Source organism: Anomaloglossus baeobatrachus, chromosome 2 (genome assembly GCF_048569485.1).
Source record: "Anomaloglossus baeobatrachus isolate aAnoBae1 chromosome 2, aAnoBae1.hap1, whole genome shotgun sequence".
Classification (NCBI taxonomy): Eukaryota; Metazoa; Chordata; class Amphibia; order Anura; family Aromobatidae; genus Anomaloglossus; species Anomaloglossus baeobatrachus.
The window spans coordinates 787,860,744-787,932,832 of record NC_134354.1 but is presented as its reverse complement, the minus strand read 5'-3'; the positions used below and the strand labels follow the sequence as shown (position 1 = coordinate 787,932,832).

Sequence of the window (72,089 nt, the reverse complement as noted above, 5' to 3'; positions counted from 1 at the left end):
CTCGGGGAGACCAGCCAGAGAAAAAACTGGCGGCAGCCAGCAAGAGCGCTCAATACAGTGAAATCCTAGGTGCATTGCCCCCTGGGAAATATGCAAATCAAAAAAGTACGTGGAGCCTCTGTTAGGAGTCTCGACACAGAAACCAGCCAGATATCCCTCCGGGAAGGACCTAGTTAAGGAGTGGCTATTTTTAGGAGACCACCATAACCACCACATGAAGTGGCCCTTTTAGTCAATATCCAACTTTTTGACGAGTTTAAAGATATGACAAGGGAATTACCAAGGCCAGGTATCAATCCACAGACAGCTGTTTCGGGGTATTGCCCCTCATTAGTGTGGAGTAGGATTCTGGCTGGGTGGGAGCAATGCCTAGTAGACCAACAATACAAAACAATCACTAATCTCGGGGAGACCAGCCAGAGAAAACACTGCCGGCAGCCAGCGAGGGCGCTCAATACAGTGAAATCCTAAGTGCATTGCCCCCTGGGAAATATGCAAATCAAAAAAGTAGATGTAAGGCCGCTTTACACGCAACGCGATGTTGTTGGGGTCACGAAATTCGTGACGCACATCCGACCTCGTTAGCGATTTCATTGCGTGTGACACGTACGAGCGACCACTAAGGATCAAAAATACTCACCTTATCGTTGCTCGTTGACACGCTGTCCAGTTCCCAATTATCGTTGCTGCTACAGGTTTGATGTAGTTCGTCGTTCCTGCAGCAGCACACATCGCTACGTGTGACACCGCAGGAACGAGAAACCTCACCGTACCTGCGGCCGCACGCAATGAGGAAGGAAGAATGTGGGCGGGATATTACGTCCCGCTCATCTCCGCCCCTCTGCTTCTATTGGGCGCCCGCTTAGTGACGTTGATGTGACGCCGAACGAACCGCCCCCTTAAAAAGAAGGCGGTTCGCCGGTCACAGCGACGTCGCTAGGCAGGTAAGTAGTGTGACGGGTACGAGCGATGTTGTGCGGCACGGGCAGCGATTTGCCCATGACGCACAACTGATGGGGGCGGGTACCCACGCTAGCGATATCGCAGCGTGTAAAGCGGCCTTTAGTCCAGGAGAAGCATGACACTAGAATAGGGTGTCATCAATAAAGGTTGATGGGTATACAAGAATTGGCCAATTTTTGAACAAAAACCTTAAGAACCTTAATTTTTCTAAGCATATTCTATATAGCAGGAGTCTCAAACTCAGCTGGGTGCATGGGTCGCATATAGAAAAACAGAATTGAGAGAGGCTGCATTATTTGCAGGACAAAGTGAACATTTTTAGTGATTCCATAGTTTTTTCTATACACCTTTGGATCACTTTTTAAACATTTTTTGCTTGTATATTATAACAAGGGTGCACTTTTTTTAAGTTAATATATAAAAAAGCATTTTGAATAGCAGAAAAAAAATGTCATGCTTCATTATGAATTTTTTTTTACATTTTATCACCTTTTTGTAATATTGTTTTACAACTAGCAGTATCATATAGTAATCTGAACCATCATCTTGTAGTAATGTCCCCATCGGTGTGCCCTTTAGTAAGGTGCTCATCCTTGTGGTATTGTACCCAGTAGTATAGTGCCCTGTAGTATTGTGCCCATCCTTGCTCCCCTGTAGTATTGTGCCCTGTAGTATTGTGCCCATCCTTGCTCCCCTGTAGTATTGTGCCCAGTAATATTGTGCCCATCATTGTGCCTTATAGTATTGTGCCCATCCTTGTAGTATTGTGTTCATACTTGTAGTATTGTGCTCATCCTTGTAGTATTGTGCACATCTTTGTAGTATTGTGTTCATACTTGTAGTATTGTGCCCTGTAGTATTGTGCCCTGTAGTATTGTGCTCATCCTTGTAGTATTGTGCACATCTTTGTAGAATTGTGCCCATCCCTGTAGTATTGTACCCATCCTTGCTCCCCTGTAGATTGTGCCCAGTAATATTGTGCCCATCATTGTGCCTTGTAGTATTGTGCCCATCCTTGTAGTATTGTGCCCATTCTTGTTGTATTGTGTTCATCCTTGTAGTATTGTGCCCATCCTTGTAGTATTGTGCCCATCCTGTAGTATTGTGCCCTGTAGTATTGTGCCCATCCTTGTAGTATTGTGCCCATTCTTGTAGTATTGTGCTCATACTTGTAGTATTGTGCTCATCCTTGTAGTATTGTGCCCATCCCTGTAGTATTGTGCCCATCCTTGTAGTATTGTGCTCTATAGTATTGTGCCCATCCCTGTAGTATTGTGCCCATCCTTGTAGTATTGTGCTCTATAGTATTGTGCCCATCCGTGTAGTATTGTGCCCTGTAGTATTGTGCTCATCCTTTTAGTATTGTGGCCATCCCTGTAGTATTGTGGCCATCCCTGAAGTATTGTGGCCATCCCTGTAGTATTGTGGCCATCCCTGTAGTATTGTGGCCATCCCTGAAGTATTTTGGCCATCCCTGTAGTATTGTGGCCATCCCTGAAGTATTGTGGCCATCCCTGAAGTATTGTGGCCATCCCTGTAGTATTGTGGCCATCCCTGTAGTATTGTGCCCTTTAATATTCTGCCTACCCTTGTAGTATTGTGCTCTGTAGTATTGTGGCCATCCCTATAGTATTCTGCCCATCCCTGTAGTATTGTGGCCATCCCTGTAGTTTTGTGGCCATTCCTGTAGTATTGTGGCCATCCCTGTAGTATTGTGCCCTGTAATATTCTGCCTACCCTTGTAGTATTATGCCCTGTAGTATTGTGCTCTGTAGTATTGTGGCCAACCTTTAGTAATACGCAAAAAAAAAAATTCTCCTCACCTTTCCTCCGTTCCCTGTGTGCCCACGATCAGTTTTTGCAGAGTTTTGGATGCAGCATTCTTCAGCTGCGTCCAAAACCCTGCTATGTACAGTACAAGCAGAGTGGATAGGATTTCTAAAAATCCCATGTACTGCCCACAGTGAAAACGGACCTGCGGTGCGGCTTGCAGAGGCCGCAGCATGTAAATTTATGCTGCGGGGTCAAAAGCGTCCTTCCTAGGCAGAACACAGCAAGGAGACCGCGCGGCCGGAACCCTGATCACGGGCATGGGCAGCTGCGGTCTCCTAAGGAGAAGACTTGCGGCCCCACAGATCAGGACCCGCTTCGTCCAGGACGCTGCGGGTCCTGATCTTGAGCACGTACCTTACCTGCTTGTTGCGGCCTGTGACGATCGTGGCTCTGTGCTGAGGGTCAGCGCCGGCAGGAACTTTACTGCATGGGAATTTATTTGCTGTGCCGCGCAGATGAGCTGTGTCTGGACCAATGGCTGCTGCTGTCTGCCAATCAGATGCAAGGAAGTGATGTCGCTGTATGACGTCACCTCCTTGCATTTGATTGGCAGACAGCAGCAGCAACTGGGATAGAGCTGACAGCTCCTCTGCGCAGCACCGCAAATGGATTCAAATGCAGTAAAGTCCTGCTGGCGCCGACCCTCAGCATAGAGCCGCAAATGTCACGGGGTCTGCGGGTTGCGATCGTCACGGGATCTGCGGGCCGCAACAAGCAGCCTCAGGAGCCGCATTTGGCTCGCAAGCCACGTGTTTGAGACCTCTGCTATATAGCATTAGTGCAGTTTACACCTCAGCTGCTACAGAACCAATACACCTCAGCTGCTACAGAACCAATACACCTTAGCTGCTACAGAACCAATACACCTCAGCTGCTACAGAACCCCATTCTATACACCTCAGCTGCTGCACTGTCTTATAATTGGCACCTTAGCTGCTGCAGAACCTCATTCTACACACCTCAGCTGCTACAGAACCAATACACCTCAGCTGCTACAGAACCTTATAATAATGCACCTCAGCTGCTACAGAACCTTATAATAATGCACCTCAGCTGCTGCAGAACCTCATTCTACACACCTCAGCTTCTACAGAACCTCATAATACACCTCAGTTGCTACTAAGCTCACATTATGTCCACATCAAACGTTTACATGGTGATTATATTTGGATATAAAAGTGATGCAAACAATGTAATAGACCGCTCCAGACTTTCCTGCTATTTTTAGTGGACAATTTCCCCAATACAGTCATTAGATTTAGAGATGTATAATCTTAGCCTTTTACACTGTTCCTCATATAATGCTCCTGGTAATATTCCCAAATCCACTGCGCCTCCAGAAGCAATTCTTATGTTACATTTCCACAGCCTAAAATTCGGAGGATTCTCCAACTATGAGATCCTGGGGATTCTCAACACCTAAAACACAAACCGGAGAGTCTGGTATTCATACCTATATATTATCTGCAGGAAAATATACACCTGAGATATCCTCAGTAGTGATGCGTGGACTTGCAGATAACCGGGATCGGGGGGTCCCGGTTATCTGTTTTTTAAAATCTGGTTCCGGCCTGGATGCCAGTCCCCATATAAGTCTATGGGGACCAGAATCTGGAGATTAAAAATGGTGGTAGAAGGGATAGGGGGATAGGAGCAGGTGCGTTTGTGAAGCCCCACAAGTGCAGTGTCGGTGCATTACCTTCAGGGACTCCACTCGGCTGGATCCTGTCACAGGTAGGAGATCTTCTATTTAGGATTGTCGTGACGCCACTCTCAGAATTGCGGTCAGTGGAGACCGCCACTGCAGGTTAAGGGATGCCTGGGGTTGATGGTGGGTGCAGTCAGTTGTAATAGCCTCCTGAGAGTGAGGCAAGCCCCAGGGCCCTGTGTAGGTGTGTAGAACCACAAGGCGCAGAATAACTCCACACAAGCAGAATGTCTTTCAGGGGTTTTACTCACAGAAGGTGGCAGAGTGAGTAACCCGGGCGTAGCTGGGATGAACCAGGCTGGAACCAGGTGTCCTTCGGGCTGACTGATGAGGGTGACTACCGACTCGCCTTCCTTAGCCCTTTGCGTTTTGGGGTAACCCCGACTTTATTCCCTATGGGGGTCACCCAGGGAAGTTGCTGAAGCCTCTCTCCCCTTCGTTTTGTCCGTTTGCTTGTAGCCTGGACCAGGACACTCCGGCTGCTTGCCTCCTGTGAACTATGGGCCCTAACTGTGGCGACGTGGCTGCGGACTTTGTAGTGTGATCTTGGGGGTGTGAAGTGCCCCCTCAAGCAGGTTTGGCAAGGAAAGGTGGATCTATCCCTGCACTGGGACCTACTACCCGTTTGGGCCTGGTACTCCCTAGCAGTCTCCTTACTTCCCACTCCGTTGCTCTCTCTTTAGCTGAAGATGGATTTCGGGTAGCACTCCTAGGTGACCGTTCTCCCCCGTCGGTAGCCACTGCGCGGACGCTGTCAGACTGCAACAGCTCCAGGGTCTGCTCCTGACGTCTGCTCCCCCTGAACTGCACACTGAACCGGCTCACTGCTCCTCCTCTCCTGTTCTTGCCTACGCCACCTAGCAACCAGGCTCTCCACCACACCCCTTGAGTGGAGATGGAGGCTTTTTACCCCCTCCACTATTCCAGTGGAGGTGAAGGCTTTGCCCCCTCCTGGGATCCCCAGGGGTCCTCTCAAAGGTACATGTGTGAGACCTGATCACTATGCGCCTGTGTAGTCACACCTCGGTCAGCCTTCTGGATTACCTGTATTGTACTGTCCCCAGCATGGGTGCAGTACTCAGTGGTGCCTGACCAGGTCAGGGGCGCCACACGTTATACTTAGGTAGGCTCTGGCGCCGCTGTAACTGCTCCCTCAGCCACTCATTCACTTCCAGCGCCACTCATTACCTTCATTGTATATGCACTGCTTTCCCTGCCCACTGGCATCTGTGAATGTTTGCAGTCAGATGCACAACAACCGAGTGTCAGCTGACTGCTGCCAATCACAGACATCCATTGTGGTATAAAAAATTGGCGTAGGGTTCCCCCATATATGCCACTATAAAAGGGCAATCAAGAAGAGCCAGGTAAAGAGCTGTGATTGTCGCATCTAATGGATGTGACAATTCCGGGCAGCTGTAGGCTGCTATTTTTAGGCTGGAGGAACTCAATAAGTTTGGGTTTCCTAGCCTGAGAATACCAGCCCCCAGCTGTCAGGCATTATCATGGCTGTGTATCAAAATTGGGGGGGACCGCACACCGTTTTTTTAAATTAAATATTTTATTTAAAAAGCTGCAGGCGGTTCCTTTTATTTTGATACGCAGCCAAGATAAGCGCACGGCTGGGGGCTGTAGCCATGGGCTTTATCTGTGCTGTTATGATAACATGGGGAGACCCTAAACCAAATATTTATTATCACTGTACGATATAGACCCACAGACAGCGCCTGTGATTGGTTGCAAGCAGACATTATAACACAGGCTGCGGGGCGTGTCTGACTGCAACCAATCACAGACGCCGGTGGGCGGGGAAAGCAGTGCATATGCATGAGCCTAATCAGTGGCCCAGGAAGTGAGGGAGAGGCCATGGGAGCAGTGTATAGCCGTGCTGAAACCTCGGTAAGTATAACGCACTTCCTTGATTTTTATTTTCGTTATTTTTCCATTTCCTGAGTTGCCGGATCCAGATCAACACCCGGGTTCCAGGGTCCGAATCCGGCACTTGAGTAAGTTTGAAGCCGCACGGATCTGGACTTTTACAGTCCAGGTCCGCCCATCGCTAATCCTCACGCTTTCTGGAAACAGGAGTTTTGGAGAAACAAGAACCACACAAAACGTTCTTGCCATTCACCACAAACCCCTGCACATAAGATTTTCTGGTAAAGCAGCCTAATATATAATACAGAGATCTCTCATCTACACGTTGCAGACATTTACTGTGCAGAAGGAGACGAGATGCAGATTTATATATCTGCCTTGTGCCGATGTTGTGGCTTTGTATATACACTCAGCTTTATATATTAGATATATGAAATACATTATTTGCATCTTATTTTATGGCACAGAGACTCCTCATTGACCTCTTGACTTCGGTCACTGAATTATCCTGCAAAGTATCAGATTGTCGGGCGATGTTAAAGTTGGGTGTGTATGTTTATGTGTGTGTGTATGTCCGCTAAAGGAATCCTCACCGTCGGATTTACAATCACGAAATTTTGCACAGACGCCTCATGTGACTCAGGGAACGTCATAGACTATGTTTTGACAGGAAAATTTAACCCTGCGCTTTACAGTTACTCTCCAAAAAACATGCGTCCATTAAAGTAAATGGACCCTAGGAACTACTAGTTTTAATAGTAGCTGTGAGTGGTTGCTATAGGAACAAAATAAATTGTTAGTATAAGAAGCTTATGTGTGAGGTAATATTATGTCGGTGGGGAGACAGAGTTAGACAGACAGAGTAAGAGGCACACAAGGAAAGAAACAGACAGAGACAGCGACAGACAGGGAAAGAGACAGAGAGATAAAGACAGACAGACAGACGGTGAAAGAGACAAACAGAGATAGACGGTGAAAGAGACAAACAGAGATAGACGGGGAAAGAGACAAAGAGATAAAGACAGAGACAGACGGTGAAAGAGACAGATGGTGAAAGAGACAGATAGAGACATAGAGATAGAGACAGATAGACTGATACAAAGGCAGGCAGAGATAGACACACAGAGACATAGACACAGGGAGACAAGGAACGAGACAGACAGACAGCAGAACACAGACAGAGACTGGGAGAGAGACAGAGAGACAGTTACTATCCCAGGCAACGCCGGATACTACAGCTAGTAATAAATATACAGTTAGGTCCAGAAATATTTGGACAGTGACACAAGTTTTGTTATTTTAGCTGTTTACAAAAACATGTTCAGAAATACAATTATATATAATATGGGCTGAAAGTGCACACTCCCAGCTGCAATATGAGAGTTTTCACATCCAAATCGGAGAAAGGGTTTAGGAATCATAGCTCTGTAATGCATAGCCTCCTCTTTTTCAAGGGACCAAAAGTAATTGGACAAGGGACTCTAAGGGCTGCAATTAACTCTGAAGACGTCTCCCTCGTTAACCTGTAATCAATGAAGTAGTTAAAAGGTCTGGGGTTGATTACAGGTGTGTGGTTTTGCATTTGGAAGCTGTTGCTGTGATCAGACAACATGCGGTCTACGGAACTCTCAATTGAGGTGAAGCAGAACATCCTGAGGCTGAAAAAAAAGAAAAAATCCATCAGAGAGATAGCAGACATGCTTGGAGTAGCAAAATCAACAGTCGGGTACATTCTGAGAAAAAAGGAATTGACTGGTGAGCTTGGGAACTCAAAAAGGCCTGGGCGTCCACGGATGACAACAGTGGTGGATGATCGCCGCATACTTTCATTGGTGAAGAAGAACCCGTTCACAACATCAACTGAAGTCCAGAACACTCTCAGTGAAGTAGGTGTATCTGTCTCTAAGTCAACAGTAAAGAGAAGACTCCATGAAAGTAAATACAAAGGGTTCACATCTAGATGCAAACCATTCATCAATTCCAAAAATAGACAGGCCAGAGTTAAATTTGCTGAAAAACACCTCATGAAGCCAGCTCAGTTCTGGAAAAGTATTCTATGGACAGATGAGACAAAGATCAACCTGTACCAGAATGATGGGAAGAAAAAAGTTTGGAGAAGAAAGGGAACGGCACATGATCCAAGGCACACCACACCCTCTGTAAAACATGGTGGAGGCAACGTGATGGCATGGGCATGCATGGCTTTCAATGGCACTGGGTCACTTGTGTTTATTGATGACATAACAGCAGACAAGAGTAGCCGGATGAATTCTGAAGTGTACCGGGATATACCTTCAGCCCAGATTCATCCAAATGCCGCAAAGTTGATCGGACGGCGCTTCATAGTACAGATGGACAATGACCCCAAGCATACAGCCAAAGCTACCCAGGAGTTCATGAGTGCAAAAAAGTGGAACATTCTGCAATGGCCAAGTCAATCACCAGATCTTAACCCAATTGAGCATGCATTTCACTTGCTCAAATCCAGACTTAAGACGGAAAGACCCACAAACAAGCAAGACCTGAAGGCTGCGGCTGTAAAGGCCTGGCAAAGCATTAAGAAGGAGGAAACCCAGCGTTTGGTGATGTCCATGGGTTCCAGACTTAAGGCAGTGATTGCCTCCAAAGGATTCGCAACAAAATATTGAAAATAAAAATATTTTGTTTGGGTTTGGTTTATTTGTCCAATTACTTTTGACCTCCTAAAATGTGGAGTGTTTGTAAAGAAATGTGTACAATTCCTACAATTTCTATCAGATATTTTTGTTCAAACCTTCAAATTAAACGTTACAATCTGCACTTGAATTCTGTTGTAGAGGTTTCATTTCAAATCCAATGTGGTGGCATGCAGAGCCCAACTCGCCAAAATTGTGTCACTGGCCAAAGATTTCTGGACCTAACTGTATATATATAATAAAGAAAAAATCATCATCAGGGCATCTGTTCACAGAAGGGTTAATGAACGCAGAGAGACCTCATCTGTCTCCGATACAAAATGATGAACTTGATCCTTCGGGGGTTTCTGATCCAGGATACTCGAGGGAAACGAGCGGAGATATAAATAAAAGACGCACCATGAAGCTGAAAAAGCAGAAACTTACCCAGGAGGGACGGAAGAGGATGGGATCCCAGATGTGATGCATCTCCCGGCCCGTGCCGGTGCTCCAGAATTGGTGAGGAGGGTCGTCACCGGGACTTGCAATTTTGGCAACTTGTTGAGAATGTGGACATGAGGTTGGGAAGTCACATTGAAGATGATATTGACATTTCCCAATGTGTAACTTTTCCCTTTTCTCTTCCTGAGCCGCTCGCAGTGATCAACTACACAGTGTGCAGAATTATTAGGCAAATCAGTATTATGGTCACATGATGCGTTTTATACATGTCGTCCTACTCCAAGCTGTATAGGCTGAGAGCCAACTACCAATGAAGTAAATCCGGTGATGTGCCTCTCTGTAATGAGGGTGCGGTGTAATGACATCAACACCCTATATAAGGGGTGCTTAATTATTAGGCAACTTCCTTTCCTTTGGCAAAATGGGTCAGAAGAGAGATTTGACGGGCTCTGAAAAGTCCATATTGTGCGATGTCTTGCAGAGGGATGCAGCAGTCTTGAAATTGCCAAACTTTTGAAGCGTGATCACCAAACAATCAAGCATTTCATGGCAAATAGCCAACAGGGTCGCAAGAAGCGTGCGGGGCAAAAAAGGCGCAAAATAACTGCCCATGAATTGAGGAAAATGAAGCGTGAAGCTGCCAAGATGCCATTTGCACCAGTTTGTCCATATTTCAGAGCTGCAACGTTACTGGAGTATGATAAAGTACAAGGTGTGCCATACTCAGGGACAGGCCAAGGTAAGGAAGGCGGAAAACCACCACCTCTGACCAAGAAACATAAGATAAAACCTCAAGACTGGGTCAAGAAATATCTTAAGACTGATTTTTCACAGGTTTTATGGACTGATGAAATGAGTGACGCTTGATGGGCAGATGGATGGGCCAGAGGCTGGATCAGTAATGGACAGAGACCTCCACTCCGACTCAGACCCAGCAAGGTGGAGGTGGGGACTGGTATAGGCTGGGATCATCAAAGATCAACTTGTGGGACCTTTTCGGGTTGAAGATGGAGCGAAGCTCAACTCCCAGACCTACTGCCAGTTTCTGGAAGACAACTTCTTCAAGCAGTGGTACAGGAAGAAGTCGCTATCGTTCAAGAAAACCATGATTTTCATGCAGGACAATGCTCCATCACATGCATCCAACTACTCCACAGCGTGGCTGGCCAGTAAAGGTGTAAAAGATGAAAAATAATGACATGGCCCCCTTGTTCCCCTGATCTGAACCCCATAGAGAACCTGTGGTCCCTCATATAATGTGAGATCTACAGGGAGGGAAAACAATCCACCTCTGGGAGCAGTGTCTCGAGGCTGTGGAGTCTGGAGGCTGTGGTGGCTGGAGGCTGCGGTGTCTGGAGGCTGTGGTGGCTGGAGGCTGTGGTGGCTGGAGGCTGTGGTGTCTGGAGGCTGTGGTGGCTGCAGCCTGCAATGTTGATCATAAACAGATCAAGCAATGACACAATCTATGGATGGAGGCTGCTGAGTGTCATCAGAAAGAAAGGGGGCGATATTGGGCACTCATTTTTGGGGGGTTTGTTTTTGCATGTCAGAAATGTTTATTTCTAAATGTTGTGCATTTATTTCTAAATGTTGGTTTACCTGGTGACAATAAACAAGTGAGATGGGAATAGATTTGGTTGTTATTAAGTTGCCTAATAATTCTGCACAGTAATAGTCACCTGCACAAACAGAATCCTCCTAAGAAGCCAAATCTAAAAACCCCTCCAACTGCCAAAAATATTAAGCTTTGATATTTATCTTTTGGGTTGATTGAGAACATAGTTGCTGATAAATAATAAAAAAAAATCCTCTAAAATACAACTTGCCTAATAATTCTGCACACACTGTATATATATGACATCATATATGACCACATCTGTGAGAGACAAAATGAGAAAATAAATCTAAAAAATCCCCGCGTCTGATTTGGAAGATTTTATTTGCAAATTATGGTGGAAAATAAGTATTTGGTCAATAACAAAAGTTCATCTCAATATTTTGTTCTATATCCTTTGTTGACAATGACAGGAGGTCAGACATTTTCTATAAGTCTTCACAAGGTTGGCACACACTGTTGGCGGTATATTGGCACGCACTGTTGGTGGTATGTTGGCCCATTCCTCCATGCAGATCTCCTCTACAGCAGTGATGTTTTGGGCCTGTCGCTGGACAACACGGACTTTCAACTCCCTCCAAAGGTTTTCTATGGGGTTGAGATCTGGAGACTGGCTAGGCCACTCCAGGACCTTCATATGCTTCTTGTGAAGCCACTCCTTCATTGCCCTGGCGGTGTGCTTGGGATCATTATCATGCTCAAAGACCCAGCCACGTTTCATCTTCAATGCCCTTGTTGATGGAAGGAGGTTTGCACTCAAAATCTCACGATACATGGCCTCATTCATTCTTTCATGTACACAGATCAGTCGTCCTGGTCCCTTTTCAGACAAACAGCCCCAAAGCATGATGTTGCCACCCCCATGCCTCACAGTAGGTATGGTATTCTTTGGATGCAACTCAGCATTCTTTATCCTCCAAACATGACGAGTTGTGTTTCTACCAAACAGTTCTACTTTGGTTTCATCAGACCATATGACCTTCTCCCAATACTCTACTGGATAATTCAAATGCTCTCTAGCAAACTTCAGACAGGCCCGGACATGTACTGGCTTAAGCAGGGGAACACATCTGGCAATACAGGTTCTGAGTCCATAGCAGCATAGTGTGTTACTGATGGTAGCCTTTGTTACGGTGGTCCCAGCTCTATGCAGGTCATGCACTAGGTCCCCCCCTGTGGTTCTGGGATTTTTGCTCACTGTTCTTGTGATCATTTTGACCCCATGGGGTGAGATCTTGCATGGAACCCCAGAGTGAGGGAGATTATCAGTGATCTTGCATGTCTTCCATTTTCTTATTATTGCTCCCACAGTTGATTTCATCACACCAAGCTGCTTGCCTATTGCAGATTCAACCTTCCCAGCCTGGTGCAGGGATGCAATTTTGTTTATGGTGTCCTTTGACAGCTCTTTGGTCTTCACCATAATTGAGTTTGTAGAGTAACTGTTTTAGGTTGTGGACAGGTGTCTTTTATACTGATAAGTTCAAAGAGGAGCCATTGCTACAGGTAATGAGTGGAGGACAGAGGAGGCTTTTAAAGAAGAAGTTACTGGTCTGTGAGAGCCAGAAATCTTGCATGTTTTTAGGTGACTAAATACTTATTTTCCACCATAATTTGCAAACTGAGAAGGTGATTTTCTGGATTTGTTTTCTCATTTTGTCTCTCATAGTTGTGGTCACCAATGATGTCAATTACAGGCAAATCTCATCTTTATAAGTGGGAGAACTTGCACAATTGGGGGCTGACCAAATACTTCTTTCCCCACTGAGTAGATTATATATAATATATATATATATATATATATATATACACACACACACACACACACACACACACACATATATATATAAAAAATATATAGCAGGGAAATTCTGAACATGCCACCTGGACCGGCATTACACATTGCCATCTGTGCAGCAGTTAGGACAGGAGCAAGCAGATAAGCGGCCACGAGCTGGGTCTATCAAAATGGGATAATTTACCAATATTTGAATTCCACAGATACTTGAAATTTGTCAGGAAATTCAATTTGAAGTTATTTCATGGGAATCGAATATTCTTTGAAATACACCAGGGTCTCTCCAGATTCCAGGGAATATTGATTATAGGGGGAAAAAAGTAGTCCCTTTAAGAACTGATTTCTAGTTTCAGTTCCTTCTCCCCTCTCTCAGCATGCACTGAGATACTTCAGCTGCATCTCCCTCCTCTCCCTCCTATTCTATTACTGGAGATTTCTGAACATTTACAGAGATCCTGATGGCGGGGAAGGAGGAACTAGTCTGCAGGAAGATGGGGAATAAGTCCCTATCCCCTAATAAGATATATCACAGTGTCACATAAAAAAAACATGGAATAAAATAACACGAATTAGTTATGGAATGTGAAGGGTTTTCGTGATGTAAAAATGTGGACTGGATTGTTGGTACATTCTAGATTGTTGGTACATTCTAGTTAATTAAGATAACTCCACAATCGTCACTGAAATAAACAGAAACTGACAAGCATAATTATCAATTCAAATTTCCCGAATATCAGAGGATGAGATCAGACTTTTTTCTTAAATTGTAGTTTAGCAAAAAGCATGTTAAAAAAACTAATGACACAGACTTTGACAAAAATGTTGACTTTCTTAACTTAGTGTTTTGTTGCTCGACCTCTTGAGGCGATCACTGCAATGTAGCAAACCCTGTGCCTCTCGATGAGACTGCTGCACTTGTCTTCTGGTATTTTAGTTGACTCCTCCTGAGCAGACGGCTCCATGTGTCTTAGGCCGCTTTCACACTGCGTTTCGATTGCTGTTCAATGGTCTCATCAGTGCTTCAATCCGAACTTTCCGCAGAACGGGTTTTAGACGTATGTGCTGATGGGACCATTGACTATAATGGTGGAGGCGTAGTCACTGTGTGCTCTATCATGCACCATTTTTAGGAATATAAGCTTACTGGACACCTAGATGTAGTAGACTGCATCTGAGTGTCCGCCTCCAGTAAGGGTATGCTCCCAAACATGGTGCGTGACAGAGCACATTGTGACTCCATCCACACCATAATAGTCAATGGTCCTGGCGGCACATACGTCCGAAACCCGCTTTGTGAGGGGTTCGTACAGAAGCCCCAATGGGACCACTGAACAGAGATAAGAACGCAGTGTGAAAGCGGCCTAAGGTGTGAAAGTGCCTTCTCCAGACTGCAGGTCTCAGCATCTTCCACACATGTTCAGTAGGATTTAGATGAGGGCTCATAGAAGCCATTTCAGAAGAATCCGATGATTTGCTCTTCACCGTTCTTGGATGTTTTTGCTGTGTTTTGGGTCATTATCCTGTTGGAGGTCCTGTGACCTACGACTCAGACTGAGCTTTCTGACAAAGTGCAGCATATTTCGCTCCAGAATGACTTGATAGTCACCCTGTGCCAGATGCAACAAAGCGGTTCCGGGGCATAACCAAACCTCCTCCATGTGCCACAGCAGGCATAATGTTCATTTCTTGGCTTTATTTTTCTGTTTATGAACATAAACGCTTGTGCGATCCCAAGAAGCTCCAGCTTGGTCTCATCCGTGCAAAGCTTTGTGTCTTGTCAATATGAAGTCTGGGAAAACTCCGGTCTTGCTTTTATGATTTGCTTTGTGGTTTCTTCCTCAGTTGTCTTCCATGAAGTCCACTTTGGCCAAGAGAGCATTGGATGGGGTAATCTGACACTGATGTACTTTGACTTAGGAGTCACCTCTATGCTATCTGGTAGTTGTTCTGGGCTCATATTATCTGTCTCTTCAATTTATCACCAGTTTTCCTCTTTAGGCCCCCTTAGAGGAAGGTCGGCAATAGTTCCATAGACCCTAAATGTCTAAATAATATGTGCAGCTGAGGCAAAAGGAACATCAGGTGGTTGCAGATGACCTTATAGCCTTTACCTATAACATGTTTGTCTAGAATTTGCTTTCTAATCCTCTGAGACAGCTCTTTTGCTTTTTTTTTCCATGTCCAGTGTGGTACACTCCATGATCCGAAACAGCACAGTGACTACTTTTCACCCTGTAAATAAGCAGACTGATTACAAATCTGCAGACATCTATAATGCCAATTATACGACACACCTTAGTTTCACGTGTCCCTATGGTCAAATTACTTTCAATCTTTTCTAGAGGAACCAATTTTGTCCAGGCTAATTTCATTAGTTTGTTGTTTTTGGTTTTTTTTTTGGGGGGGGGGGGGTTTCCTGTAGACCTACAATTCAAAAGTAAATTCTAATTCTTATTAGTTAATATTCAGTAAATTTACAATGAAATTTGCTTTTGTCAGTTTCAAGTTATTTCAGGGATCATTGGTGGGTTCTTGGTTTTCTAGAAGGTACCAACAATTTTGACCATATATGTAATTCTGTTCTATATCTCGTCCTCATCAGAACAAGTAAAGCGCAAAGTTGAAAAGATGGAAAACAAATCTTCAATCAAATTCAGCTTTGAACTCTTGGGTTTCCTGGAGATGCAAGATAATAGATTCCTCTACTATGTCTTTTCTCTCGCTGTGTACGTCCCCACCATGGGCTTGAGTGGCTTCATTGTGCATTTGGTTCTGACGGAGGAAAGTCTCCATAAACCCATGTACCTTCTCATATGTAATCTCCTCTGCAATGGGATCTTCGGGAGCTGCTCCTTCTTTCCAAAGTTTTTGATAGATCTGTTGACATCTTCTACGACCATCTCTTACAATGGTTGCTTCATCCAGTCTTTCAGTGTCTCGATTTTTGCCTATTATGAAATATTGACCTTTACGATTATGGCCTATGACCAGTATCTGGCCGTGTATCAACCATTACAATACATCATCCTGATGACCAACAAGAAAGCCGCTCATCTTCTAGCCTTCTCTCTAATGTCCTCCTTCATTGTGATCCTGGTGGCCATGATCCTGACCCTGAGAGTTCCTCTATGTGGGACACAAATCAAAAATATTTTTTGTGACAATATGTCTATATTCATTTTGGCCTGCATTGACACGTTCATCAATAATATCTATGGGACAATCATGACTGTTGCCTTGTTCCTCTTCTCCACCAGTTTCATCATTTTCTCATACATTCGAATCTACGTGGTTTGTCATAAGTTATCGGCAGAGTCCAGTAGGAAAGCCATGCACACGCTTGTCCCCCACCTAATCAATTTCTCCATCTTTCTGGTGGGATTCATATTTGTCTTCATTCGGTACAGAGTGGGTAGTGCCAAACTCCCCATTAGCGGCCACATCCTCCTGTCTACACCCTCCCTGGTGTTACCGCCGCTTCTCAACCCACTGGTGTTTGGGGTAAGGACAAAAGCACTAAAAGTAAAAATGATTCATCGACTAAAAGAGGTGAAAAAGTGGAAATTTTTATAAAATTTTATTTCTTTTTTTTTTAATAAAAAAAACAAAACAATTTAGCCCAATTATTCAGCAAGGATGTAACAAGTCGCATAAGTCCATGATCACACGAGCCTTCGAGAGGAGTCTCTCAGATTTCTTATGCCAATTACCACTTCAAGTGCACAAAGTTTTCTTAAATGAGTTTTTCAGTGGAACCCACTTCATTAAACATTCTTTCCTTGGGTAATTTTTGGAGACATTTTTCCATTTCCTTAAACGAACCCTGACAAGTCCATTATCCGTTCTGACCTACAAGCAGGGTGATGTGTGGCCTAGAAACCCCTTCCTACCCACCCGTGTTGTAATATTGTGTAATATGAATGTATATAAAAAAAAAAACGTTTTATTACTTACATCATGTTCCCTATGTAAATGAGCAGGGTCTCTAGCCCCGCGGGCGATTGCATGCTTTCCACGGTATCACACCCCTGTAGACGTGATACCATGGATTTACAGGAGCAACATCCCCGTCAGCTCCTTCAGATCCCGCGCCCTCACAGGGGCGTGAAACCATGCAAACGCTGGCTTTTTATTTTCATCAAAGCTGTGTGAAAGAGTTTTGGAAGGTTTTTTTTGGGAGGTTTTCATTGGCAAAATGTTGGAGCGCACACGACTTTTGATCCTTTTTAAATCCAATCTTTTTGGAAGGGGGAAAATACAAAAAAAGCAGCAATTTGCCACCTTTTTTTAGTCATTCCCCGTGCATTATAGACAATATTTTAACTTCTTTCTTCTGTGGACCACTTTGATTATATCGATGCTATATTCACAGTTGTTTTCGTTGTGTTTTACTGATTTTCCACATTAAAAACACGTAGTAGAAATACAGGTTTCCACATCCAACGACCCCTCATGTTGATATTTTTCCGTGTGAGAGTTTGCTTTTTTCTTTGAGAGGTAGGAAAAGCAAAAAACGGCAATTGTGCCATTGTTTTTTTTCCTTTGAATAATTGAATAGATACAGATGCAACGTTAAGGATTCAGCAACAATAATGGACTGTTTTTGTTTTATATTTGTGGATTTTCTTTATTTTTTATTAATTTTCTTTTCTTTTCTTTTTTTTTAATTCTCCTCACTTGGGGACCTGACTTGTCACTGGCACTTAGATCGGGCTGTCATACACATCAGTCCTCCTCCAGACATCTGACCGCTGCAGTCAATCACACGCCTTACCAGTTCAGTGACAGAGGAGTATCAGGGCGGCCTCCACCGGCACAATTGTAGTCCAATCTGGTGACGATGCCGGATTTGGATTTTATTTCAGATTTTTGGGTAATGAGAGGTCCGAAGGCAACAATTCCAGTACTTAATGGAAGACTGTCATGCATCACAGTGACACGGGCGTGTTTGTTTCTGCCTGGTTTCTGCCCTCTTGGGACACTGTAGGGTTGTATGGGCTGAGAAACAAGAAGCCATAGAAGAAGAGGCAACAAAGATGAAGGCGACAGACACTAAACGTTGGATTTCAGAATATGCTCTCCGACTCATGAGTGTAACTAATCTTCAAAGTTCAAGAATTTGGCGTTTGCCGAAGTTCACCGGAGGCTTCTGTTCGTAGGTTTCTCCCATACCAGAGCACATAACCTCCAATATCAATAGATTAAATCCACTATTGAATGATAAATAATGTGAAAACTCAAGAAGCCCTTGGTGACATTGCTGGATTTCAGATCAGGCAACTGTCTCTGCAGAGTGAACGTTAACCCCTTCACGACCGGACGATTTTTCGCTTTCCGTTTTTTTTTGCCATTCTTTTTCTGAGACGTAACTTTTTTATTTTGCAGTCAATATGGTCATGTGAGGGCTCATTTTTTGCAGAACGAGCTGTACTTTTAAATGAAACCATCAGTTTTACCATATAGTGTACTAGAAAACGGCAAAAAAATTCCAAATGCTGAAAAATTGCAAAAAAAGTGCGATAGCACTATGGTTTTTGAGATATTTTATTCACTGTGTTCACTATATGGTAAAACTGATGTGTGGGTGGGATGCCTCAGGTCAGTGCGAGTTCGTAGACACCAAACATGTATAGGTTTACTTTTATATAAAGGGTTAAAAAAAATCGGAAGTTTGTCCGAAAAAAGTGGCGCATGTTTTACGCCATATTCCGTGACCCGTAGCGTTCTCATTTTTCGGGATCTATGGCTCAATGACGGCTTATTTTTTGTGTCTCGAGCTGACGTTTTTAACGGTACCATTTTTGCTACATTTTGATCGCCTCTTATGGCATTTTGCGCAAAAGTTGTGGCGACAAAAAAACATCGTTTTGGCGTTTGGAATTTTTTTGCCGCTACGCCGTATACTGATCAGATTAATATATTATATATTTTGATAGATCGGGCGTTTCTGATCGCGGCGATACCAAATGTGTGTATATTTTTTTTTTTTTTTTTAACCCTTTAATTTTCAATGGGGCGAATGGGGGGTGATTTGAACTTTTAGGTTTTTTTGTTTTTTTTAAACTTTTTTTTTTACTTTTTTTTATTTTACTAGTCCCCCTTGGGGGCTATTGCAATCAGCATTCCGATCGCTCTGCAGTATCTGCTGATCACAGCTACAAGGCTGTAAACAGCAGATACGCTCTCTTTCTCTTTTGCTGTGCAGCGGGCACAGCGAAAGTGAAAGCAAGTCAGGTGTAGTACAGGAGTCATCACATGACCCTGTGCTACCATGACAACTATCGGGAGTCACGTGATCGCGTCACATGACTTCCGGTATCGGGCGGTAAGTAAATGTTTACCGCGATCGCGCTTATAATGGCGCTGTCACATATTGACAGCGCCATATAAGGGGTTAAACGGCACGAGCAGATAACGATTCTGCTCGTGCCTAGCAGGCACACATCTCAGCTGTGAAAATCAGCTGAGATGTGTGCCGATCGCAGCATGATGCTGCCGGCAGACCGCGGGCAGTAACATTATGACCGCAAGGACGTAATTTTACGGCCCGCGGTCGTTAAGGGGTTAATGATAACTCAACTTCCCTATTCTCCATGTTGTCACCCATCTCCGAAGCCAAGGCCATCTTCACCTGAGGACACATTTCCAATCATTCTGCTTCACATATCGGGATCCTGAAGGGATGATGGTCTGTTTATTACTGTTCCCCCTGGGCAGTTTCTGATACTCTGCCCACTAGAAAGTCCTAAACTCCTAAAGGCAACTACAATATATGGAGATAAGAATGTGCCCCCTCCAGGAGTTTCTCAGATGTCCAATCCTACATCCATAGATATTACTGTCGGGTCAGGCCCTCTGCAGATATACTGGCTCGTGCTCTTGTGGGAAGAGTTTCTACACAATTTTGGAGAATGTCTCCGGGAATTTTTGCCTCTACATCTAGAAGAGCATTTGGAAGGTCAGACCATGTTGGTTGTTGGATGGGGCTGAGGTCCAGGTTCCATGAAGCCATCATGTTCTCCCCTCCATGTCTGTATGGACTTTGTGCACTGGGCTCAGTCATGGGGAACAGAAAAGGATCTTCTCCAAACTGTTCCCACCAAGCTGAAGCTATAATGTCTTTTACTGAAGAATTAAGATTTCCTTTCACTAGAAATAAGGGTCCAAGACCGCCCCCAGATAGCAGTCCAAAGCAGTATGCTCCTCCACCTAACTGTACAGCGAGCACAATTCAATCAGGGGGTAACATTCTCCATCACCAAACCCAGACTCTTCCATCAGACGCAGATAGTGAAGTGCAATCCATCAGTGCAGGGTCCTCCAGGGTTCAGTGGTGGCGGCTTTACATTGCTCCAAAGCTCGGCATTGTGCTTGGTGATGTATGGCTTGGCATGGTGTTATACAAATGAGACAAATATGAGTGTGTGATTGAATTAAAATAGGTATCCAGTCTTCAGAATAGTTGATTATGGAGGTCATGATGTCCATATGCTACAATCTTAGAGCGTTATGCCTGAACATGAGGAGTTAACTTGGTGAAAACAACATACCAGTGAACTTTGAGATGTTAGACAATAGCAAACAAACCTTACAAACAAACTTTGGGTTATGTTAGTAAGAGACAACCTTAAAGCTTTGTGCAGTGAGTGATCATAAAACTTAAGTAAAACTTTAACTTTGTAAAAAGCAACTGTGATGGTGACAACTGGTGGCAGCGGTGGGATCAACAGAGCGCAGCCTAATGGAGATCCACCAACAGAGAGAGTACAGAAACTGGACTGCTTCCAGTCTAAAGGAGAGAGCCAAAGATCTGGGCCTGAGCTACCAGGGACTGTGTAAAGAAGCCTTAATTGATCTACTTGTGGGTGAGAGCCAGTCCACCTCCTCCCAGATGTCTGACGGACAAACACTGGGGACGGGGATGCCTGCCCCAAAAAGCCAGTGGGTGGTGTGGTTCAAAGAAGAGATGGCAGCTCTTGGCCCCGGTGTATCTCAGGAGTATAAGGAGGAGGCTGCTCGCCAAGCACAGAGGAGACAAGAAGCAATGGAGTCCAACAGAGGGAGTAATGTGAGTTGGAGTGTGAACCCAGCGATCCAGGAGCCTGTGCGGATCACCCGGGCGGACTTCAAGCCATTTGATGAGGCTTCCGGAGATGTGGAAGGGTTCTTCAAGGACTTTGAGCAGCAGTGTGTCATGATAGAGGTTCCCCACTCTGGCTGGGTGCGTTTGTTAGTGGGACTCCTGAATGGAAGCCTGGCAGAGGCTTATCACACCATTGACTCACAGCAGAACCAGGATTACAACATTGTAAAGCGGACTATTCTGGATTACCATGCTATCACCCCAGACTCACATAGGGCAGAGTTCCGAGACTTCCCATGCACCACGAGGGGATCATTTAGGATGTATGCTCATAAGATGTCCCAGGAATGTCGGAGATGGCTGGAAGCAGAAGACGCCTTCACTGTGGAAGACGTTATGCAGGTATTTCTTATAGAACAATTTCTTTACAAGTGTCCCTCAGAAATAGAGGAATGGGTCAGAGAGCGCACGCCGTGCACCTTGGATGGAGCTGCAGCCCTGGCTGCCAAGGCCCTTGCTATCAGACCGCAATGGAGGATGCTTCTGGACAATAAGCCACAGTCTGCTCCTGCTCCCCGGCCTTCTCCAGTTATATCTGCCCCTCCAACCAGCCACAGGCCGATGACAACCATGGCTCACAATCCTGGACCCCAACAGTTCCGAACACGCCCTGGGGGGATCACAGAGAGGAGATGTTATGGGTGTGGACAACCTGGGCACCTGCAATCCAGTTGTCCCACAAGGACTCAGAGGGAGCGCAACGCACCTCCATCTCGTCCAGTACATTTTGTGCACTCCATCCCGCCTGAGGAAGAGTTACCACCACCTCCACCGGAGTGTACCGCTGAACCCTGCACCATAGATGGTCCTGTTTGAGTGTATGGCCTCCGGCCTCTGTCACCAGGTTCTCCTACTGCCTTCTCCAGAATGCACACTGGAAGGAGTACGACACAGAGGAAATGTTATCGATGTGGACAGCCTGGGCATTTACAAAACACTTGCCCTGTTGGTCGATTGAGGAATGACATTGCACAAAATCGACCTGTTCATTCTCTACAGCCGTACACAATGGGGGAAGAGTTCTCACCCCTTCAAGTTGACTTGCCTAATGATTCAGACACTCATGGTTGGCCACTAGAGGTTCATGAGGTGCGGAGCCACAGCCCCGAGTTCCTCTTACCATCAAAGTAAGCACTTACAGGAGGTTGTACTGGATGGACAGAGAGTCATTGGATTTTGTGACTCCGGGGCATTTCTCACAATAGCTGATCCCCGAGTGGTTCGGCGAGAGGCGATACATCATGGACCAGGGATTGTTATTGAATTGGCTGGAGGACAAAAAAGGAATATTCCAAAGGCGACTGTGAATCTGGACTTTGGCTTTGGAGTCAAACAAGTGTGGTTGGGGTGATGAGCGGCCTGCCTGCAGATATTCTCCTAGGAAATGATGTGGGAGATCTACAATGTCGATTTGTGGGTGCAGGAAACACAGTTTGAGTGAAGGAGGACACAAATGGAAGCTTGTCCTTCCAACCCTACCGCTAGACAAGGGACTATCTACAGCTTCTCCATCCAAGCGTGGAAGCCAACACCAGAACGCTGATGGACTGTCCCAACAAGAACCATAGACTATTCACAGCTGAGCAACATAGACTTAAGTGAGATGGCGAGAGGTCTGTATAGACCTCATGGCATAATCACTTATTAAAAAGGAGGGACAGGTTGTGATGGTGGGATGAGGGGAGGTGTATCTTGCTGTACAGATTCCTATTTCAAGCTTGGTTCACTGTCTTATTTGAACTGCTTCTGTGTACATTTCTATTGTTTGTAAGTAATCACCCCCTATAGTGCAAGGTTATAGCTTCTTGAGGCACTTCCGTCCCTGGGTGTGGGGGGAGGTGGGCCTAGAGTCCACCTACTGTGGACTCTGCTTACCTGGGAGATTTGTCAGTCTATTGGGAACTTGAAGCGAGAAGGAAGATTGAACCTCTGAGGGAAGCTGTGGCTTCTCAGGGAGACCTGGACATTTATTTATCGCTTAACGGACTTGTATTGTTGGTCTACTAGGCATTGCCCCCACCTGGCCAAAAACCTACTCCACACTGATGAGGGGCAATACCCCGAAACAGCTGTCTGTGGATGGATACCTGGCCTTGGTAATTCCCTTGTCATAACTTTAAACTTGTCAAAGAGTTGGATATTGACTAAAAGGGCCACTTAATATGGTGGTTAGGGTGGTTTCCTAAAAAGAGCCACTCCTTGGCTAGGTCCTTCCCGGAGGGATATCTGGCTAGTTTCTGTGTTGAGACTCCTAACAGAAGCTCCACGGACTTTTTTGATTTGCATAGATCGTGTGATATGGGAGAAGGACCCCGTGACAGCAACATACTAAGCAGCTGCAAGGAACTGATGAGCTAGCTAAAACATATTGCGCAGCTGTGATGGAGGAGGCTGTGAGTGCTGTGTATAAAAAAGGGGGATCCTGTTCAGCGAGTTAGGGACATCCAGAATTAGTGGACACACTTCTGTGACAGTGATACCAGAGTATTTCCTTCTCGCTAACCGTGATCCCTCCGGTGGGGAAGGGATGTTACAATACTTAGGTAATTTATTGATGTTTATTTCTCTATATACTATGATTTACATTAATTGAATCAATAGAACAGGGTAATATTGCTTCTGCCATTCCATAATTGAACATTATCCTGATGCAATCTTAATAAATTGTTACATTATTGTTTTACCATAAAACTGTATTCAGTGTGCCTAATTTGTATATTAGTGAGCGCTACGTAAGTAAGAACGTATCTGCCCTGTCACTTTGACGTGGTAAGACATAAATTGGCGTAGTCGGCAGGATAGTGAATATCTGGAAGGGTGTATTTGAGTGGTATATTAGAAGAAGGTGAACGTTATGTAATGTAATCCATGGAATAGATTGATGTTGCAGGTTGTTTCTTTTTGGCACCAATCCAGATCTTTATAATTCCAAAAGTATAAAAGTTTTTAAGAAAATTGTTTATAAGAAATAATCCTCCTATCCTAATTTATTTTCAAGCAAGACAATAATTTGTTGGCACCTGGCCCAAATTTTTGGCTTTTTGGCACAAAGCCAGGACAAATGTTTAAGAAAGGGAAAAAGAAGGAGGAGGATTGTGTGGAGATCGCTGGCTGGACCAAGGCTCCGTACAATTGTTATAGCACAAGAGATGCGTTGTTGTGGATTGGCAGAACCCTGGAAGAATAAGCTCAAAGGTTCAGAACCCGATATTGTTTCTGTACTCATGGGGGTCCCTGCAAAAAGCAGGTGATGGAGCACCCCCCCCCCCCCCCCCCAATGATGTGGTTTCTGTACTTTTGGAGGTCCCTGCAAAGGCAGGTGATGCCGTTTCATTGGGAAGACGCAATGAGCCTCTCGATGTTGTTAAATTACTTGAGAGTTTCCCTACAAAGGAAGGTGATGCAGTTTCATTGGGGAGACGCAATTGGGCGTTAGCTTCAGAACCCCATGATGTTGTTTCTGTACTCACGGGGGTCCCTGGAAAGGCAGGTGATGCAGTTTCATTGGGAAGACGGAAAGGGGGAATGTTCAAAGAGTTCCCACTTTAATTGATACAGGGGCGGAGGCTACTTTGATTTATGGAAACCCACAGAAGTTTAAAGGCCCCAAGATTAAAATTGCTGGGCTAGGAGTAAGGCTATGTGCCCACAGGACCTTGTTTCTGTGGATTTTGCCGCGGAAAACCTGCAGATTTTTCTGGATTTTCCAGATAAATCCACAGGTTTTAGCATGTACAGTCACTCCCCATGTTATCCTATGGGACATGGGGAGTGCTGTGTCCACGCTGCGGAAAGTGCGGCTGCCGACCATGCTGCGGATGTAGGCATCCGCATGTATAATTGCATGTCAATTATTCATGCGGAATTACCTGCGGATGTCCCGGCCCTCCGCTATGGAGATAAGAGGCCGGGACGTCCGCAGGTAAGCCGCATGAATCTCCGCATGTTTCCCGCAGCTATTCCGCTGTACTCTAGCAGCTAAAAATAGCTGCGGACGCCGGCGGGCAGCTGCGGGAAACATGCACTCGTACCTGCGGATACATCCGCAGGTACGAGCGCCCGTGGGCACATAGCCTTAAAGTGACAATGGGTGTACATACACAGGTTGCATTAAAAATAGGGAATTTACCCATCAGAAAATACAGTGTGTTGGTTGTGCCTATGCCTGAATATATCATGGTCCATAGATATACTGAAGGGAATGACCCTACATCTGAAGGAAGAAAAATTTTATAAAAACAGGATCTTGTACAATGTAACACTGTATTGGTGGGAAAAGTTAAAATGCCACCAATTCATGTTCCCCCAGCTACTAAAATGGTGGCTATGAAACAGTACAGAATCCCAGGGGGGTCATAAAGAAATTAGGGAAACCATCAAAGCATCGGTGGGAGTAGGAGTAATGAGTCCTACAACCACTGCATGGAATAACCCAATTTGGCCAGAAAAAAAAAAAAAAGTGTGATGGATCATGGAGAATGACAGTGAATTATCGAGAGTTGAATAAGCATACGCCTCCCTTGACTGCTGCTGTTCCTGATACTATCACTATTGTTGAAAATATGCAACGTCATGATGGTACCTGGTATGTTGTGATAGATTTGGCCAATGCCTTTTTTCGCAATACCAATAGAGGAGAAGGCGCAAGATCAGTTTGCCTTCACCTGGCCAGGGAGGCAGTACACTTTCACTAGGTTGCCTCAGGGATGGATTCATAGTCCAACTATCTGTCACCGAACGGTGGCCGAACACCTGGATGAGTTCCCATTGTCTTCAGAAATGCAGTTTTCTCATTAGATCGATGATATGATAATACAGGGAAAAGATGAGGAGTCAGAAAAAGATCAACTGACCAAATTAGTCTCTCACATGAGATCCAAAGGCTGGGAGATTAATTATGCTAAAGGTCCAAGGACCGGCTCAGTTGGTCAAGTTCCTGGGAATCCAATGGAACAAGGGACATAGGGAAATTTTACCCAAGGCAAGACAGAAAATAATCAATTTCCCTATTCCAAAGTCAAAACAAGAGACCCAATCATACATTGGTCTTTTTTGGCTTCTGGAGACCGCATAGCCCACATTTGGGGCAATTGAAGGCTCCATTGTATAAAAGGACTCGGAAAAAGTATGAATTTGAATGGGGTGAGGAACAACAAAATGCTTTTGAAATGGTTAAAGAGGCCATTCAACAAGCTGTAGACTTGTGCCCAATTAAGGAAGGGGACATTGAATTACATGTTTCCGTGCAACACCTGTATGCCAATTGGTCATTATGGCAAAAGCAAGGGGCAAAGAGAGTTCCCCTTGGCTTTTGGAACCGTAAAATGCCAAATGCAGGAGAAAAATATATCCCATTCGAGCAACAGCTACTAGCGTGCTACTGGGCGCTAGTGGATACTGAACAAATGACAATAGGACATGTAGTCCTATTACGACCTCAGATATCCATAATGCAATGGGTATTATCAAAACCTAAAACCAACAGATTAGGACATGCTCAGGAACAAAGTATCATTAAATGGAAATGGTACATTTCAGAAAGGGCAAAGAAAGGAGAAGGTGGAGTTGCCACCTTACATGAAAAAATAGCTGAAATATCAGCGTATTCAGGAGTGAATCCTCTCCAAGCAGCTCAAATGGAAGAATCTCCAGTCAAATGGGGACAGAGCTATTCAGACTTGTCAGAAGATCAACAGAGGCACGCCTGGTTCACGGATGGATGTGCCAGGTATGTCAATGGAAAAAGACAGTGGAAAAGTGTAGCATACAATCCAAAATTGGAAAAAACAAATTATGGAGGGAGAGGGAAAGAGAAGTCAGTATGCCGAATTGTTTGCTGTCTTCCTTGCTGTAAGTTTGAGCAAGGACGTGAAATGTCTTTTGTACACGGATTCCTGGTCAGTGGCAAATTGATTTGCCACCTGGATAGTGGGGTGGAAAAGACATAATTGGTTGATCCATGGTAAAGAGGTATGGCAAATCCTTGAGGAACTAATTCAGAATACCAAAACATCTGTGTTTCATGTAGATGCACATGTACCTATTGACTCACTTGAACACCTGTTTAATTGCAAAGCAGATAAATCAGCTGCAATACTCAAAACATCCACTGAAGGAAAAAAAGCAGTAGTACCCGAGAGATCTACCCCTTTCTCTGCCGGGTTGGATCTTCATTCTACTAAGGTTGTGTTAGTAACACTAGGTAAGGTGGGGATTATTCCCACAGGTTTGGGATGTCAGATTCCGAAAGGACATTATGGGCAAATAGCTACAAGATCTAGTTTTGCTTTAAAAGGAGCAGTGGTGGTGGGTGCAGTAATTGATGCAGATTATCAAGGTGAAATTAAGGTAATCAAAGGCTCTTCTCCCATATTGATCATTGAAAAGGATCAGCGAATGGCACAGATGCTGCTGATACCTATATCCTTAGCCCAGGCTGAGGAAGGAAGGGCTCCTACTGAATTAACTCCTAGAGGAGACAAGGGTTTTGGGTCCTCAAAAATCACTAATGTGTCAAAATCTGGCTCCAAAATGTTCAAGAACCGCCTTCTGAGGCTGAGGTTGTCAAGGGAGAAATTTAGGTAAGACTGCTAATGGAGTCTTTGTTCAGGGCAAATCCAAAGGACGGGTCCAAAGTAGCTATCTGCGCAGATATTATGAGACTCAATCAATGAACACAGGACATGTTCTCTGGTTGAGCTCAGGCTTGCGTCTGAACTCGTGTATTGAATTGCTCAAGCATTAACACATCATTTCAGCCTTGAAACATTTACAAACCTTCTCCATTTGCTCACACATACTGATAAAGAATAATTAGGGGGGAGTGCGTATAGGCAGCATTGGGAGAATGCATGAGATCATACATCATCCCAGGTGGTACATTCCTTTCTCACACTTTGAAGACGGTAAGCAAAGATGAGATTCTATAGGAGTGATGCATGGGAGAAAGCCTGCCTCATCCTACAGATATCACATTCCTTCTCCTGTGAATTTTACAGATAAGGCTCCCAATTAACTTAATGAATATCTCCCTTGTTCATAGTTCGTTCATTTGTACTTTGGCTTCATCATCTTGTTGGTTAACCCTTTCCTGAACACACAGCTTAGAATCATATTATGGCGTCTGTGCAATTGTCATATAGACACACAGATAATTATGCAATGACATCTATATTTTGATTATTTACATACACAGATAATCTTATTACATTTAACCAATCTATAGCCCAGGCTACCCTCACAAGGTCATTGTAGTAGGGAAAGATCATACCCTATTAGTAATGAGACCTGTGGTTGAGAAGTGGGAGTATGTTCCCCAAGAAAAATGCTACTTGTGTCTCTTAAACACTTAAGTGAAAATCAGTTTATGGAATCCTTGGTGCAGAATTATTGGTCAATCTAGAAAGTGAAGTGTGAGATGTGGTGGCTGTGGGTCCTGGTACTCCCTTTTGTGGATGGATGGAAGAATTTCTACCAGGAGGAGCCAATGGCCAATCGATTCTTAATACATCATCAAGTGATTTGTGAGGCATTGATCAGCAGTCAACATACGGATTGCTGGATATGTAACCACTCTCCTGATGGGTAAATCCAGGAAATATGAGCGGAACTAATACAAACTCACAATACTTGGCATTCAAAAGGAGGATAATGGGTGCCAAGAAATAAAAACAGGATTGACTAAATTGTGAACTGTACCCACGGAGAACATACAAATAAGTTTCAAATAAACTTTAAATACGGCAGATGCTTTTAAACCTATATTGCTGGAAAGGTTTATTCACAATAATTTATGGACATTTACTAAGATGTTTGTGAACAGGACTAATGAATCTTGTAGTAATATACAAGGGAATTTGATGTGTAATGAGTTGTCTGAATACACATCAGGACAAGAGACCTGTGGTAATCCAGGTGTGGGTTATTGTAGTCTGTTGGACAAAGTCCTGGTTAGTGTGATTTAGCTCATCGATTAGTATTGCAACATTCAGCAATGTGGGATCTTCCACATAATATGTATTATTAAATATGTACTGGGGAAAAAAACAAAACAAAAAAAAAACCACAAAATCAATGGAAAAGAAAAACTGTTCAAACAATGAATCTTTAGGTTGTTTGAATGATGGGGGTCTTGTGTTCAATAATAGTATGATGTTCGGAGACAAAGAAGACCAATAAGTTTTGATGGTTTCATGTAGCAATGGTCATGCATGACATCAATAATCAAGGACAGTTTGTGATACAAATGAGACAAATATGAGTGTGTGATTGATTTAAAATTGGTATCCAGTCTTCAGAAAAGGTGATTATGGAGGTCATGATGTCCATATGCTACAATCTTAGAGCGTTATGCCTGAACATGAGGCGTTAACTTGGTGAAAACAACATACCAGTGAACTTTGAGATGTTAGACAATAGCAAACAAACCTTACAAACAAACTTTGGGTTATGTTAGTAAGAGACAACCTTAAAGCATTGTGCGGTGGGTGATCATAAAACTTAAGTAAAACTTAAACTTTGTAAAAAGCAACATACTAAGCAGCTGGAAGAAACTGATGAGCTAGCTAAAACATATTGCGCAGCGGTGATGGAGGAGGATGCGAGAGCTGTGTATAAAAAAGTGGGACCCTGTTCAGCGAGTTAGGGATATCCAGAATTAGTGGACACACTTCTTCTGTGATGGCGATACCAGAGTATTTCCTTCTCGCTGACCGTGGTCCCTCTGGTGGGGAAGGGATGCTACAATACTTAGGTAATGTATTGATGTTTATTTCTCTATATACTATGATTTACATTAATTGAAGCAATAGAACAGGGTAATTTTGCTTCTGACATTCCATAATTGATTATCCTGATGCATTCTTAATAAATTGTTACATTATTGTTTTACCATAAAACTGTATTGAGTGTGCCTAATTTGTATATTAGTGAGCGCTACGCAAGTAAGGACGTATCCGCCCTGTCACTTTGATGTGGTAAGACATTGTCTTTGGTGATGTGCGGCTCGGCATTATGCTCAGTGGTGTACGGCTGGGATGATGCAGCTGCTCAGTCATGAAGCTCCTAGCAGGTGCAGTGTTTGTGCTGATTGACAGAGGAGGTCTGGACTCTGCAGTTATGGGGTCAGCAGACCGGTGGGGACTTTTCTGCCCCTTTGCTCCTCAGCACTCGGCCCAGAGTCTCTGTAACATTACGGGGTCTCCACTTCATGGCTGAGTTGCTGCGGTTTCTTCCATTTTTCAGTAATATCAGTCACAGGTGATGGGGAAGATTCAGGAGGAAGAAATGTCAGGAACGGACTTGTTACCCCGGTGGCTCCTATTACAGGACGCGCTGGTATCAGTGAGCTCCGCACCATCGGCTGCTCTGTCACATGTTAGATAAGGCAGAAGACATGTCGGGGTGAGGGGGTGGCACAGGTTATACACCGGACAGATATTATACACTGAGGGAAGGGGAGAGGAGGCTAAATACTGGTAGTGATAGGACAGAATATTATACACATTAGCAGAGCGATCTACACCATGGGGTGATGGGACAGAGTGAGAAAGACGAATTCACACAAGTGTATAACTGGATTGTGGGTGAAGAACCTTCTACAATCAGGGACCCCGACAGGACGGACTCCAGCTTCAATGAAGGTTGAAAAAGAGAATTGCAAAATAAAATTTACCCCAAACACGAATATAATAACCAGAGTTTATTTGAACACCAGTTACACGATAAATCACAATAAAAAAAAAAAAAAAAAAAAAAAAAAAAGTACAACAACAAAAGTCTGTAGAAAATCAATGAACATCAATATAACCAGGTAAACATGAAAAAAGCAAGTGTATACAGCTTCTGTTTGAGGATATGATCGTGTGTGCAAAATTAGAAAAACATGGCTGCCTTCTTCAAAAACATTGCAGCACCAGTCCACAGATGAAACTGTTGTACCACACATAACCTGCAGACCGGAGTGGCGCTGTTTATGGAAGGACGAGGCAGTGTTTCTCTCATTTTAACAACCCCTTTAAAGCTTATCAGCAGTGTAACCGCGTGTAGTGATCACTGAGTTTACCCCCACAATCAGCTCAGTTTGAGAAAGTGGTTGATCTGACCGATTGTCTTCATGTTTAACGATGTAGGCATGGACTTGGGTGGAGGAGAAACTTTCCTGACCACATCTATGGACAAAGTCTTAGACGTCTTCCCATTTCTAAGGGCGTAAGATGGAGATCTCTCTTCAGAAATCAATATTCAGTTCTCGAAAAGTTAATTGGTCAATGGCTGCCTCTTAGAATGTTTCCAGGTGTCTTCTGCCCAACCATAGCTGGACATCTGATGTCTTCAGACCATGTAGATGAGCAGAGGAACCAGAAGATGGTGAGCACTTCAATGTCTTCTGCCCAACCATTGCTGGTTATCTGATGTCTTCAGACCACATGGATGAGAAGAAGAACCAGAAGATGGCGAGCACTTCAATGTCTTCTGTCGAACCATAGCTGCATATGATGGACATCTTACTTCAGAAATGAATATTTAATTCCCGAAAAGTTACTTGATCAATGACAGCCTCTTAGAATGGGTCCGGGTGTCTTCTGCCCAACCATAGCTGGACATCTGATTTCTTCAGATCATGTGGATGAGCAGAAGAACCAGAAGATGGTGAGCACTTCAACTCATAAGCCGGTTGGTGGCTGGTCTCTTCGAGAAGAATATTGGGGAAGCATTAATGACTTGGGGCAAATAGGCAGAGAGACTGTTGTGGGGGCAAACGCTCAGCATGGAGCAGCTTTAGGGAGCAGCAATACCTTCTCATCCCAGTCTGCGACACATGGATGAGTGAGAAAAAAAATAATAACGAAACGAAGGAAAAGCCAAATAACAAGGAACCATAAAATAAAGCATTCAACTGTTCTCAACCTCTTTCTCTAAAGAACCTTGAAGATGGAGGACTTTATTAAAGTCTCCTCCAATAACCGTAGGGTCTGTGCACCTATAACCCTACTAGTGCAATATACAGCTGTCCTGTCCTCGCCTCGAACAGGGCATTGAGTAGAGTCGTTCATGAAAATTTTTGTAGGGTTGTAACAATTATTGGAAACCTCAGTCAACAGGGTCAAAAATGCCATATGGACAACTACCGCTAAAGCCTGATGGGACGGAAGAACCCCGTACCAGAACTTGTCTTGTTTGGGGAATTGGTTACGGTAAATATCCTCATCAAAAAAGCACATGATTGGACAGGTGTAAAATAGAGCAAGCAGGCTTCACCGATTTCATGGTCCTCACCAAAACCATCAAGAGCCTTCAAGAGGGAAGCATGTCTTGAGTGTCCAGTGAGGTTAACGGGGAGAAGAAGAGTTTTTCTTTGGCTTTCAACTGGGCGACATATACACCAGTAAATGTTACCCGGTCCTATAACAGTTGGTGGGGTCTGCTAAGACCTCAGGTTGGTCATCTCCATGTGGGCACAACGCAACTTATTTTTGCAGTTGAATGGTAACGTGTGGTGGTCTTTTTTTATGATTGTCAATAATTTTAAGTAATTGTCCACTACTTGGACGATGATGGATCAATCACACATCCTAGACCCGCCTTAATGATCAGAGGTTAGTAGCCCTTGCAGAAGCCAGATGTCCCCCGCTCTGTACACCATTGTAGTGGCCAATCTGAAGCTCAGCTCCCATTGAAGTGAATGATCAGAGCTGGAGGTCCAAGATCAGCAACTACAAAGTGTCCGGAGCCAAGCTGTTCCGTCTCTACGCTATGGACATCTGGCCGACGCAAGAGCCACTCAGCTGATCGGTGGGGGACACCCAATACTCATATTGACCCATATCCGAGCCCTCGATAACATGTCCTCACTGGTCATGGAGCTCCGAACCAACCACTACCTGACTGTCAATTTGTCTAATGGGTAGGAGATGTGACATCCTCCAAAAAGAGGTCATCAATAAAGCAAAAAAGGACAAGACGGGGTGCGGGCACTTTGGTAGCACATATAGTATTGCACTGGGAGGGGGGCTGCTTCTCGGCACACGTTCCCTCCTCCACAGCAGCTGAAATCTCAATCTGGCTACAATCTAGGCACATCGCAGCGCCCCCTACAGTACGGTGCATCTATAGTGCTCCATCGCAGGACAGACCGGAGCAGTGCAATAAGACATAGTGCAAAAAGGGTAACCCTGGAGCGAGCGTTCTAGTGAGAACCCCGGGGGGAGACATCACCGGACACAGTGCAATAAGCTTCAGTACAAAGACGCGGAGGCTGCTGGCGTTACTGCGCAGATCACTGGATACCCAGCGTCTGGCCGATCCTCACGATGGCGGCACAGAGTACAGACGAGCGGCTCCTCCGTCCGGGGTAAGAAAGCGTCACCAGGTGAAATCTACATCCAACGTACAGACCGTGAGCGAGGAGGTCCAGCCACATCCAGAGCTGCCGGCACGGTGCTGACGAGCGCAGCCAGGACAGCGCATCTATGCTCCCACAATGCAATGCAGCAGAGCACAGCAGTAATCCCAAGGGGTCCGCACCATTGTAAATGCAGCTCTGGAGGTGAATGCGTGTATGTAGGTCAAAGAAACCTCAGCATCTTGCAGCCTCAATGGCGCATCTGTCCTCCAACCATGCACCACGGCTGATCCCACGGACCGAACACTACATCTCCCATAATGCAATGAATGCAGCAACATGTACTCTAAGTGTCAGTGCTGTCACCCCTCCCCCAGCAGGGGGTAAAGAGAGACAACAGCAGCTCTGGATGTGAGTGGAGTAAAGGACACCGTGCAGATATCACCGGGCTCCGCAGGACGGACGCAGCAGCTTTACACTCATGATCTGGAGGATAGTGGTTCTGCCCCCGGCCGGTGTAGACGGCGCCATCGGTGGGCGAGGGAGGAAGGGGCAGGATATAAAGTGCAGAGAGAGTCCAAAATATCGGATAAATGATAGGCGGCAAAACAATAAAATCAGAAATGGAGGCTGCAGGGGCGAAACGCAGAAAGGGACCCCGAAAGAAGAAGGGCCGCCACTGTGCCACCGAACATGCTCAGGATCTCTGCTTGCTGTCCGTCTGAAATCCAATCCCGACTACAGATGAGCAGATACAATGGCCAGAAACTGTTGCAGCGGTCACATCCCTAACCTGTGGGATCCAGGCCGGAGTCCCGTGATCTGCCTCCTGCCCACCGGGCTGGCATCACCACTGCCTCTTCTGATTAGTAGGCCCCAGGCGATCCTTCATATGCACAACGTATGGCCCGCCATGAATTTAAGCATGAGAACCACCGTCCCAGTCCATGATTGACCGTCAGAAGCAACACTTGTCGCAGCTGAGGGTCTGTCACAATGTAACAAACCATAGACCGGATCAGGACAGAACCAGGACGTTTCCACTCACTGACAGCAAGCAGAGATATTGAAAAAAGGTGGGGAATTGATCAGCAAAGTTTATCAGAACTGCCGACCTCCTGCAAAGTCTACAGCACCGATATCCAACCTGTGGGGAAACTACAACTCTCATCATGTCCAGGCATGCTGGGAATTCTAGTGTCGCTATGGTTGGAGACCACTGGTCTAGATCTAGATAAGCCCCTCTATGTGCACCGTCGTCCTCCCTCTGTTCGCTCCGGTCACCGCCATGACTAATGGCCATCGATCCACGGTCCAGCACTACCACAATGCAAAGCTTAAAAGAGAGACAATCTCAGAGCAGCAGACACAGAACAATCCTAACATAACACTCATCAGCGAGGGTCCCGGGGGTCCGGCCGCCCCCGATCGAAAAGTAATAACTTAACACAGAACAAAACAACGTAAAAGAAACAGTAACTCAAGTTTTTCCATCTGAAGTGGTCGCGTCGTCTACGAGCCAAGAACTTCCGCCATTCTCGGCCTCTGTGGCTGAAATAAAAACGTCAGTCCAGTGACCGTGTCCCTTTAAAGAACAGCAAAGATCAGAGCGGACCTCGTCTTAAAGACATAAAAAAAAAATACATTTGGTCAAAAGCAGACAGGACCGAACACAAACCTTAAACTGAAGGGAGAGGGAGAATCTGGACTGTCCCTTTAAGACACGTGCCTATGATGTAATAATACGAGCAGACACCACCCACAATGCTTTGCATCGGATTACACACAGGTAAGTGCATTAAATAGGTCTGGACAGTGATAGGTTATTTCTCCGCCAATCCAGCCGCTGACGAGTAACACGGGGGGCCGGAGGTGAAGGGCGCGGTCACAGGGTCCTCCAGATCAGACCGTTCTTACTGGGCTCCAGGAACTCGTCCACCAGCGCCTGGATCACCCTCTTCAGCTCCTCCTCCAGGAAAGGTCGGTCCCTGCAAGACAGAGGAGTCAGTGAGGTGGCGCTACTGTGCTGGGACAAACGCCCCCTACAGGGAGCATCTGTGAGAGGCAGCAGGGACCTCGCACGTCCCGGCCTCACCCCTGTCCCGGGGGACCCCGCACGTCCCGGCCTCGCCCCTGTCCCGGGGGACCCCGCACGTCCCGGCCTCGCCCCTGTCCCGGGGGACCCCGCACGTCCCGGCCTCGCCCCTGTCCCGGGGGACCCCGCACGTCCCGGCCTCGCCCCTGTCCCGGGGGACCCCGCACGTCCCGGCCTCGCCCCTGTCCCGGGGGACCCCGCACGTCCCGGCCTCGCCCCTGTCCCGGGGGACCCCGCACGTCCCGGCCTCGCCCCTGTCCCGGGGGACCCCGCACGTCCCGGCCTCGCCCCTGTCCCGGGGGACCCCGCACGTCCCGGCCTCGCCCCTGTCCCGGGGGACCCCGCACGTCCCGGCCTCGCCCCTGTCCCGGGGGACCCCGCACGTCCCGGCCTCGCCCCTGTCCCGGGGGACCCCGCACGTCCCGGCCTCACACCTGTCCCGGGGACCCCGCATGTCTCGGCCTTACCCCTGTCCCCGCACATCTCAGCCTTACCCCTGTCCCGGGGACCCCGCACATGTCAGCCTTACCCCTGTCCCGGGGACCCCGCACATCTCTCCCCTACCCCTGCCCGGGGACCCCGCACATCTCAGCCTTACCCCTGCCCCGTGGACCCCACAAATCTCAGCCTTACCCCTGCCCAGGGACCCCGCACATCTCGGCGTAGTACTTGATCTTTGGTTCGGTGCCGCTGGTTCTCATGGTGGCCACGCAGCCGTTCTGGAAGGTGAAGGTGATCATCTGACTGTTCTTACTGACGGGGAGAAGCTGCAAGACACGATCCGGGTCAGTGTGAGACTGTGCCGTCCTCACCCATCACTATGCGACATGGGCATTATGGGACTTGCAGTGCGGCCCTTACACATTTCTTGTTCTGCTGACTGCTGTCGTATCCCATCGTCACATCCCGCACGTGAAGCACGCCGTACGCCCCACACGCCCGCGGGTATTGCTTGGGGCCGTTGTAATTCCGCAGCCGCTCGAATATCCTCTTGATGGCGGCCGGATCGTAACATAGGAAATACGAGGTCTTAGAAATATGATAACCGTACCTGGGAACGAGAGAAGAAAACATGGCTGACAGCGGATCAATGCACACAGCAACTTGTACGAAAATTTTTTTTGGTAATTCTGCCTTGTGGCCACCAGGTGTCGCTGTTGTCCGTCCAGAAATTACAGATCTCTGATATCCCTAAGAATGAATGAAAATGGCAGAAACATCTCTGCTCGCTGTCAGTGAATGGAGACATTTTAGTTTGGTTTTAGAGGCTGGAAACACATTCTGCCCCGATGAGAGGCCGGGACAGGAGGGATCTGTGCACGGTCTACACTGGATGAGATACTGACAAACCTTCAGCTGAGAAAATGTATTCGGTTCTGATGAGTTTTCAGCCCCGTGATGGAAAAAAACAGTATGTTCCCATTCACTGACTGCAAGCAGAGATCCTAGAAATGGTGAGGAGTGAAGACACAAAACATTAAGAAGCTCCGGAGCGTTTCCTCGCACGTCACTTACGTCTCGTATATGTTCATGAGCTGCCGCTCTAGGTTCAGACTGATGCTGTCCAGATAGGCCGCCATCTCTGCCACCACCACGGCCGCGCTCACCCCGTCCTTATCCAGCACCGCCGTGCCACACATGAAGCCTGGAAGGAAAGCGGAGAGTTAGGAGGAAATGACCCGCGACACAAAGAGAAGGAAGGAAGGAAGGAAGGAAGGACGGAAGGAAGGAAGGAAGGAAGGACCGGCCCGCAGCACAAAAAAGAAGGAAGGACCGGCCCGCAGCACAAAAAAGAAGGAAGGACCGGCCCGCAGCACAAAAAAGAAGGAAGGACCGGCCCGCAGCACAAAAAAGAAGGAAGGACCGGCCCGCAGCACAAAAAAGAAGGAAGGACCGGCCCGCAGCACAAAAAAGAAGGAAGGACCGGCCCGCAGCACAAAAAAGAAGGAAGGACCGGCCCGCAGCACAAAAAGGAAGGAAGGAAGGAAGGAAGGAAGGAAGGAACGACCCGCGGCCCAAAAAGGAAGGAAGGAAGGAAGGAAGGAAGGAACGACCCACGGCCCAAAAAGGAAGGAAGGAAGGAACGACCCGCGGCCCAAAAAGGAAGGAAGGAAGGAACAACCCGCGGCCCAAAAAGGAAGGAAGGAACGACCCGCGGCCCAAAAAGGAAGGAAGGAACGACCCGCGGCCCAAAAAGGAAGGAAGGAACGACCCGCGGCCCAAAAAGGAAGGAAGGAACGACCCGCGGCCCAAAAAGGAAGGAAGGAACGACCCGCGGCCCAAAAAGGAAGGAAGGAAGGAAGGAAGGAAGGGCCCAAAAAGAAGGAAGGAAGGGCCCAAAAAGAAGGAAGGAAGGGCCCAAAAAGAAGGAACGGCCCGCAGCCCAAAAAGAAGGAAGGAAGGGCCCAAAAAGAAGGAACGGCCCGCAGCCCAAAAAGAAGGAAGGAAGGGCCCAAAAAGAAGGAAGGAAGGGCCCAAAAAGAAGGAAGGAAGGGCCCAAAAAGAAGGAAGGAAGGGCCCAAAAAGAAGGAAGGAAGGGCCCAAAAAGAAGGAAGGAAGGGCCCAAAAAGAAGGAAGGAAGGGCCCAAAAAGAAGGAAGGAAGGGCCCAAAAAGAAGGAAGGAAGGGCCCAAAAAGAAGGAAGGAACGGCCCAAAAAGAAGGAACGGCTTCCGGCGCAAAAAGAAGGAAGGAAGGAATGACGAGCGGCCCAAAAAGAAAGAGAGGAACCACCCGCGGCACAAAAAGGAAGGCAGGAACGACCGGCGGTCCAAAAAGAAGGAAGGAACGACCGGCAGGCCAAAAAGAAGGAAGGAACGACCGGCGGGCCAAAAAGGAAGGAAGGAATGACCGGCGGGCCAAGAAGAAGGAAGGAACGACCGGCGGGCCAAAAAGAAGAAAGGAACGACCGGCGGGCCAAAAAGAAGGAAGGAACGACGGCATAAATGAAGGAACGACCAGTGTCAATCTCCTGTACATTATATGGCTCCGCTTCTTGGTACAGAGCTGCCCCTACAGCCATGTAACAGTCTCAGGGGCCGGCTAACCTGCAGTAACCACTCCCTGTGTGCAGAGATTGTCCTGTCTCCCTGCAGCGCCCACTACAGGGAAAATAAAGTACTACACAATTCATACTAAAAATCAGTGTGCCCAACTATGGAGACCTCTGAAGAGGGACCTTTGAACATTTTGGGTTTTTCCAGGGCACCAGGACCTCGTGTGTGAAACCACATGCGCCAGGCGTCCTATACGACAGAGGACATTAATGGGGGGGGGGGGGATTCATAACAAAGGGTTTCTAATCCTGATATATATGGGGTCGGGGCAGGAATGGCTGACCTATAGACTCCTCAAAGGCAAACAGGACGGTCTTCTTCTGCTCCAGGAGGGTCTTCACTCGGTTCCCGATCCATTTAAATCCGGGCAGCGTCTCCTGGAAGAGAAGATGGGGATGATAAAGGGAGGATGAGGGGGCCGCCACCATGATTAACCCCTTCACATCATTCAGCATACAAGATGTTAGCAGGTGTATGGAGCGGGGTCGTGGGATGACCAGGACCTGCCGCTAACAATCCGCTCCGCCTGTGACAGTTAAATCCCACTGTCAAACAGCAGCATTCAACACGCACCAACATGGGGGGGCGCCATTTCAAGCGTCCATCAGCGCAGCGGTAAAAAGGGTCGCGGGTCTCCGGTGGGTTGCGATGAGAGGGGGGGGGGGGGGTCTGCTGAGGACCTCCATACGTGCCGTGCTTCAAAGGACACTGTGATTTTCACTAAAAGGCAGCTAAGCTGTGGTATATACTGAGGCACTGCTGTATATACTCTGAGCAGAAGTGATGAGAGGATTGCAGGATAATGAAAAAATATATATATATACACATATAATAAAAATAGAGTTAAGTAAAAAAAAAAAAAAAAAAAGTTTTAAAAAAAATCTGAAAAAAAGTTCACATCACTCCCCTTTTGCCCCATTTACAAATAAAGATAAAAAAAGTTTAGAAAATACACGTGGTATCGCTGTGGTCAGAAACGTCCAAACAGGTTCAATAAACCAAAAAAAAAAAACTTTTTTTTTTTAACTGCAATACCACAAAAAATGCTGTAAGAAACGATGAAAACATCTTCTCTATCCCACCACAAAAATAAAATTCGCCCTGCCTGCTGACGGTCTCCACCCCACCGGACGCACCTCATACTGGAATCCCTCCTTGGAGGCCACAGCGCGGAGGATGGAGGAGGAGACGGCGGTTGCCAGCATGTGGACCTCCTGCACTGCGGATGTCGGAGCCGACCGGTCCCAGCAGAAGAACGTCCACCAGCCGAGGAGCGCGGCCAGCTCGTTACCGGAGAACACCCTCCAGCGGCCCCTGAGGAAGAAACCTGCGGTCAGGCGATGGCTAACACCAGAATCAAGGGTCCCTGTGCACTGGGAATCTGCTGTGCTAAAATCTCCTATCCCTGTGATAAGGCCATCAGATAACACCTCCGGGCAATCAGCCGCCAGCCGTCAGATAACACCTCCGGGCAATCAGCCGTCAGATAACACCTCCGGGCAATCAGCCGTCAGATAACACCTCCGGGCAATCAGCCGTCAGATAACACCTCCGGGCAATCAGCCGTCAGATAACACCTCCGGGCAATCAGCCGTCAGATAACACCTCCGGGCAATCAGCCGTCAGATAACACCTCCGGGCAATCAGCCGTCAGATAACACCTCCGGGCAATCAGCCGTCAGATAACACCTCCGGGCAATCAGCCGTCAGATAACACCTCCGGGCAATCAGCCGTCAGATAACACCTCCGGGCAATCAGCCGTCAGATAACACCTCCGGGCAATCAGCCGTCAGATAACACCTCCGGGCAATCAGCCGTCAGATAACACCTCCGGGCAATCAGCCGTCAGATAACACCTCCGGACAATCAGCCGTCAGATAACACCTCCGGGCAATCAGCCGTCAGATAACACCTCCGGGCAATCAGCCGTCAGATAACACCTCCGGTCAATCAGCCGCCAGCCATCAGAGAACACCTCCGGGCAATCAGCCGCCAGCCATCAGAGAACACCTCCGGGCAATCAGCCGCCAGCCAATGAGATAACACTTCCGGGCAATCTGCCAGCAATCATAACACCCTGATAAATTAAGGGGTTAAAGTATTACACTTCAGTGTGGGACGTTATAACTGTGCGGTGCTTACGAGTCTTGAAGTTCGGCCACGGCCAGGCGGTCAGCATCGGGGTCCGTGGCCAGCACCACCCGGGCGCCCTCCTTCTCTGCCAGCCTGAGCGACAGCTCCTAGGACGAGCAGAGGGCGCGGAGTTACATTGTTATGGGGTGACTCTGTACTGGTCGCTAGGAAATCTGGGTGACTGCCTGTACGGGGGCGACACTGATCGCGGGGTGAGGGGTATTTACCAGCACGCACTCGCCTTCCTCGGGGTTGGGACATCTCACGGTTGTAAAGTTCGGGTCCGGATCCTTCTGCTCGGGGACGGGAATCGGAGGGTTAAAGCCAAAGACGTTGAAGGCCGACTGGACGTAATCGTGGCCGACGCCGTGGAAGGACGTGTGGACGAACCTCAGCCGCGACCGCTGGTTCAGCTCCCTGCGGATCACACCGGGGTCAGCACCACAGACCGCGAGCAATGAGGGTCCCATGAGCAGCGGGGTACCTGTGGAAGCAGAGCGACCGGAGGTCCGCCATGTAGCTGTCGGTGATCGCCTGCAGCGGGTCCCTCATGAGCGGGCTGCTGTCGGCCAGGTTCAGGCTCCAGGATTCGGCCCAGGGATCCGGGTGCTGCTCCACATATTTCAGGATCTCCTTGTCATGGGGGGCGGTGATCTGAGCCCCATTCTCCCAGTACACCTGAGAGCACAGGATCCATTACACCTCGTACTCCAGTCACAGCCAGAGCTGCGCTCACAAAGCTGCTGACCGGTGTACACTGCATTGTGGGACATTTAGTTCTGACGTCCAACAATGCAGTATTTTATGTAAATGCAGAAAACGTGTTCGGATTGTGTTGATGGATTTAAGCAGAATATTGAATGCAGCTCTGGCTGTGATTGGAGAGTCAGCTCAGAGCTACCTCTGACTGAAGCAGAGAGAAGAAATAGTGGAGAAAGCAACTCAACTTTCAGATCATTTTCCAAGGTCCTGAACCAGCAGGGGGCAGCAGTTAGATGTGACGACAGCCAGCGAGCGCAGCTCCGGCCCTGACGACAGCCAGCGAGCGCAGCTCCGGCCCTCCCCGACAGCCAGCGAGCGCAGCTCCGGCCCTCCCCGACAGCCAGCGAGCGCAGCTCCGGCCCTCCCCGACAGCCAGCGAGCGCAGAGCAACGGCCCTGACGACAGCCAGCGAGCGCAGCTCCGGCCCTCCCCGACAGCCAGCGAGCGCAGCTCCGGCCCTCCCCGACAGCCAGCGAGCGCAGCTCCGGCCCTCCCCGACAGCCAGCGAGCGCAGCTCCGGCCCTCCCCGACAGCCAGCGAGCGCAGCTCCGGCCCTCCCCGACAGCCAGCGAGCGCAGCTCCGGCCCTCCCCGACAGCCAGCGAGCGCAGCTCCGGCCCTCCCCGACAGCCAGCGAGCGCAGCTCCGGCCCTCCCCGACAGCCAGCGAGCGCAGCTCCGGCCCTCCCCGACAGCCAGCGAGCGCAGCTCCGGCCCTCCCCGACAGCCAGCGAGCGCAGCTCCGGCCCTCCCCGACAGCCAGCGAGCGCAGCTCCGGCCCTCCCCCGACAGCCAGCGAGCGCAGCTCCGGCCCTCCCCGACAGCCAGCGAGCGCAGCAACGGCCCTGACGACAGCCAGCGAGCGCAGCAACGGCCCTGACGACAGCCAGCGAGCGCAGCAACGGCCCTGACGACAGCCAGCGAGCGCAGCAACGGCCCTGACGACAGCCAGCGAGCGCAGCAACGGCCCTGACGACAGCCAGCGAGTGCAGCAACGGCCCTGACGACAGCCAGCGAGCGCAGCAACGGCCCTGACGACAGCCAGCGAGCGCAGCAACGGCCCTGACGACAGCCAGCGAGCGCAGCAACGGCCCTGACGACAGCCAGCGAGCGCAGCAACGGCCCTGACGACAGCCAGCGAGCGCAGCAACGGCCCTGACGACAGCCAGCGAGCGCAGCAACGGCCCTGACGACAGCCAGCGAGCGCAGCAACGGCCCTGACGACAGCCAGCGAGCGCAGCAACGGACCTGACGACAGCCAGCGAGCGCAGCAACGGACGCGACTGGAGCAGAGACTATGCACTATATAGACGCCCTGTGATAGCTGTGTGGCGTCGTCCATGTCGGGGTGACGCTGCGCCTCACCTTGTACCCGTTGTCCTCTTTGCGATTGTGAGACGCTGTGATCATGACGCCGGCCGCGGCTCGCAGCTTCTGGACGGCGTACGGCTGTCGGGGGAAGAAAGCGGCCATTACTCACAGTCATGGTATAAAACGCGCCGGGCGACGGTGGAGCGGGGAGCGCGGTATGGAGGGAGATCAGCAGCGGCTAATTATACGGGTGCCGCTTATCTACAGAGCAGGATAGGCTAAAACCAACCACAGACCGCACCAAGGGTCTGCCGGGGGCGACACTGGCCGAGGGGTGGAAGAGGGTCAGTACCGCTCCATATCGCAGCCATGCAGGAAAGTGGGGGTGGTACTACAAGACCCAGACCCCTCCCCCACACTCTGGTACTTACCACAAACGGGGTGGGGACATATCTGGAGAAGAGGTACACCGGCGCCCCCCGGCTGAGGAACACGGCCGCTGCCAGCTTAGCCAGTCTGAAAGAGAGGCCACAACACATCAGACCACCCGATACACGGACCTCCACTAAGACCAGTCACAGACGGGATGCAGTGTAAAGCATGGGGGACGCGATGCAGTGTAAAGCATGGGGGGACGCGATGCAGTGTAAAGCATGGGGGGACGCGATGCAGTGTAAAGCATGGGGGGACGCGATGCAGTGTAAAGCATGGGGGACGCGATGCAGTGTAAAGCATGGGGGACGCGATGCAGTGTAAAACATGGGGGACGCGATGCAGTGTAAAACATGGGGGACGCGATGCAGTGTAAAGCATGGGGGACGCGATGCAGTGTAAAGCATGGGGGACGCGATGCAGTGTAAAGCATGGGGGACGCGATGCAGTGTAAAGCATGGGGGACGCGATGCAGTGTAAAGCATGGGGGACGCGATGCAGTGTAAAGCATGGGGGACGCGATGCAGTGTAAAGCATGGGGGACGCGATGCAGTGTAAAGCATGGGGGACGCGATGCAGTGTAAAGCATGGGGGACGCGATGCAGTGTAAAGCATGGGGGACGCGATGCAGTGTAAAGCATGGGGGACGCGATGCAGAGTAAAGCATGGGGGACGCGATGCAGAGTAAAGCATGGGGGACGCGATGCAGAGTAAAGCATGGGGGACGCGATGCAGAGTAAAGCATGGGGGGGGGGGGGGGGGGGGGGGGGGGGGGGGGGGGGGGGGGGGGGGGGGGGGGGGGGGGGGGGGGGGGGGGGGGGGGGGGGGGGGGGGGGGGGGGGGGGGGGGGGGGGAGGGGGGGGGGGGGGGGGGGGGGGGGGGGGGGGGGGGGGGGGGGGGGGGGGGGGGGGGGGGGGGGGGGGGGGGGGGGGGGGGGTGGGGGGGGGGGGGGGGGTGGGGGGGGGGGGGGGGGGGGGGGGGGGGGGGTGGACGCGATGCAGAGTAAAGCATGGGGGACGCGATGCAGAGTAAAGCATGGGGGGACGCGATGCAGAGTAAAGCATGGGGGACGCGATGCAGAGTAAAGCATGGGGACGCGATGCAGAGTAAAGCATGGGGGACGCGATGCAGAGTAAAGCATGGGGGACGCGATGCAGAGTAAAGCATGGGGGACGCGATGCAGAGTAAAGCATGGGGGACGCGATGCAGAGTAAAGCATGGGGGACGCGATGCAGTGTAAAGCATGGGGGACGCGATGCAGTGTAAAGCATGGGGGACGCGATGCAGTGTAAAGCATGGGGGACGCGATGCAGTGTAAAAGCATGGGGGACGCGATGCCAGTGTAAAGCATGCGCCGGCGACCGCCGATGCAGAGTAAAGCATGGGGGACGCGATGCAGACCGTCACACAGCCAGCACTGGGGGACGCGAATGCAGAGTAAGCATGGGGGACGCGATGCAGAGTAAAGCTGGCGGACCGCGACTGTCACGAGCTTACAAGCAGGGGGGACAGCGATTGCAGAGTAAAAGCATGGGGGACGCGATGCGGAGTAAGTAAGCGCGCAGTGAGTGGGGGGGGACGCCGTATGCAGAGTAACAGGGGACCCCCATCATCAAGAGGAGGGTCCGAGGTAGGTTCTGAGGGTATGCCATACAGGACTGATAGGAATACCCCTTTAAAAGGCAACAGGTACCAATGGAGAAGAGCTGAAGTGTAAAGCAGCAGTCACATCCAGAGCTGCAGAACAGTGATTGCAGCTCTGGTGGTGACTGGAGTGCGGTGTATGACCTGTGATAGCGGCGGTGGTCCCGTCCCCGCGGCCCCTTACCTCTGGCTGCTGCAGTTGCTGGCGGCTTGCCCCCGCGTGTCGTACCCGATGACGAGGCCTCGGTGCTTCAGGTCCGGGAGGCTTCTCTCCAGATAGTGGAACATTCCCTGTGAGAGCAGAAACCAGTCAGGACAGGCTGTATACCAGGGGCCCCCGGGTCTGCACCAGTAACGGGCTGGGAAAAGGTGCGGGGACAGGCCGTATACCAGGGGCCCCCGGGTCTGCACCAGTAACGGGCTGGGAAAAGCCGCAGGAACAGGCCGTATACCAGGGGCCACTGGGTGTGCTCCAGTAACGGGCTGGGAAAAGGTGCGGGGACGGGCTGTATACCAGGGGCCTCCGGGTCTGCACCAGTAACGGGCTGGGAAAAGCCGCGGGGACAGGCTGTATACCAGGGGGCCCCCGGGTGTGCACCAGTAACAGGCTGGGAAAAGGTGCGGGGACAGGCTGTATACCAGGGGCCTCCGGGTCTGCACCAGTAACGGGCTGGGAAAAGCCGCGGGGACAGGCTGTATACCAGGGGCCTCCGGGTCTGCACCAGTAACAGGCTGGGAAAAGGCGTGGGGACGGGCTGTATACCAGGGGCCTCCGGGTCTGCACCAGTAACGGGCTGGGAAAAGGCGTGGGGACGGGCTGTATACCAGGGGCCTCCGGGTCTGCACCAGTAACGGGCTGGGAAAAGGTGCGGGGACAGGCTGTATACCAGGGGCCTCCAGGTCTGCACCAGTAACGGGCTGGGAAAAGCCGCGGGGACGGGCTGTATACCAGGGGCCTCCGGGTCTGCACCAGTAACAGGCTGGGAAAAGGCGTGGGGACGGGCTGTATACCAGGGGCCTCCGGGTCTGCACCAGTAACGGGCTGGGAAAAGGTGCGGGGACAGGCTGTATACCAGGGGCCCCCGAGTGTGCACCAGTAACAGGCTGGAAAAGCCGCGGGGACAGGCTGTATACCAGGGGCCCCCGGGTGTGCACCAGTAACGGGCTGGGAAAAGGCACGGGGACAGGCCGTATATCAGGGGTCCACGGGTGTGCACCAGTAACAGGCTAGGAAAAGGCGCGGGGACAGGCTGTATACCAGGGCCCCTGGGTGTGCACCAGTAACAAGCTGGGACAAGCTGCGGGCCAGAGTGTGGGGTCTCAGAGCGTCATTAGTGGAAGAGATCTCCGTGCAGTGCCCCCTAGAGGCAGACATTTAAGAGGGGCCTGGAGCAGGGGTCTCAAACACGCATGTGGCCCCTCCGGCTGCTTCTTGCAGCCCGCTGGCACGTGCGCCCCCTTAACGATCGCGGCCGGTGCAGGGGCTGCAGCTGTCACTGCTCACTGTTTTATTGGCGCTGCACAGTGAAGCTCTCCCTGCTTAATTATTCCAATGGCAGCCGCTGGCCAATCAGAGGCGAGCAGCTGATGCTTATGACGTCACCTTCTCGGCTGCCATTGGAACAGTGCAGAGAGCTTGACTGTGCGGCTGCAAAATGCTCATCTGAATTTCAGATGAAGCGCTGACAGCGGCCGCAGCAGTCAGGAGGAGGGTCGTGCTTGCGATCTGCAAGAAGCAGGGGGGGAGGGGGGGAGTGAGAGTGATTGAGAGAGAGAACGGGCTCATTACTACAAGATGGGGACAAGGACGGGCCCATTACTACAAGATGGGGACAAGGACGGGCCCATTACTACAAGATGGGGACAAGGACGGGCACATTACTACAAGATGAGGGCAGGATGGGCCCATTACTACAAGATGGGGGCAAGGACGGGCCCATTACTACAAGATGGGGACAAGGACGGGCCCATTACTACAAGATGGGGACAAGGACGGGCCCATTACTACAAGATGGGGACAAGGACGGGCCCATTACTACAAGATGGGGACAAGGACGGGCCCATTACTACAAGATGGGGACAAGGACGGGCCCATTACTACAAGATGGGGACAAGGACGGGCCCATTACTACAAGATGGGGACAAGGACGGGCCCATTACTACAAGATGGGGACAAGGACGGGCCCATTACTACAAGATGGGGACAAGGACGGGCACATTACTACAAGATGGGGACAAGGACGGGCCCATTACTACAAGATGGGGACAAGGACGGGCACATTACTACAAGATGGGGACAAGGACGGGCACATTACTACAAGATGGGGACAAGGACGGGCCCATTACTACAAGATGGGGGCAAGGACGGGCCCATTACTACAAGATGGGGACAAGGACGGGCACATTACTACAGGATGAGGGCAAGGACGGGCACATTACTACAGGATGAGGGCAAGGACGGGCACATTACTACAGGATGAGGGCAAGGCTGGGCACATTACTACAGGATGAGGGCAGGATGGGCACATTACTACAGGATGAGGGCAGGATGGGCACATTACTACAGGATGAGGGCAGGATGGGCACATTACTACAGGATGAGGGCAAGGCTGGGCACATTACTACAAGATGGGGACATTACTAAAAGATGTTGATCAAAAAAAAAAAAAATTAATGACATTTTTTACCAAATTTTTTTGTTACAAAACAGTGATTCCAATAAAAGTCACTTCGTCCAGTAAAGAATGCGCCCCCCCCCCCATATTATTTCCAAGTGCGCCCCCTATACCCAGCAGAGTTTGAGACCCCTGGCCTGGAGGAGAGGTGGGCAGTGGCTGGGGGCTCCTACTCCTCCGGGGTTACAGAGTAGCTGATGGCAGTGGACGGCACCAGAACTGGATCCAGCAGGAAGCGACGTCTGAGTGATATATCAGCCCGTGCACACACAGCGCTCCCTGCTCCCCCCCCGCCCCCACCTCCGCAGCACCTCGGAAGGTCACATGCTAAATATAAGTCGGGTTGTGATCTGCTCCAGGCGCGGAGCGAGGACAGATAGTGTCTCCCGGGCACATGCGGCACCGGCGAGGACACACACTGTCACACCGGCCGGGTACCACCGCTCCCAGCACCGGCTCAGAGGGGAGCGAGCACACAAAACGCTCCGCTTGCTGTCAGTGGACACGGCCGGCCCTCACCTGTGTGGTCTGTATGATGGTCAGGTCATTGATCCTGGAGAAGCCGGCCCCCATGGCGGAGCGCAGCCCGGCCGTGCCGAACGTCATCCGCGAGCACAGCCGCTCCCGCAGCTCCTTGTTCTTCCCATCCTGCAGCAGAGACTCGATCTGACCTTTGGTTTTGGGGTTCTGTTAAAAGGAAGAAACGAAAGGGGGTCACCCTCAGATGGCAGCGGGAAACTACAGGAAAGGGGAAAAGTCTATGGGCTGCGCCTCCTCCCCTCTCACAGCACACCAGGGCTGCGATCCTGCAGCTGCATCCCCCCTCCTCCGCCCATGGATTATCAATAAACTAAGGAGGGCTATGAACAAATTCACCCTGCACCGATGGAAGAGGAAGCAGTCAGCGAGTGCGAGATCAGGCCGGCAGAAGAGGGAAGCAGTCAGCGAGTGCGAGATCAGGCCGGCAGAAGGGGGAAGCAGTCAGCGAGTGCGAGATCAGGACGGCAGAAGGGGAAAGCAGTCAGCGAGATCAGGCCGGCAGAAGGGGGAAGCAGTCAGCGAGCGCGAGAACCGCCGGCAGAAGAGGAAGCAGTCAGCAAGAGCGAGATCAGGCCGGCAGAAGAGGAAGCAGTCAGCGAGTGCGAGATCAGGCCGGCAGAAGAGGAAGCAGTCAGCGAGTGCGAGATCAGGCCGGCAGAAGAGGAAGCAGTCAGCGAGTGCGAGATCAGGCCGGCAGAAGAGGGAAGCAGTCAGCGAGTGCGAGATCAGGCCGGCAGAAGAGGAAGCAGTCAGCGAGTGCGAGATCAGGCCGGCAGAAGAGGGAAGCAGTCAGCGAGTGCGAGATCAGGCCGGCAGAAGAGGAAGCAGTCAGCGAGTGCGAGATCAGGCCGGCAGAAGAGAGAAGCAGTCAGCGAGCACGAGAACCGCCGGCAGAAGAGGAAGCAGTCGGCAAGAGCGAGATCAGGCCGGCAGAAGAGGAAGCAGTCAGCGAGTGCGAGATCAGGCCGGCAGAAGAGGAAGCAGTCAGCGAGTGCGAGATCAGGCCGGCAGAAGAGAGAAGCAGTCAGCGAGCACGAGAACCGCCGGCAGAAGAGGAAGCAGTCGGCAAGAGCGAGATCAGGCCGGCAGAAGAGGAAGCAGTCAGCGAGTGCGAGATCAGGCCGGCAGAAGAGGGAAGCAGTCAGCGAGCACGAGAACCGCCGGCAGAAGAAGAAGCAGTCAGCAAGAGCGAGATCAGGCCGGCAGAAGAGGAAGCAGTCAGCGAGTGCGAGATCAGGCCGGCAGAAGAGGAAGCAGTCAGCAAGAGCGAGATCAGGCCGGCAGAAGAGGAAGCAGTCAGCGAGTGCGAGATCAGGCCGGGAGAAGAGGAAGCAGTCAGCGAGTGCGAGATCAGGCCGGCAGAAGAGGAAGCAGTCAGCGAGTGCGAGATCAGGCCGGGAGAAGAGGAAGCAGTCAGCGAGTGCGAGATCAGGCCGGCAGAAGAGGGAAGCAGTCAGCGAGCACGAGAACCGCCAGCAGAAGAGGAAGCAGTCGGCAAGAGCGAGATCAGGCCGGCAGAAGAAGAGGAATCAGTCGGCAAGTGCGAGATCAGGCAGGCAGAAGGGGAAGCAGTCAGCGAGTGCGAGATCAGGCCGGCAGAAGAGGGAAGCAGTCAGCGAGTGCGAGAGCAGGCCGGCAGAAGAGGGAAGCAGTCAGCGAGTGCGAGATCAGGCCGGCAGAAGGGGGAAGCAGTCAGCGAGTGCGAGATCAGGCCGGCAGAAGGGGGAAGCAGTCAGCGAGTGCGAGATCAGGCCGGCAGAAGGGGGAAGCAGTCAGCGAGTGCGAGATCAGGCCGGCAGAAGAGGAAGCAGTCAGCGAGTGCGAGATCAGGCCGGCAGAAGGGGGAAGCAGTCAGCGAGTGCGAGATCAGGCCGGCAGAAGGGGGAAGCAGTCAGCGAGTACGAGATCAGGCCGGCAGAAGGGGGAAGCAGTCAGCGAGTGCGAGATCAGGCCGGCAGAAGGGGGAAGCAGTCAGCGAGTGCGAGATCAGGCCGGCAGAAGGGGGAAGCAGTCAGCGAGTGCGAGATCAGGCCGGCAGAAGGGGGAAGCAGTCAGCGAGCGCAAGATCAGGCCGGCAGTAGATGAAGCAGTCAGCAAGAGCGAGATCAGGCCGGCAGAAGGGGAAGCAGTCAGCGAGCGCAAGATCAGGCCGGCAGAAGGGGAAGCAGTCAGCGAGCGCAAGATCAGGCCGGCAGAAGAGGAAGCAGTCGGCAAGAGCGAGATCAGGCCAGGAGAAGGGGAAGCAGTCAGCGAGCGCGAGATCAGGCCGGCAGAAGAGGAAGCAGTCAGCGAGCGCGAGATCAGGCAGCCAGAAGAGGAAGCAGTCAGCGAGCGCGAGATCAGGCAGCCAGAAGAGGAAGCAGTCAGCGAGCGCGAGATCAGGCAGCCAGAAGAGGAAGCAGTTAGCGAGCGCGAGATCAGGCCGCCATTAGAGGAAGCAGTCAGCGAGTGCGAGATGAGGCCGGCCGAAGAGCAAGATGGGGGAGTGGCAAGCAGTTACACACGTTGGGATTTTTTGTGGTTGAATGTAGTGATTGTAAAGACGTCACCTCGTGACCTAAACCTTATTATAAACCCTGAGGACTGAATTCAAACAAACACGACTCCGCCCCCGAGCACAGCCGCTACACAAGATTACCACACGACTCCGCCCCCGAGCACAGCTGCTACACAAGATTACAACACGACTCCTCCCTCGAGCACAAGCGCTACACAAAAGATTACCACACGACTCTGCCCACAAGCGGTACACAAGATTACCACACGACTCCGCCCCCGAGCGCTACAAAAGATTACCACACGACTCCGCCCCCGAGCGCTACACAAGATTACCACACGACTCCGCCCCCGAGCGCTACACAAGATTACCACACGACTCCGCCCCCGAGCGCTACACAAGATTACCACACGACTCCGCCCCCGAGCGCTACACAAGATTACCACACGACTCCGCCCCCGAGCGCTACACAAGATTACCACACGACTCCGCCCCCGAGCGCTACACAAGATTACCACACGACTCTGCCCCCGAGCGCTACACAAGATTACCACACGACTCTGCCCCCGAGCGCTACACAAGATTACCACACGACTCTGCCCCCGAGCGCTACACAAGATTACCACACGACTCCGCCCCCGAGCGCTACACAAGATTACCACACTACTCCGCCCCCGAGCACAACCGCTACACAAGATTACCACACGACTCCGCCCCCGAGCACAACCGCTACACAAGATTCTAACAACTCCGCCCCGAGCACAAGCGCTACACAAAATTACAACATAACTCCGCCTCAAACACATTTCTGAAAAGGAAATATTAAAAAACACCAGAGTACAGCCACAACATAGGATAATAAAGTGACAAAGATAAGACCCCACCCCTGAGCACAGCCTCCACATGAGAAAAATAGGCCTCTGTACAGGTATAAGACCCCACCCTCGAGTACAGCCTCCACATGAGAATAAGCCTCTGTACAGGTATAATAAGACCCCACCCTCGAGTACAGCCTCTATACAAGTGTACAATAAGATTCTAACCCCGAGTGCAGCATCCATACAGGCAGATTAGACCCCATCCCCGAGTGCAGCCTCTATACATGTGTAGTATAAGACTCCGCCCCCGAGTGCAGCCTCTATACATGTGTAGTATAAGACTCCGCCCCCGAGTGCAGCCTCTATACATGTGTATAATAAGACTCCGCCCCCGAGTGCAGCCTCTATACATGTGTATAATAAGACTCCGCCCCCGAGTACAGCCTCTATACATGTGTATAATAAGACTCCGCCCCCGAGTGCAGCCTCTATACATGTGTATAATAAGACTCCGCCCCCGAGTGCAGCCTCTATACATGTGTATAATAAGACTCCGCCCCCGAGTGCAGCCTCTATACATGTGTAGTATAAGACTCCGCCCCCGAGTGCAGCCTCTATACATGTGTAGTATAAGACTCCGCCCCCGAGTGCAGCCTCTATACATGTGTATAATAAGACTCCGCCCCCGAGTGCAGCCTCTATACATGTGTATAATAAGACTCCGCCCCCCGAGTGCAGCCTCTATACATGTGTATAACAAGACTCCGCCCCCCCGAGTGCAGCCTCTATACATGTGTATAATAAGACTCCGCCCCCCGAGTGCAGCCTCTATACATGTGTATAATAAGACTCCGCCCCCGAGTGCAGCCTCTATACATGTGTATAATAAGACTCCGCCCCCGAGTGCAGCCTCTATACATGTGTATAAGACTCCGCCCCCGAGTGCAGCCTCTATACATGTGTAGTATAAGACTCCGCCCCCGAGTGCAGCCTCTATACATGTGTATAATAAGACTCCGCCCCCGAGTGCAGCCTCTATACATGTGTATAATAAGACTCCGCCCCCCCGAGTGCAGCCTCTATACATGTGTATAATAAGACTCCGCCCCCCCGAGTGCAGCCTCTATACATGTGTATAATAAGACTCCGCCCCCCCCGAGTGCAGCCTCTATACATGTGTATAATAAGACTCCGCCCCCCCGAGTGCAGCCTCTATACGTGTATAATAAGACTCCGCCCCCGAGTGCAGCCTCTATACATGTGTATAATAAGACTCCGCCCCCGAGTGCAGCCTCTATACATGTGTATAATAAGACTCCGCCCCCGAGTGCAGCCTCTATACATGTGTATAATAAGACTCCGCCCCCGAGTGCAGCCTCTATACATGTGTATAATAAGACTCCGCCCCCGAGTGCAGCCTCTATACGTGTATAATAAGACTCCGCCCCCGAGTGCAGCCTCTATACATGTGTATAATAAGACTCCGCCCCCGAGTGCAGCCTCTATACGTGTATAATAAGACTCCGCCCCCGAGTGCAGCCTCTATACAAGTGTATAATAAGACTCCGCCCCCGAGTACAGCCTCTATACATGTGTATAATAAGACTCCGCCCCCGAGTACAGCCTCTATACATGTGTATAATAAGACTCCGCCCCGAGTGCAGCCTCTATACATGTGTATAATAAGACTCCGCCCCGAGTACAGCCTCTATACATGTGTATAATAAGACTCCGCCCCCGAGTACAGTCTCTATACATGTGTATAATAAGACTCCGCCCCCGAGTACAGCCTCTATACATGTGTATAAGACTCCACCCGAGTACAGCCTCTATACATGTGTATAATAAGACTCCGCCCCCGAGTGCAGCCTCTATACATGTGTATAATAAGACTCCGCCCCCGAGTGCAGCCTCTATACATGTGTATAATAAGACTCCGCCCCGAGTGCAGCCTCTATACATGTGTATAATAAGACTCCGCCCCGAGTACAGCCTCTATACATGTGTATAATAAGACTCCGCCCCCGAGTACAGCCTCTATACATGTGTATAATAAGACTCCGCCCCCGAGTACAGCCTCTATACATGTGTATAATAAGACTCCGCCCCCGAGTACAGCCTCTATACATGTGTATAAGACTCCACCCGAGTACAGCCTCTATACATGTGTATAATAAGACTCCGCCCCCGAGTGCAGCCTCTATACATGTGTATAATAAGACTCCGCCCCGAGTGCAGCCTCTATACATGTGTATAATAAGACTCCGCCCCGAGTACAGCCTCTATACATGTGTATAATAAGACTCCGCCCCCGAGTACAGCCTCTATACATGTGTATAATAAGACTCCGCCCCCGAGTACAGCCTCTATACATGTGTATAAGACTCCACCCGAGTACAGCCTCTATACATGTGTATAATAAGACTCCGCCCCCGAGTGCAGCCTCTATACATGTGTATAATAAGACTCCGCCCCCGAGTGCAGCCTCTATACATGTGTATAATAAGACTCCGCCCCCGAGTGCAGCCTCTATACATGTGTATAATAAGACTCCGCCCCCGAGTACAGCCTCTATACATGTGTATAAGACTCCACCCGAGTACAGCCTCTATACATGTGTATAATAAGACTCCGCCCCCGAGTACAGCCTCTATACATGTGTATAAGACTCCGCCCCCGAGTGCAGCCTCTATACAAGTGTATAATAAGACTCCGCCCCCGAGTGCAGCCTCTATACAGGTGTATAATAAGACTCCGCCCCCGAGTGCAGCCTCTATACATGTGTATAATAAGACTCCGCCCCCGAGTACAGCCTCTATACATGTGTATAATAAGACTCCGCCCCCGAGTGCAGCCTCTATACATGTGTATAAGACTCCCCCCGAGTACAGCCTCTATACATGTGTATAATAAGACTCCACCCGAGTACAGCCTCTATACATGTGTATAATAAGACTCCGCCCCGAGTGCAGCCTCTTTACATGTGTATAATAAGACTCCGCCCCGAGTACAGCCTCTATACATGTGTATAATAAGACTCCGCCCCCGAGTACAGCCTCTATACATGTGTATAATAAGACTCCGCCCCCGAGTGCAGCCTCTATACATGTGTATAATAAGACTCCGCCCCCGAGTACAGCCTCTATACATGTGAATAATAAGACTCCGCCCCCGAGTACAGCCTCTATACATGTGTATAATAAGACTCCGCCCCCGAGTACAGCCTCTATACATGTGTATAATAAGACTCCGCCCCCGAGTACAGCCTCTATACATGTGTATAAGACTCCACCCGAGTACAGCCTCTATACATGTGTATAATAAGACTCCGCCCCGAGTACAGCCTCTATACATGTGTATAATAAGACTCCACCCGAGTGCAGCCTCTATACGTGTGTATAATAAGACTCCGCCCCGAGTACAGCCTCTATACATGTGTACAATAAGACTCCGCCCCCGAGTGCAGCCTCTATACATGTGTATAATAAGACTCCGCCCCCGAGTGCAGCCTCTATACATGTGTATAATAAGACTCCGCCCCCGAGTACAGCCTCTATACATGTGTATAATAAGACTCCACCCGAGTACAGCCTCTATACATGTGTATAAGACTCCACCCGAGTACAGCCTCTATACATGTGTATAATAAGACTCCGCCCCGAGTACAGCCTCTATACATGTGTATAATAAGACTCCGCCCCGAGTACAGCCTCTATACATGTGTATAAGACTCCGCCCCCGAGTACAGCCTCTATACATGTGTATAATAAGACTCCGCCCCCGAGTGCAGCCTCTATACATGTGTATAATAAGACTCCGCCCCCGAGTACAGCCTCTATACATGTGTATAAGACTCCACCCGAGTACAGCCTCTATACATGTGTATAAGACTCCACCCGAGTACAGCCTCTATACATGTGTATAATAAGACTCCACCCCGAGTACAGCCTCTATACATGTGTATAATAAGACTCCGCCCCCGAGTGCAGCCTCTATACGTGTGTATAATAAGACTCCGCCCCGAGTACAGCCTCTATACATGTGTATAATAAGACTCCGCCCCCGAGTACAGCCTCTATACATGTGTATAATAAGACTCCGCCCCCGAGTACAGCCTCTATACATGTGTATAAGACTCCACCCGAGTACAGCCTCTATACATGTGTATAATAAGACTCCGCCCCCCGAGTGCAGCCTCTATACATGTGTATAATAAGACTCCGCCCCCCGAGTGCAGCCTCTATACATGTGTATAATAAGACTCCGCCCCCGAGTGCAGCCTCTATACATGTGTATAATAAGACTCCGCCCCCGAGTGCAGCCTCTATACATGTGTATAATAAGACTCCGCCCCCGAGTACAGCCTCTATACATGTGTATAATAAGACTCCACCCGAGTACAGCCTCTATACATGTGTATAAGACTCCACCCGAGTGCAGCCTCTATACATGTGTATAATAAGACTCCGCCCCGAGTACAGCCTCTATACATGTGTATAATAAGACTCCGCCCCGAGTACAGCCTCTATACATGTGTATAAGACTCCGCCCCCGAGTACAGCCTCTATACATGTGTATAATAAGACTCCGCCCCCGAGTACAGCCTCTATACATGTGTATAATAAGACTCCGCCCCCGAGTACAGCCTCTATACATGTGTATAATAAGACTCCGCCCCCGAGTACAGCCTCTATACATGTGTATAATAAGACTCCGCCCCCGAGTACAGCCTCTATACATGTGTATAAGACTCCACCCGAGTACAGCCTCTATACATGTGTATAATAAGACTCCGCCCCCCGAGTGCAGCCTCTATACATGTGTATAATAAGACTCCGCCCCCCGAGTGCAGCCTCTATACATGTGTATAATAAGACTCCGCCCCCGAGTGCAGCCTCTATACATGTGTATAATAAGACTCCACCCCCGAGTGCAGCCTCTATACATGTGTATAATAAGACTCCGCCCCCGAGTGCAGCCTCTATACGTGTATAATAAGACTCCGCCCCCGAGTGCAGCCTCTATACGTGTATAATAAGACTCCGCCCCCGAGTGCAGCCTCTATACGTGTATAATAAGACTCCGCCCCCGAGTGCAGCCTCTATACATGTGTATAATAAGACTCCGCCCCCGAGTGCAGCCTCTATACGTGTATAATAAGACTCCGCCCCCGAGTGCAGCCTCTATACAAGTGTATAATAAGACTCCGCCCCGAGTGCAGCCTCTATACATGTGTATAATAAGACTCCGCCCCCGAGTACAGCCTCTATACATGTGTATAATAAGACTCCGCCCCCGAGTGCAGCCTCTATACATGTGTATAATAAGACTCCGCCCCCGAGTACAGCCTCTATACATGTGTATAAGACTCCACCCGAGTACAGCCTCTATACATGTGTATAAGACTCCACCCGAGTACAGCCTCTATACATGTGTATAATAAGACTCCACCCGAGTGCAGCCTCTATACGTGTGTATAATAAGACTCCGCCCCGAGTACAGCCTCTATACATGTGTATAATAAGACTCCGCCCCCGAGTACAGCCTCTATACATGTGTATAATAAGACTCCGCCCCCGAGTACAGCCTCTATACATGTGTATAAGACTCCACCCGAGTACAGCCTCTATACATGTGTATAATAAGACTCCGCCCCCCGAGTGCAGCCTCTATACATGTGTATAATAAGACTCCGCCCCCCGAGTGCAGCCTCTATACATGTGTATAATAAGACTCCGCCCCCGAGTGCAGCCTCTATACATGTGTATAATAAGACTCCGCCCCCGAGTGCAGCCTCTATACATGTGTATAATAAGACTCCGCCCCCGAGTACAGCCTCTATACATGTGTATAATAAGACTCCACCCGAGTACAGCCTCTATACATGTGTATAAGACTCCACCCGAGTGCAGCCTCTATACATGTGTATAATAAGACTCCGCCCCGAGTACAGCCTCTATACATGTATAATAAGACTCCGCCCCGAGTACAGCCTCTATACATGTGTATAATAAGACTCCGCCCCGAGTACAGCCTCTATACATGTGTATAAGACTCCGCCCCCGAGTACAGCCTCTATACATGTGTATAATAAGACTCCGCCCCCGAGTACAGCCTCTATACATGTGTATAATAAGACTCCGCCCCCGAGTACAGCCTCTATACATGTGTATAAGACTCCACCCGAGTACAGCCTCTATACATGTGTATAATAAGACTCCGCCCCCGAGTACAGCCTCTATACATGTGTATAAGACTCCACCCGAGTACAGCCTCTATACATGTGTATAATAAGACTCCGCCCCGAGTACAGCCTCTATACATGTGTATAAGACTCCGCCCCCGAGTACAGCCTCTATACATGTGTATAAGACTCCACCCGAGTGCAGCCTCTATACGTGTGTATAATAAGACTCCGCCCCGAGTACAGCCTCTATACATGTGTATAAGACTCCGCCCCCGAGTACAGCCTCTATACATGTGTATAATAAGACTCCGCCCCCGAGTGCAGCCTCTATACATGTGTATAATAAGACTCCGCCCCCGAGTGCAGCCTCTATACATGTGTATAATAAGACTCCGCCCCCGAGTACAGCCTCTATACATGTGTATAATAAGACTCCACCCGAGTACAGCCTCTATACATGTGTATAATAAGACTCCGCCCCGAGTACAGCCTCTATACATGTGTATAATAAGACTCGGCCCCGAGTACAGCCTCTATACATGTGTATAAGACTCCGCCCCCGAGTACAGCCTCTATACATGTGTATAATAAGACTCCGCCCCCGAGTACAGCCTTTATACATGTGTATAAGACTCCACCCGAGTACAGCCTCTATACATGTGTATAATAAGACTCCGCCCCCTGAGTGCAGCCTCTATACATGTGTATAATAAGACTCCGCCCCCCGAGTGCAGCCTCTATACATGTGTATAATAAGACTCCGCCCCCGAGTGCAGCCTCTATACATGTGTATAATAAGACTCCGCCCCCGAGTGCAGCCTCTATACATGTGTATAATAAGACTCCGCCCCCGAGTGCAGCCTCTATACGTGTATAATAAGACTCCGCCCCCGAGTGCAGCCTCTATACGTGTATAATAAGACTCCGCCCCCGAGTGCAGCCTCTATACATGTGTATAATAAGACTCCGCCCCCGAGTGCAGCCTCTATACGTGTATAATAAGACTCCGCCCCCGAGTGCAGCCTCTATACAAGTGTATAATAAGACTCCGCCCCGAGTGCAGCCTCTATACATGTGTATAATAAGACTCCGCCCCGAGTACAGCCTCTATACATGTGTATAATAAGACTCCGCCCCCGAGTACAGCCTCTATACATGTGTATAAGACTCCGCCCCCGAGTACAGCCTCTATACATGTGTATAATAAGACTCCGCCCGAGTGCAGCCTCTATACATGTGTATAATAAGACTCCACCCCGAGTACAGCCTCTATACATGTGTATAATAAGACTCCGCCCCCGAGTACAGCCTCTATACATGTGTATAAGACTCCACCCGAGTACAGCCTCTATACATGTGTATAATAAGACTCCGCCCCGAGTGCAGCCTCTATACATGTGTATAATAAGACTCCGCCCCCGAGTGCAGCCTCTATACGTGTGTATAATAAGACTCCGCCCCCGAGTCCAGCCTCTATACATGTGTATAATAATACTCCGCCCCCGAGTGCAGCCTCTATACGTGTATAATAATACTCCGCCCCCGAGTACAGCCTCTATACATGTGTATAAGACTCCACCCCCGAGTGCAGCCTCTATACATGTGTGTAATAAGACTCCGCCCCCGAGTACAGCCTCTATACATGTGTATAATAAGACTCCGCCCCCGAGTACAGCCTCTATACATGTGTATAAGACTCCACCCGAGTACAGCCTCTATACATGTGTATAATAAGACTCCGCCCCGAGTGCAGCCTCTATACATGTGAATAATAAGACTCCGCCCCCGAGTGCAGCCTCTATACGTGTGTATAATAAGACTCCGCCCCCGAGTCCAGCCTCTATACATGTGTATAATAATACTCCGCCCCCGAGTGCAGCCTCTATACGTGTATAATAATACTCCGCCCCCGAGTACAGCCTCTATACATGTGTATAATAAGACTCCACCCCCGAGTACAGCCTCTATACATGTGTATAATAAAACTCCGCCCCCGAGTGCAGCCTCTATACATGTGTATAATAAGACTCCGCCCCCGAGTGCAGCCTCTATACATGTGTATAATAAGACTCCGCCCCCGAGTACAGCCTCTATACATGTGTATAATAAGACTCCGCCCCGAGTACAGCCTCTATACATGTGTATAAGACTCCGCCCCCGAGTACAGCCTCTATACATGTGTATAATAAGACTCCGCCCCCGAGTACAGCCTCTATACATGTGTATAATAAGACTCCGCCCCCGAGTACAGCCTTTATACATGTGTATAAGACTCCACCCGAGTACAGCCTCTATACATGTGTATAATAAGACTCCGCCCCCGAGTACAGCCTCTATACATGTGTATAATAAGACTCCGCCCCCGAGTACAGCCTCTATACATGTGTATAAGACTCCACCCGAGTACAGCCTCTATACATGTGTATAATAAGACTCCGCCCCCCGAGTGCAGCCTCTATACATGTGTATAATAAGACTCCGCCCCCCGAGTGCAGCCTCTATACATGTGTATAATAAGACTCCGCCCCGAGTGCAGCCTCTATACATGTGTATAATAAGACTCCGCCCCCGAGTGCAGCCTCTATACATGTGTATAATAAGACTCCGCCCCCGAGTGCAGCCTCTATACGTGTATAATAAGACTCCGCCCCCGAGTGCAGCCTCTATACGTGTATAATAAGACTCCGCCCCCGAGTGCAGCCTCTATACATGTGTATAATAAGACTCCGCCCCTGAGTGCAGCCTCTATACGTGTATAATAAGACTCCGCCCCCGAGTGCAGCCTCTATACAAGTGTATAATAAGACTCCGCCCCGAGTGCAGCCTCTATACATGTGTATAATAAGACTCCGCCCCGAGTACAGCCTCTATACATGTGTATAATAAGACTCCGCCCCCGAGTACAGCCTCTATACATGTGTATAAGACTCCGCCCCCGAGTACAGCCTCTATACATGTGTATAATAAGACTCCGCCCGAGTGCAGCCTCTATACATGTGTATAATAAGACTCCGCCCCGAGTACAGCCTCTATACATGTGTATAATAAGACTCCGCCCCCGAGTACAGCCTCTATACATGTGTATAAGACTCCACCCGAGTACAGCCTCTATACATGTGTATAATAAGACTCCGCCCCGAGTGCAGCCTCTATACATGTGTATAATAAGACTCCGCCCCCGAGTGCAGCCTCTATACGTGTGTATAATAAGACTCCGCCCCCGAGTCCAGCCTCTATACATGTGTATAATAATACTCCGCCCCCGAGTGCAGCCTCTATACGTGTATAATAATACTCCGCCCCCGAGTACAGCCTCTATACATGTGTATAATAAGACTCCACCCCCGAGTGCAGCCTCTATACATGTGTGTAATAAGACTCCGCCCCCGAGTACAGCCTCTATACATGTGTATAATAAGACTCCGCCCCCGAGTACAGCCTCTATACATGTGTATAAGACTCCACCCGAGTACAGCCTCTATACATGTGTATAATAAGACTCCGCCCCGAGTGCAGCCTCTATACATGTGTATAATAAGACTCCGCCCCCGAGTGCAGCCTCTATACGTGTGTATAATAAGACTCCGCCCCCGAGTCAAGCCTCTATACATGTGTATAATAATACTCCGCCCCCGAGTGCAGCCTCTATACGTGTATAATAATACTCCGCCCCCGAGTACAGCCTCTATACATGTGTATAATAAGACTCCACCCCCGAGTACAGCCTCTATACATGTGTATAATAAAACTCCGCCCCCGAGTGCAGCCTCTATACATGTGTATAATAAGACTCCACCCCCGAGTACAGCCTCTATACATGTGTATAATAAGACTCCACCCCCGAGTACAGCCTCTATACATGTGTATAATAAGACTCCGCCCCCGAGTACAGCCTCTATACATGTGTATAATAAGACTCCGCCCCCGAGTGCAGCCTCTATACATGTGTATAATAAGACTCCGCCCCCGAGTACAGCCTCTATACATGTGTATAATAAGACTCCGCCCCCGAGTACAGCCTCTATACATGTGTATAATAAGACTCCACCCCCGAGTACAGCCTCTATACATGTGTATAATAAAACTCCGCCCCCGAGTGCAGCCTCTATACATGTGTATAATAAGACTCCGCCCCCGAGTGCAGCCTCTATACATGTGTATAATAAGACTCCGCCCCCGAGTGCAGCCTCTATACGTGTGTATAATAAGACTCCGCCCCCGAGTCAAGCCTCTATACGTGTGTATAATAATACTCCGCCCCCGAGTCAAGCCTCTATACATGTGTATAATAATACTCCGCCCCCGAGTGCAGCCTCTATACGTGTATAATAATACTCCGCCCCCGAGTACAGCCTCTATACATGTGTATAATAAGACTCCACCCCCGAGTACAGCCTCTATACATGTGTATAATAAAACTCCGCCCCCGAGTGCAGCCTCTATACATGTGTATAATAAGACTCCGCCCCCGAGTACAGCCTCTATACATGTGTATAAGACTCCACCCGAGTACAGCCTCTATACATGTGTGTAATAAGACTCCGCCCCCGAGTACAGCCTCTATACATGTGTATAATAAGACTCCGCCCCCGAGTACAGCATATAACACTGTTGCTCCACACACCTATTCATAATACTACAATATGTGCATCACCATACAAACACAGGAGAGTTTATATATTTATTTATTTATAATTTATATATATATATATATTACACACGATGTATACATATATACTGTATACACACACATACGCACACACGATGTATACATATATACTGTATACACACACATACGCACACACGATGTATACATATATACTGTATACACACACATACGCACACACGATGTATACATATATACTGTATACACACATACGATGTATACATATATACTGTATACACACACACGCACACACGATGTATACATATATACTGTATACACACACATACGCACACACGATGTATACATATATACTGTATATACACACATACACGATGTATACATATATACTGTATACACACATACATACACGATGTATACATATATACTGTATACACACATACACACACACAATGTGTACATATATACTGTATACACACATACATACACGATGTATACATATATACTGTATACACACGATGTATACATATATACTGTATACACACATACACACACGATGTATACATATATACTGTATACACACACATACGCACACACGATGTATACATATATACTGTATACACACACATACATGATGTATACATATATACTGTATACACACATATATACACGATGTATACATATATACTGTATACACACACACGCACACACGATGTATACATATATACTGTATACACACACATACGCACACACGATGTATACATATATACTGTATATACACACATACACGATGTATACATATATACTGTATACACACACACACACAATGTGTACATATATACTGTATACACACATACATACACGATGTATACATATATACTGTATACACACGATGTATACATATATACTGTATACACACATACACACACGATGTATACATATATACTGTATACACACACATACGCACACACGATGTATACATATATACTGTATACACACACATACATGATGTATACATATATACTGTATACACACATATATACACGATGTATACATATATACTGTATACACACACACACAATGTATACATATATACTGTATACACACACGCACACACGATGTATACATATATACTGTATACACACACGATGTATACATATATACTGTATACACACATATATACACGATGTATACATATATACTGTATACACACACGATGTATACATATATACTGTGTATACACACACACGATGTATACATATATACTGTATACACACACACGCATATTTGTACAACCAATAATCCCCACTTTTGTGAAAAATATCTTAATTTTATTCAATATAGAAAATTAACACATCACACCATTTGTGCATTATTACATAGATTATAAAGAACAATTGTCTTATGCCACCAGTTGGCAACCCCTGATCTTGAATATCAAGACCAGGTTTACAATACAGTATTAAAGACAAATTGATACAATTTAAAAACATGTATCCAATAACTGGTTCACAAACGGACACAAATTCTACCCAGTGACTAGTTCACACAAGGACACAGATTGCAAGGTCCAAACTTAACTTGGTGACTCCCCAGATGGCTGAATTGGCACTTTTGTGCTGACACTGCGGTCATAATCATGTATGTTCATCCAGGGGCATCCACACAGGGTATAAACAGGTCCTTTAATCAGAGTCGTGAACCATCAGATATTTCCTATCAATAAGACGTCTCCACCTCGACGCGTTTCCCCACACAGGACGTGTGGTTCATCAGGAGGCTGTAAGGTAAGTATAGTCTTATCAGCTTCTCATAAAGCATATACTACCAACACACATAACAATACAATAGGTGCGCAAATTCATCAAACAATAACATAATACACAGATAACTCACTTGTCAGATAGAAAAGTTAGGGGATATGCAGGTCCATGGCGCCACACGAACAGATCAGCAGCACTCCAGTCAATACTGTTTAGATATCATGCTCCCGTCCTCCAGGCGTCATGGAGCTGCATAATCCCCACTGCCCTAAATAGCCCATGCTTGATGAGACAGCTGGGGAGAAACCACCCCCAGACAGCGTCATCCTGATTGCTACTGCGCATGCGCCGCCAATTGCGATCAGTACGCATGCCCAATCTACATAATGCGGAGGGAAACCCTTCATCGTACTAGGTAACGCCCTCTTTGTTGTGAACTAAAGTCACATGAACAAGGATGGGCGTGTATATGAGAATACATATGCGTCATCACAGGAGCTACTGCGCATGCTCCGCCAGATACAATCAATGCGCATGCCCCATCTACGTAATGCAAGGGGGAAACCTTTCACAGTGCTAGGTAACGCCCTCCTTGTTGTGAGCTCACAAAGTCACATGAACAAGGATGGGCGTATATGTGAAGATAGAAACTACAGATATAACCGCACTGTTAAAACCGGAGATACCCGCAGCATGTAGATTAGGACAAAACCACTGTAATGCGGCCATATTCAAACATTAGATGATCCGCAGCCTTTAAAATAATGCACGGGCCTTCAAAAGGCATATAAATCCCAATATTAGAAACAGGAGATCTCAGCTGCATAGATGCTTGTGCAGTCATACCAGAGTTATAACGTTCATAATGACATAAGGACTATACATAGACCCTATATACCATAGATAAGAGCAGCATAGATATAAAGCTGCTACAGACATCTACATATAAAGGTGGTCATCCCAGATATAACCCATATATACCACCCCCATATATAGCATGAATACACAGCAAATAAGCATCTAGAGATCACATGCATACACATATACGATTTTTCACATATATACAAGAGATCCCCTGTACATTATAAATCGATGGTCACTAGACCTGATACGAATACTTCACATACAAGCAAAATCATATCTCAAAACCAACATCATTAGTTCACAACAAAGAGGGCGTTACCTAGTACGATGAAGGGTTTCCCTCCGCATTATGTAGATTGGGCATGCGTACTGATCGCAATTGGCGGCGCATGCGCAGTAGCAATCAAGATGACGCTGTCTGGGGGAGGAAGTGGTTTCTCCCCAGCTGTCTCATCAAGCATGGGCTATTTAGGGCAGTGGGGATTATGCAGCTCCATGACGCCTGGAGGACGGGAGCATGATATCTAAACAGTATTGACTGGAGTGCTGCTGATCTGTTCGTGTGGCGCCATGGACCTGCATATCCCCTAACTTTTCTATCTGACAAGCGAGTTATCTGTGTATTATGTTATTGTTTGATGAATTTGCGCACCTATTGTATTGTTATGTGTGTTGGTAGTATATGCTTTATGAGAAGCTGATAAGACTATACTTACCTTACAGCCTCCTGATGAACCACACGTCCTGTGTGGGGAAACGCGTCGAGGTGGAGACGTCTTATTGATAGGAAATATCTGATGGTTCACGACTCTGATTAAAGGACCTGTTTATACCCTGTGTGGATGCCCCTGGATGAACATACATGATTATGACCGCAGTGTCAGCACAAAAGTGCCAATTCAGCCATCTGGGGAGTCACCAAGTTAAGTTTGGACCTTGCAATCTGTGTCCTTGTGTGAACTAGTCACTGGGTAGAATTTGTGTCCGTCTGTGAACCAGTTATTGGATACATGTTTTTAAATTGTATCAATTTGTCTTTAATACTGTATTGTAAACCCTGGTCTTGATATTCAAGATCAGGGGTTGCCAACTGGTGGCATAAGACAATTGTTCTTTATAATCTATGTAATAATGCACAAATGGTGTGATGTGTTAATTTTCTATATTGAATAAAAATTAAGATATTTTTCACAAAAGTGGGGATTATTGGTTGTACAAATAGACTATAGGAATCCCCAGGGCCTAGAGCTAGCAAACTTTGATACACACACACGCACACACGATGTATACATATATACTGTATACACACACACACGATGTATACATATATACTGTATACACACACACGCACACACGATGTATACATATATACTGTATAAACACACACGCACACACGATGTATACATATATACTGTATAAACACACACGCACACACGATGTATACATATATACTGTATACACACACACGCACACACGATGTATACATATATACTGTATACACACACACGCACACACGATGTATACATATATACTGTATACACACACGCACACACGATGTATACATATATACTGTATACACACACACACACGATGTATACATATATACTGTATACACACACACGCACACACGATGTATACATATATACTGTATACACACACACGCACACACGATGTATACATATATACTGTATACACACACACACAATGTATACATATATACTGTATACACACACACACACGATGTATACATATATACTGTATACACACACACACGATGTATACATATATACTGTATACACACACACACGCACACACGATGTATACATATATACTGTATACACACACACACGATGTGTACATATATACTGTATACACACACACGCACCCACGATGTATACATATATACTGTATACACACACACACGATGTATACATATATACTGTATACCAGGGCTGTGGAGTCGGTAAGCCAAACCTTCGACTCCGACTCCTCAAATTCTCTTGCTCCGACTCCGGCTCCGACTCCTACATATATTGCTTAGTTAGGTGAAAAATTTATTGTAGTACATGAATATGTGTATGTGAACATCAGACATTTAATAATTTTTATGATACGATAATCAAGATATTTGGATAGAACATAAAATATATTTATTGGATACAACTTTAGAACACAAAAAACTGTAATAAATTGTAAATATGTAATACACTATGTAATATACAGTAGATTACATATATATCTTGTGTGTGTATATACACTGTGTGTATATATATATATATAATATATATATATATATATATATATTACATATTTACAATTTATTAGTTTTTTGTGTTCTAAAGTTGTATTCCAATAAATATTTTATGTTCTATCCAAATATCTTGATTATTGTATCATAAAAACAATTAAATGTCTGATGTTCACATTGTACTACAATAAATTTTTCACTTAAATATAAGCATTATACTAAATGTTATTATTTAGTAAAATATTCAGCACATTCTGCATTGCACTCCTGTCCCCAATTTATTATATATTTTAGGAGTCGGAGTCGGTGCATTTTATACCGACTCCGACTCCACCAAAATGAGCTCCGACTCCGACTCCGACTCCACGACTCCGACTCCACAGCCCTGCTGTATACACACACACACGATGTATACATATATACTGTATACACACACACGCACACACGATGTATACATATATACTGTATACACACACACACGATGTATACATATAAACTGTATACACACACACGCACACACGATGTATACATATATACTGTATACACACACACGTACACACGATGTATACATATATACTGTATACACGCACACACGATGTATACATATATACTGTATACATACACACGCACACACGATGTATACATATATACTGTATACATACACACACACACATATATATATATACGCATACATACACGATATATACTGTATACACACACATACGCATGCATACACTATATATACTGTATACACACATTCACACAGTCCATTGCGTTTCTCTCCAGGACTCCTCCACATCCTGAGTGTCCGCAGTGGCTGTAGCACTACAGCTCCCAGCATTCTGGCCTCTGGTGTGTGCTGGGAGTTGTAGTCCCCCGCCGCCCTCCAGCACAGCCCGGGCACAGCAGACTCGTCACTTATGTAACCCATCTGTCACCTTATCCCACTGCAGCCAGCGCCATGCTGCGGCGTCCAGCTCGGCGTCCCCGGTGGAGCTCGGGATGAGCAGGTTGGAGTTGACGTCCCCGGCCGCGTCCTCCATCCTCTCCCCGGACCCGTTACACCCGCAGCTCCCAGCGCCGGCAGCGGACTGCGCCACAGACAGCCAGCAGCTCCGCGCGTGCGCACAGCGCGGCTCCCTCACTCAGCCACCAAGCTCCACTGAGCATGCGCCCAGCTCAATTCCCACGCTGTACCAAACACACCAACACGCATGCGTCAGTGGTCACCCGCTCAGGCAACTGCAGGGCACGAGCTGATCACGCTTTCTAGGCTGCCTGGACGCATGCGCCTCTTGGCGCATGCGCGGAACTAGTAGTGAGGGAGGACGATCCCACTATTCCCCTGAGGCTGTTGTCACCAAGATGGAGCTGTCACCATGGCAACGAGAAGTTTCTTCCTGTGTTATCAGAGGAGGGGATGTGAGGTGTGAATTATCTGCAACAGGAAAAAAATCCTAAAATATATTATTGCTATTAACCCCTTAAGAGCCGTTTTATTTCTCATTTTGGTAATTCCGCAGGTTTTGATGTAACATTTCGGGATGTGTTTGATGCTTTTGTAGCTTTTTATTGCCTTTTTGGGAGGAGATTCAATGACCTGAAAATAATGATTTTGTCCTTTTTTTTTCTTTTGACGTTACAGTTCTCAGCGACGGCAAGCGGCAGCTAAATGGTTAATGAGCCGTGATCAGAGCCAGCTCCTATCACTGCTGTCAGAGGCCGGTGCCAGCGCAGCGCCATCTGCGGTGTAGTGGCCTTGGCGAGGTACAGCACTGTTGATGTGAACAGCGGCTAGATATGCAGTACCCGGCAGTGTCAGGCAGGCGCGGCGGGACATCGGACGACCCCCATGCTGGATATAGAGGGGGCCCGCCGGTAATCGCGGTCGTCAAAATGACCACGGGCCAATCAGAGGACACGATTACAGGTGACACTAAAATGGACACCGCAAGAGGACGTCGGGGGACTGCAGGAAAGAAAGTAGAATCTGTCCCCCCGGGAATTGGCAAGGTAGTGGACATAGAGAGCTAGGATGGGGCAGCATAGGGGCCTAGGATGGGGCAGCATAGGGGCCCCAGAACAGAAGAACATAGGGGCCCAGGATGGGGCAGCATAGGGATCCAGGATAGGGACCTAGGATTGGGCAGCATAAGGACCCAGGATGCATAACATAGGGGCCTTGTATGGGGTAGTATAGAGACCTAGGATGGAGGACATAAGGACCTAGGATGGGGCAGCATAGGGGCTCTGTGATGGAAGAACATAGAGGCTTAGGATGAGGCAGCATAGGGATCCAGGATGGAGGACATAGGGGCCTTGGATGGGTCAACATAGGGGCCCAGGATGGAGGACATAGGGGCCTTGGATGGGTCAACATAGGGGCCCAGGATGGAGGACATCGGGGCCTTGGATGGGTCAACATAGGGATCCAGGATGGAGGACATAGGGGCCTTGGATGGGTCAACATAGGGGCCCAGGATGGAGGACATCGGGGCCTTGGATGGGTCAACATAGGGGCCCAGGATAGAGTACATAAGGGGCCTGGGATGGGGCAGCATAGGGATCCAGGATAGAGTACATAAGGGGCCTGGGATAGGGAGATGTGCTGCCCCGGCGCAGACCGGGGTGCTCGGATCTTGGGTGGTCGTGGCTCGAGGGGTCCGGACCCGGGCTCAGCAGACACTCCCGATCCTTGAAAGAGGATTATTTACAAGGGAGAAGTTTGTGACGCCACCTGCAGGTTGCGGTAATGGGAGTACCGCCGCTGCTGGAGGGAGTACCGGGGCAGATGGTGTGGGGCAGCAAGGTGTTAGTCCCTCCGCAGGTAGGGAAGACCCGGACTCTGGGGGTATTGGTGAATAAGGCTAGGTCCACATTTCTGTTTATGATCAGTCACAATCCTCCGCTCTGATAAACAACGCAATCCGTTTGGCAGATTCCGTTGTTTCCCATAGACTCGCAGCATGTAACGTTTTTTGAGCGGCGGAATCCTTTTGTTTTCACTGCGCATGCTCAAATCTTGTGTTAAGTTATTCAAATGAATGTCTCTCTCTCTCGGCGGCCAAACGATCAGCTGATTGCCCAGCGGCCGGATTTTGAGAGCGATCAGCTGATCTCACAGCTGCTGGCTTATACGAGCGATCAGCTGATTGCCCGGCGGACGAATTTTGAGAGCGATCGGCCGGGAGATCAGCTGATCGCTCTCAAAAGCCGGCAGCCGGGAGATCGACTGATCGCTCTCAAAAGCCGGCGGCCGGGAGATCGGCTGATCGCTCTCAAAAGCCGGCCGCCGGGAGATCAGCTGATCGCTCTCAAAAGCCGGCCGCCGGGAGATCAGCTGATCATTCTCAAAAGCCGGCCGCCGGGAGATCAGCTGATCATTCTCAAAAGCCAGCGGCCGGGAGATCAGCCGATTGCTCTCTCTCTCGTTTTACAACGGAATCCGCTTTCTCGTGAGAATGATTTCCAATTCTTGTTACCCGTTGTACAACCCATGTGACTGATGGAAAACAATGGAAATGTGAACATAGCGTAACTGGGAGCGCAGGGTGCAGGGGAGCGAGGTACTCACTGTGGTATTCGTGGTGCAGGATGAGGATTATAAAGCAGACACACACACTGAAGATAAACCAAAGCCTCTGTGCCTCACTGTCACTGCGGGGAGCCCGTCCAGGTGTCCGCTCCCACCGGTGTCACTGGGTAATCCGGAGCCGCCTTCGTGCACAATTCAGTTCTCTGTTGTAGCCTCTTGGCGTGACCCCGTTAGGACCTCGCTCACTATGTCTAGTGTAGCTGTGCTATTGATGGCTGGCACTTGGGATTTTAGTGGGCTGCGTTACTGGAAAGCCCTATCCCCCGTGGTGTGCTGACACCTTTAATCTCTGAGCTCTTAGGGAAGTTCATAAAGATCCTCTCCCTCCCAGGTTAATTCTCAGGACGGATGAACCTGCTCCTGACCTAGGGTCCTGTACCCCGTCGTGCTCAATACCGGTCAGTTCTTTTGGGTTTCTGGTGCCGACAGTCCTCCTAGACTATGTCCGTCGCACCCTCTCCAATGTCTCTGCCACCGATCCCCGACTCCTCTGGTCCCAGACCACCGTCTGCGACCCAACCTTGGTCTAGCTCACCGGGAGCTACTACTCCAGCTCCTACTCTCCTCACTTCCTCCCTCCCACCAGTCTGCCTGACCCCTAGGTGGGTGGCCCTATTCCCGCTTATCCAACCCACTGGTGTGTCTGAGAGGTCATGGTGTGAGGTGTGATTGCGATTTGTGATGATGTTAGTAACACCAATTTCCTAGGAACCTGGAACCAGGGGGGTAGGCCCTGCACCCTTGGTAAGGATTGCAGTACCCTGTGGCACCATGATATATTCAGGGGCACCATAGTACCATAACGACAGAGGATAGAGGATATAGGGGCCTGGGACAAAATAACATAGGGACCCAGGATGAGGCAACGCAGGGGCCCGGGATGGAGGAACATAGGGGACCGAGACGTAAGAACGTAAGGGCAGAGGACATAGGGGCCTAGGATGGGAGACATAAATAACGGGGACCAGGATGGGGTACATAATTACTGTATGGGGGCTAGAATGATGAACATACATTATTAGTTTATGGAGGTAAGTGGGGACTAAATTACTGTAGGGACCAATTAGAGGACATTATTCTTGCTGTAATAAATGTCACTTTTGTAGATACTTTCTCTTATGGGAGGATCTGTTACTTGCAGTTACTTGCAGGGCTTCACAATCTTGCTTTTTTGTCATCTGATGGAGTGTAGAAATTAGGGGAAAAGTCGTGACTGTGCTCTGGACGGATCAGCTATAGATGACTGTGTGTTTTTCTCTGCATAGACAAGTCCTGGCTGGACGACTGATAGCGGTCTGTTCCGGATGAAGAGGAGAAGTGGAGATTAATTACTTCAACCTCAGACGTCATTGGTAAGTCAGTCATTACCTGTACACTAAAGGGTGCTTTACACGCTGCGACATCGCTAACGATATATCGTCGGGGTCACGTCGTTAGTGATGCACATCCGG

The 72,089-nt window shown here is 48.6% G+C and overlaps 2 protein-coding genes across 2 annotated transcripts; one reads left to right on the top strand and one right to left on the bottom strand.

Moving 5' to 3' along the window:
- Positions 1–15,539: 15,539 nt before the first annotated feature.
- Positions 15,540–16,484, top strand: LOC142290061 (olfactory receptor 4B13-like). Its single transcript, XM_075334005.1, has one exon. The coding sequence runs from the start codon at positions 15,540–15,542 to the stop codon at positions 16,482–16,484; it is 945 nt and encodes a 314-aa protein (XP_075190120.1).
- A 14,255-nt stretch (positions 16,485–30,739) lies between these two features.
- Positions 30,740–68,195, bottom strand: PGM2L1 (phosphoglucomutase 2 like 1). Its single transcript, XM_075337649.1, has 14 exons — positions 67,982–68,195; positions 48,022–48,189; positions 45,012–45,118; positions 43,183–43,267; positions 42,806–42,889; positions 41,165–41,358; positions 40,908–41,097; positions 40,690–40,787; positions 39,683–39,860; positions 38,830–38,923; positions 37,008–37,137; positions 36,354–36,543; positions 36,126–36,259; positions 30,740–35,385 (listed from the first exon to the last, which is right to left on the bottom strand). Exons 1-14 carry the CDS (start codon positions 68,084–68,086, stop codon positions 35,283–35,285), a joined length of 1,860 nt encoding a protein of 619 aa, XP_075193764.1. The 5' UTR covers positions 68,087–68,195; the 3' UTR covers positions 30,740–35,282.
- Positions 68,196–72,089: the final 3,894 nt, after the last annotated feature.

What these genes read in the sequence shown, in the direction of transcription:
- LOC142290061 (XM_075334005.1), top strand. Translation starts at nt 15,540, where the DNA reads ATGGAAAACAAATCTTCAATCAAATTCAGCTTTGAACTCTTGGGTTTC.
- PGM2L1 (XM_075337649.1), bottom strand. Translation starts at nt 68,086, where the DNA reads ATGGAGGACGCGGCCGGGGACGTCAACTCCAACCTGCTCATCCCGAGC. An exon ending in GCTGGCTGCAGTGGGATAAG is followed by an intron (nt 48,190 to 67,981) that starts GTGACAGATGGG and finishes TCCTTTTAACAG; the next exon opens with AACCCCAAAACCAAAGGTCA. An exon ending in AGGAGGGATTCCAGTATGAG is followed by an intron (nt 38,924 to 39,682) that starts GTGCGTCCGGTG and finishes CTTCTCTTCCAG; the next exon opens with GAGACGCTGCCCGGATTTAA.